Here is a 72,089-nt window from a genome sequence, read left to right as displayed (position 1 = left end):
CGCGATTCAATAGTGATAAACCTAACTTCTGGAATAAAAACAAAACATCATCAATGACAGGGTTGTAGATGCAAAGACTATCAAAAGTGCACAACATGTGGTGCGCTTTGGAGGGCAAAACCCCCCTCCTAAGACCAATACGATTCCTCCCCCACCAAATCAAGGATGCAATGTACCACAAGAAGAACCAAGGCAACGCCAACAAAATTATAAACAAAAATGAAAGTACACTCCCTTAGGGGAACCTATTGAAACAATGTTGCGTCAGTTGGTCTCTTCAAATCTGGTGACCCTACCAAAGACGTCCAATTACAAACCTCAGGTTAAACCTTCATGGTGGAGAGACAATGAACATTGTGAATTTCATCAAGGGAAAGGGCATAAAACAAGCAATTTTTACAGATTGAAAGATCTTATTCAAGATCTTATTGACCAAGGCAAGATTGAAATTGAAGGACATGACCCAAAAACCACAAACAATGATCATCTTATGTTTAAGAATCCATCACAAGACCAAAGGGTTCCTTCCACTTCAAGGCGAAACACAGATACCACTGATTATATGTGAGTCGCTTATAATTACACTGTGAATCACCTATATGATGCTTGATGTCATGGAAATGGGGACAAGGCAACAACAAAGTTCAATGTTAATAAGTTAGTTTCAACCATAAAAACAAAACAAAGAACTAAAAACCATTCCAAACATATCAAGAGAGATTTCAAAAAGCATGAAAGAAGTTTAACAAAATAAAAGAAAGGAGAAGAGCCTCCCTAAGATGCTTCCATGATGCCTTTTGATGCTTCTCCCTTGTTTCTCTCCTCTCCAAGTCCCAAATGAGTGTAGCTCTCAGCTTTTAGCACTAGCCATGGATGCCATATGGAGATTCAAGATGGTTGAATATGATAAGCAAATACTATGCAAGAGTAGATAGTGATGCTATGAAAAAGCTCTATGCTAATGCCAGTATAACAACAATACTCTAAAATGCTTCCTTTTGCTTGAGGAGAAGGGTTCTATTTATAGAAGAAATGGGGAAATGAAGGGTTAAGATTGAATGGTTTAATCAAGGGCCAAGTTTGAAAGTTGGGGATCCATGTGCACAATTGGCACTAATAAAATGGTGACAAGTGTCAACATAGGATTGGGTTGAGAGAAGAGGTTGGAGGCATTAAAGGCCTGAGAAGACCTCATGGTTATCTAGAAGGTAAGGGTCAAGTCTAAATTAGGATTACCCACTGGATTAGGAGTTAATGCAAGGATAAACCTTTGTGCAAATGTTTAAGAGATAATCATGGTCAAAGCATTAATGGCCTGATGAGACCTTTGGGTTGGGTAGAGGTTGAGTCAAAACAAATGTTTTAACCATGTGGGAGGGTTTGAGGTAACCATTAATGGTTATTGGAGACTTTGGGGATTAAGTGGTTGAAGGTTGAAAGCCTTCAATGGTTATCAAAGACTTTGAGGGTTAATTTGTTGAACACACAAAGCATTAATTGCTTTTCAAAGACTTTGGAGTCTTTGAGAAGTGACTCCAATTTGCTTAGGAATGTGACAATATTTAGGGGATGGATTAGGCTAATTAGGAAGGGTTTAGAAGAATCTAGAAGGGGTTTAGGCATACAAGTGGATTTTGTAGGAAAATGCAAGTGGGAGAAATTTTGGTATTTTCAATTAAAATAAAATCATTTATTTCAATTAAATGGTGTAATTTGCATTTGGATAAATATTCAAATAAATATTAATTTATTTAAATGAGAAAAATGAAGATAAAGCATTAAAATGCTTGAAGACTTTGAGGGAAACCATTAAAGGCTTGAAGACTTTAAGGAAAACTATTAAAGTCTTAAGAAGATTATAGAAGGAAGCCATCAAGTTTGAAGACTTTAAAGCCATCAAGTTTGAATACTTTAAGGGAAACCATTAAAGGTTTCAAGTGGGTGAGGATAAATAGGATTTTAAATAAATAATTTATTTAAAATAGTTGTGCAACTTGCTTTTGTAGGAAAATACAAGTGGGTGGAGGATAAAGGTGATTTAAATAAATTATTTATTTAAAATAATTGTGCAACTTGTATTTGTAGGAAAATGCAAGTGGGTGGAGGATAAAGGTGATTTTAAATAAATGATTTATTTATTTAAATGTGAGAGGTGGGATTTTGGGGGTTTTAAATAAATATTAATTTATTTAAATGTGAGAGGTGGGATTTTGGGGGATTTAAATAAATATTAATTTATTTAAATGTGAGAGAAGATTTAATTAAACAAATATGATTTATTTATTTAATTAATGGTATGAATTTGGTTAAGTGAATTAAATCAAATAAATTGAATAATTTATTTAATTAATAGGAGAAGAGGGTTAAGATGAATTAATTAAATATTAATTTAATTAATTATTAATTGATGGTTAAATAATCAAATAAATACTAAGTATTCATTTAATTAAGTGGACAAATTTATGTGACTACATTTGCCCCTCTTTGAGACGGTGCAGTTTATCGCATCGTTTCAAAGAAAGAAAAATAGGTGTGAAGAAATGCCCCATAAAATGTAAATTTAATGGGTGGTATGCCCCCTCGAGAGATAGGCCAAATTTTGTTTTGAAAAATCGGGCGATCTCTCGAAAAAGAATGCAAAGTGGAGGGGAGGTAGAATAGAAGAAATTAGAACTAATGATGAAAGAATGGGAGAAAATGGAGTGAATATGAAGAAACAACAAGCCAGCGAGTACCCTGAGGTCATGCAAGAGATACATAGCAGATGTAGTGTGGGGTTTTGATTGATGCTATACAATTGATCAAAATTGGTTGGACAATCTGGTGCAATCGGTTGAATTGCCCCGGTCAAGTCAAAGCGTGACAGTTGATGTCAGTTGGTCGCTTGGACATGATAAAGTCTGAGTAAGTGAATCAAAGTGACCTGATGTGACTTAGACAATTGATGTAATTGCCCGATGAAGTCAAGGTATATGAAGCAAAATACTCATTGAGACGTAGACAATTGATGTAATTGTCCGTTGGATTGTGTTTGATTGGTTGATCAATTGATAGTATGTGCATGTGATGGATGGTTGTGGGGAATCATGGCAGCCCCGTTGAGACTAGGTCATTATGATAAATGTCTGATATAGTCTAGGATTACCATAATCGATTATCTATTGAGACCCGAAGATACGTGATCAGAGTATCTATTGATAGTCTAGGTGTGTGTGAGTTGATGTACCTGTGCAGACAGAGTAACTTGTTGGGCTTATTGGATGACTTAGCATAGGAAACACAATCCCTCCTATTTAGAGATGGATGGTGATGAACGTGGCTTGATTGGGTTGATTGAGAAACGATGTAGGGTATGTGATGCTAATTATCGAAATGGGGAGGGTGAGGGGGGGGTTCGATGTTAGATAGAAGAAATGGAGAACCTATTACATTCCTATGGAAGAAGAGGAAAATAGAGTATCCATTGTCATTACTATGTATGAATGATATGCAGCTATTTATGAATGTATGGATGGGTGGAATGCAACGAAATGCAATATATACATATGAGATGAAATGACAATCCATGGTGCTTTATTTTTCATCATCGAGCTTTAAAATGTTGTAAGAAAATACAAGCAACTTGACATAAAGATTCAAGATGACCAGAGTATTTCTTACATGGATTTCGATATAGCAAGTTAATACAAGCAACTTGATATAACGGATCAAGTTGACCAGAGTATTACTTGCGGAACAGACAAGGATTATCTCCTTTCATGCATGACTTGGATCGTCCTCCTTGATCTTAGGTTGATCATATCCTGAGACAAGTGCATACCGTAATAAGAGATAAAACCTTTATCCAGTTTGGATGAGGTAGGAGGAACCAAAGAAAGAGAATTGTACCTGCAAACAAACAATATATACATAAAGAATAAAGAATATGGATCCTTGGTAATGGTTCATGCTCATATGGTCGAGGTATACGCTGTAGTCAGCAAGCCGTAATGATCTATGACTGCATTTTGCATAAGATCATGTAGCTTGGTGAACTTCCCACGTAGACACCATTAGTACATGCCCCAGTACTTCATCGGAAGTAATGCGCAAACGATACAAAACAATGCTGAAAGATCCTAATACAGATAAACAAACGATTGTACTCACAAATCAACCAAGTATTTGATAGCTTAACATAATTTTCTTGTCAAAGAAAATGTCATCTTGTCTTTGTTTTGGTAAGGAAGGATGCATCCTTGTTGAAGACAGTTTGATTGTTGATGTAAATTGTGTGGTTGATTGGTAAATGGTCATTGTGTGAGTAGTTTGTCAATGTTTATTTTGGTATCTGCATGGATGGGTATGTACAAGGTGTTGTCATGTTTTTGTGTGATTTTTCAATGGTTTTGTCGATGTTTTTGGATTTTGAATTGTTTTGAATGTTTTTGGTATTTTTGCGAGATATTTTTGAATATTTTTGGAGATATTTTTGAATATTTTTGGATTTTGAAGTGTTTTGAATGTTTTTGGTATTTTGAAGTGTTTGGAATGTTTTTGGTTTTTTGAAGTGTTTTGGATGTTTTTGGATTTTGAATTTGTTTTGAATGGTTTTGGATTTGGTGAGATAGTTTTAAATGAAGAACTTTAATGAATCACAAGACAATGTAGAGTCCACTTCCATCAATAGGTTAAAGGCATTGCCCCCAGTTTAGACATGACTATAAAAAAGCGGGATGCAAGATGCATATAGTACTTTCTTGGATTTGTAGATTTATAACAAGCCATGGTTGATGGATGGATGGATGTATGTATGAAGTAGATGTGATCGCAACAAGTCTGAAAGACAATGGAGCCATAGCCTTTACGAGTGGCGCCTGTTTGCCAGGTTTTCACCATCGTACTTACCCAAGGTGCCACCGGAGTGGTTGTTCACCGTTTGGATGCATGATTTTTCTTTACTTTTTTGAATGTTTTTGTATTTTCTTTAGGACATTTTTCTGAATGTTTTTGGTATTTTCTTTAGGACATTTTTCTGAATGTTTTTGGTATTTTCTGATATGCAGGGGAGCCTGATGCCTTGTACACCTTAGGTATAAAACCGTTTGAGGTGCATGCTATTGATTGGATCTGCGAGCGGTTCTCCGTCTGATGTAGCCAACTGATATGCCCCGGACCCGAATACAGCAGTGACAACATATGGGCCCAACCAGTTTGATTCAAACTTACCTTGATGTTCTCTGTTTGGTTGGTTGCGAGGATTTTCTCGAAGAACAAGATCACCTACCTCAAATGTACGAGATCTAACTCGGTGATTGTAGCTTCTACTCATGCGCTGCTGATAGGCTTTGAGGTGATTGTATGCAGCTTGTCGCTTCTCATCTAGTAACTCTAAGTCCTGAAGACGAGATACTCTGTATGCTTCATCATCGATGAGATTGTGCAATGAAACTCGTAAGGATGGTATCTCGACCTCAATAGGTAAGATAGCTTCAGCACCATAGACCAATGAATAAGGAGTTGCACCTGTAGGGGTCCGAATGCTAGTTCGATATGCCCATAGCGCTGGATTCAATTGAACATGCCAATCACGGCCGGCATCATTGACTGTCTTCTTTAGGATCCTCAATATGTTTTTATTGGATGCTTCGGCCTGACCATTGCCTTGTGGGTAATAGGGAGTGGAAAAGCGGTGTTGGATATGAAATTTCTCACAAAGCTCACGGACATCCTGATTTTTGAAAGGAAGACCGTTATCTGTGACAATGGACATGGGCACACCATACCGACAGATGATGTAATTGAGGATGAATGAGGCAATCTGCTTGCCGGTGACTTGGGTAAGTGGAACAGCTTCGATCCACTTGGTGAAATATTCGGTGGCGGTAATAATGAATTTATGGCCGTTGGATGAAGATGGATGAATCTTACCCACAAGGTCAAGGCCCCATTGACAGAAAGGCCATGGTGTCGTGATTGGTTGCAGTTCCTGGGCCGGTGCATGTATCAGGTCGCCGTGAACTTGACATTTCTTGCATTTCCTGACAAAGTAGTAGGAATCCTTTTCCATAGATGGCCAATAGTATCCAGCTCGCATGAGTTTCTTGGCTAGTGACGGACCACTTGAGTGAGTCCCGCAAATTCCTTCATGTACCTCTTCCAAAGCCTTTGTTATCTCACCTTGTTCCAGACATCGAAGGAGAGTACCATCAAGACCGCGTCGGTATAGGGTTTCGGCAATAATGGTATATCGAGCAGTTTGGCGAATGAAGGTTTTACGTTGGTTATTTGATTGGTTGGGAGGAAGGGTGTGATCGCGGAGATAGGTGTAGAACTCACCGTACCATGGGGATTCAGAACCGACAAGGTGACATATCATGTCGGATTCGGGGATATCATAAGCGGGAATCCAAAGCTGTTCTACCAAGAACTCGTAGCGTGTTGAATTCTGTGGAAGATCTAGTAGAGATGCGATGGTAGCCATAGCGTCAGCAGCTCGATTCTGATCTCTTGGTATCTGCTCAAAAGTGATAGTAGTAAATGATGTCTTTAGATTGTCCACCATTTGCTTGTATGGCATGAGTTTATCATCTTTGGTTTGATATTCATCTGTTGCTTGTCGAATGACTAGTTGGGAATCGCCATATACTTGCAGTTCTTGTAATTTCCATTGTATGGCTAGCCTGAGTCCTGTGATCAAGGCCTCATACTCTGCTATGTTGTTGGTGCATGGAAATGTGAGCCTGTAAGACTTTGGGATGCTATCACCCTGAGGTGTGATAAACAGAATGCCTGCCCCCGAGCCGTGCCTAGTGTATGAACCATCAAAATATAGTTTCCATGGTTGTACTTCTGTGATCATGAATATCTCTTCATCTGGAAAATTGGAAATGAGGGGATGATCACCTATGAGTGGTGCATCGGCCAACTGATCTGCAATGACCTGCCCTTTGATAGCTTTACGGTCCACATACTCGATGTCAAATTCACTTAGAATCATTACCCATTTGGCCAAGCGACCTGTCAATGCTGCTTTGCTGAGTAAATACTTGAGTGGATCAATCTTTGCGATGAGTTGTACCTTGTGTGTCAACAGATAGTGTCGCAATTTAGTGGCTGCTAAGATTACTGCTAGGCAAGCTCGCTCAATAGGTGTGTAATTGAGTTCATAGCCAACCAGTGTGCGAGAGATGTAGTAAACAACACACTCTTTGCCTTCTGCATTATGTTGTGCCAATAATACACCTAATGCTGTACTTGTCACTGAGATATAAAGTAACAACAGTCTACTTGGATCTGGTGGCATCAACAATGGTGGATTCATGAGATAGTGTTTAAGCGCCTGAAATGCTTGCTGGCATTGGGCATCCCACTGAAAGCGGATGTTCTTGTGTAGCAGGTGTGTGAATGGGTGACACTTATCAGCCAATTGTGCAATGAATCTGCGGATAGATTGAAGCCGTCCTTGTAGTGTTCTTAGCTGACTGATATTCTTTGGAGGTGGCATGTCCATGATTGCTTTAACCTTTGCTGGATCGACCTCAATGCCTTTGCTTGAGACAATGTATCCTAGAAGCTTCCCGGAGGTCACTCCGAAGACACATTTCTTTGGGTTGAGTCGAACATGGTATTGTTCCAGTCTATCAAAGATTTTATCTAAGATGTGAAGATGTCCTTCTCTAGTAAGTGATTTTGCTAGTAAATCATCCACATAATCTTCCATCATAGTATGCATCATGTCATGGAAGATGGTGGTCATTGCTCTTTGATAGGTCGCTCCTGCATTCTTTAGACCAAAAGGCATTACATTCCAGCAGTATGTGCCCCATGGACATGTGAAGGTTGTCTTATGTTGGTCCTCTGGTGCGATCTTTATTTGATTGTAACCTGAAAAGCCATCCATGAGTGAAAGCATGGCATGTCCTGCTATCAAATCCACTATGATGTCGATATTTGGTAGGGGAAAGTCATCCTTAGGACATGCCTTATTCAGATCTCTGAAGTCTGTACAAATGCGGATGCCCCCTTTTGGTTTGCCGACTGGCACAATATTGGAGATCCATTCTGCGTAATCAATTGGTCTAATGAAACCAACATCTAGGAGTTTCTTGAGTTCTGTTTTGACTAGCATGGCAATCTGAGGATGCATCTTACGAAGCTTCTGCTTGACAGGTTTGGCTCCTTTTGCTACTGTGAGATGATGCATGACTAAATCTGGATCAAGCCCAGGCATGTCTGCATATGACCATGCAAAGTTGATCTGGCGCTGCTGGAAGAACTCGATAAATTGAGGCTGTTCCTCTGGAGTGAGAAGAGATGCCAGATGTATGATATGAGGGTTTTCAGGAGTCCCCACATTGTATTCTTTGGTCTCCTCAATGAGGATCGTTGATCGTTCCTGTTGTGTATTAGCAGGGAGAATGTCAAACCCTTCATCCTCAGGCGCCTCAGAGAGGTTTTCACCGTTGGATACGCTCTTTCTTTTTACTTTTGTTGGATCAAACAGTGCCACAGTGTGGTTTTCACTGGAAGATCCATGTTTTAATGTTATATTTTTGCAGCTGAAGGGTTTGGCATCCGCCCCGAAGTATGCTGCGCTATTAAGTTCAATGGTGAATCCAGCTTTGTGATCCCCGCTTGGTAGATTATCCCTTAATTCCAAAAAGTCAATGATAGCCTCATCGTTTTGGAAGAGGTCAAGACATGGGGGATTTGGTTGATTCCATTCGATGAGTTCAGGGTGGATAATGGGCATTACCTCATCGATTAAGTTAAGTTCGTTAGATGTATCAGTGAGGGTTAAGACAGTGTGGTGAAGGTCATTGATGGTACTCTCCCTGTCAGAATCCGGCGTAGGATGAGACGTAGGGTCTGTGGAAGATGTTTCCAGCTCAGGTACCCAAGTGGTTTTTATCTGTGCTTCTCCGTAAACAGGGATGTCTTTGTGTGGCGGAGGTGGTGATGTGTCTTCCTCATCTGAAGTGTTAAGCTGTACAGAATCAAATTCCCACTCATGTGAGTCAGTCTCTGAATCACTTTCCAGCATCCGATTGCTATACCATACTGGGATGTCGCTGGAGTTGAATACTGCAGGCGTGATTGGTTTATGGACCTTTGTAGTAATCGGTGTTGCAGGAAGTTTGGTGGGGATCAAGGAATCTGGCACAAGGAGTAGTGGTAATATTGACTCAGTTGCTTTTGCTGATACTGTCGGTGCCATAGATGCTGCTGCGGGTTTTGATAGAGTTGCTGCTGCTACTGGTATTATTGATGTGATGGGTGCTGCGGATGGGAGTATTGGTTCGATTGGTGGGATGTTTGGTATTATAGATGGTGGTGTTGGGTTTGTGAGCCTCGATGGGGCAGTGGAGATATGGTTTGATGGTGCTTTGATTATGAAAGGTGTCCTCTTTGCAGTAAGTGGGCAAAATGGTTTACTGGTTTTGCCTTTAAATTTGAGTTTAGAAGGACTTCTTTTTCAAAGCCTAGGCCTGTATTACCTTTGGGCTTGAACTCTGGCAGTAGCGGTTCATGTCGTCCTTGTTTGCAGGATCCCAAAGCACTCTGGCCATCATACCCCATTCTTTGCATAATGAGGAGGCCTTTACCATACTGTTCCGTAGGAAGTGTAACTTGCGGTTTTTCAGTGGTGATGGGATCTTTATAGATCCATTCCGCTATGTCCTCATCTTGTGTCTCTTCCTCTTGACTCTTTCCAAGGATGAAAGGCGTCAAGGCACATGCAGGCGTGATTAGTGGTTGCTGGAGTAACTGTTGTGGTTTACCATGTGTTCTAGGAGAAGTGGGCATTTGTCCCACACAAAAGAGCTGACTTAAGTTGTATTCTCCAGGACCTTCCTCTGCGACTTTCATCTTAAGCTTTTCTTGCTTGGGTATAGGAGTGTTTGAACTGGCAAGAGAGGCAGGATTTACATATGATGTGGAAGAAATAGCTTCCCTATTATTAGGAACAGTAATCTCCGGTTGATGGCTGATATTATGGCAAAATGCAAAGGGATTTGCATCACCCAGGATTGTGATCTCTGCACCATTATGTGGGAAATTGATACATTGATGGTAGGTAGATGGAACGGCTTGCATGGCATGTATCCAAGGTCTTCCTAATAATAGATTATATGGCAGAGGAAGGTCCAGAACCTGACAAATTATGTGTTTTACCACAGGGCCCACTCGGATTGGTAGCACCACCGCTCCTTTGGATGAACGCTCTGCATCATCATAGGCCTTGATGGTGATCTTCTTGCGAGGATCCACTGATTCTATTGCATATCCCAATGCTGTGACCAACTATAGTGTACAAATGCTTAGGCCTGCTCCATTATCTATCAAGACTCGCTTGATCCTGTGTTGGTTGATAAAGCCTTCAATGTGTAGGGAAGCATTATGAGGTTGTTGGAAAGAAGAGTTGTCACTTTCGGAAAAAGTGAGATAAGGTGATGACTTTAGATTTCCAACCATGGCTTGAAACTGGTCCGTATTCAGGTTTGCAGGGACTGACGCCTCTTGGAGTGCTTGATCCAAGATAGTTTTATGAGATGGTGATAGGCGTAATAGCTCTAAAATGGATATGAGCGCAGGGGTTTTATCTAATTGTTCCACAAGGTTATATTGCTTTGGGGCGGAGGTGGTGCCTTATGGAGCTGCCTTGATGGTGACTTTGCCGCGACGTGTAACAACATTGCAATTTGAGGTGGGATTTTTGAAGGTTATAGTTGCAATTTGTTCACTGGCATCATACAGGTGATTTACAGTGTAGTTATACGCAGCCTGCGTATAATCAGTGGTATCAGTACCTCGCTTGGAAGTGGAAGGACCCCTTTGATCTTGTGATGGAAGTGGATCCTTGAACATGAGATGATCATTATTGGTCGTTTTTGGGTCATGTCCTTCAATTTCAATTTCTCCTCGATCAATAAGATCCTGAAAGAGATCCTTCAATCGGTGACAATTACTTGTCTTGTGTCCTCGTCCTTGATGGAACTCACAGTGTTCAGTATCTCTCCACCATGCTGGTTTGACCTGAGGCTCATAGTTGGATAGTTTAGGTAGAGTGACCAAATTCTGAGAAAGGAGTTGTCGCAACACTGTTTCAATGGGTTCCCCTAAGGGAGTGTATGTGCGTTTTTGTTTTTGTGGACGAGGTCTTGGTTCATCATGAGATGTGATGCGACCTTGATTAGGAGAAACATTTGTGTTATTCTGAGGTGGAGGATTTTGTCCTGCAAACCAAACCACAGGTTGTGCATTTTGGATAGTTCGAGCATCCACAATCCCATCGTTGACGATATTTTTATTCTTGTTCCAGAAGTTTGGTTTATCACTATTGAAGCGCGGGCAAGGACCATCTTTTGGTTCATTAAAGATTTTGATGAGTCCTTTCTTGATGAGTGCCCTTTCACATTTTATACCCTTGGTGATCATATCGTTAAAGGAGTCTGTATCTTTGACATCCAGGTGAAATTCCATTTCTTCGTTTAAGTTGGAAATGAAAATTTCCACTAGTTCTTGTTCAGGTAACTGAAGAGAACGTCTGCTAGACATTTGGCGCCATCGTTGCAGGAATATTGAGAATAATTCACCTGGTTTTTGTTTGGTGTTGCATAGATCAACCATGGTGATGTCGCGTTCAATGTTATGAGAGTAATGAGATAGGAACTTCTGGATGAGTTCCTCAAATGTTCTAATGCCACCTGGTAGTCGGGAAAACCATGATGTGGTGGTTCCTCCCAAGCTTTGGGGAAAAAGGCGCATTAGGTATGTGTCCTCATAAGCCACTTCAAGACAAGCGGAATGAAATTCTCGGACATGATCACGGGGATCCCCCTTTCCTCTATATTTTTCAAATTTGGGTGTTTCGAACCCGCGTGGAAAGGGTGGCATATAAAGATTCCTATCAAAAGGATAGGGACAGATGTCGTTAAGTGAGAATTGATTGGTCTTAACACCACTATGAAGTTGTTGGGCGAGATTCTTGACTTGTTGCCGCAACATCTCTATTTCATTTGGAGGAGGAGGTGGTGGGTTACCTCGAGGAATGTTATATCTGATGTGATTTCTACCCCTTTCCTCCTCATTGCGACTTTGTCCTTCTGATGCTTGTCTTAATTGGGCAAGATCAAAGTCCGAGGGGAGTTTGGCTCCTTCTTGAGCGAGTTTTAAGAAGTGAGCATCCGCATTGCTCCTTAATATTTCATCAAATAATCTGTTGAAGTGAGGGTTATGTTGAGCCCTTTCGATTGTTGAAGGAGTGGGAGTACTTGGGTTTTCATCAGTTACAGTTCCTCCAAGTGCTTCTTGAAATTCATTGAGGTTGTCTTCTTCTTCCTCAATTTCTATTTCTCGTTGCCTTGATCGCGATCGGGTTTGAGCCATTTTGTTTGTAAGTTTGTGTTGAAGTTGATTGAAGATGATGATGAGTTATTGATGAAAGATTGATGATTGGTGATTTGTATTGTATGGGGATCTCTAGCACTTGAAGGTAGATGTAACCGAAATTCCTTCTTTGAATTGCTTGTTTGTTTTGAGGAGTTTGGATGTGATAAGGTGTAGAGAAATATGAGATGTGTTACAAATTTTGACTACCTAGCAATGAGAGGATTCACTCATGAACTAGTTTTAACCTGCGGAGATGTGTCTCTTAGGATGAGCTTATCCTAGATGTAGAAACAATCTAAAAGTGATGTGATGTGTTTGATTTCAAGCAATATCTAAAAGAGAACTTGGGACAAGAACCTCTTAATGTTTTGAGAGTTTTGGGATGAATTGATGATGGAAAAATGATGTATGAATGAGATGATGGATGTTTTGTTTTCAACTTCAATAAAAACTTTGTGTTACAAATGGAACAAACTCTACTTCTTCCCTTTCAGGCGCTGGTGGCACTTCTCGAGCTGTGTTGTAGGTGATACAGATGTTTGGGAAGAAGTTGGGATTAATCTTTCCTCCTTGATTTTTGTGATAACTCAGAGCTCTATATTGCATAAAAGCTCTGCGGTTCAATGATTCGGAATCAAATTCGTTTGTTTTACCTTGAAGATAGAGACGCATGCGATGTAGAAAGACTCTATGTGAGACAAAGATTTGTCTATTGAGATAGAAGAATTTCCTCCTTTTGATCAAAGCCTTTGAGCTTAATGGTCTCCTTCTTAAGTTGATATTCTGATGACACTTCTTCTTTCGCAAGATGTGAAGAATGGTCATAAAATTTGACTCTTTGTTGTTTGTACTTTGTTTTTGATGTGTTTGGTTGTTTTTGAGAAATGTTGGATGAGTACTTTGTTTTTGAAAGTGATTTACTGATTTTTCTTTGACAAGAAAACAAAGCAAGCACACAAACACAAGAATGTTGCCCCCAAAGGCACAAATGAGTATGGGTCTAGATCAACCCAATCTTTGGACTTGTATATGACCCTTCCTTTAGATTTATTTTAAAGTGTATTTCCAAAGCCTGAAGTCGGCTCAATTTGCACTAGGTCTGTAAAACGAACACACTTCAAACACTTTTTATCCCTAAGGTCAAATGGCCAGTTGTGATAAATTTAGCCCACATCTTGATATTTCTTCGACTTTGGTACTACATACCTTATGAATCCCGCCGTGGCAGGTAAGGATGTGATATACTAAGTCTTGCACGAGCATAACAAATAGATGATCCCTATGATGGGGGAGTCACCACTTTTATCAAGCCACAAGTGACTTTTCAAAAAGCTATGTTTCTACTCAAGGAAATATGTATGGTGGGTATCTTGGGAGCAAAACCATCTATGCTCTTGCACTAAATTATATCTCAAATATCCTCAATCAATAGAACGGGTGGGCTACTACTTAAAGGTGTTTAGTCATGTTCGATATTTTTGGACATAAGTTCATTCTGCAGTGACTCACTTAAGAGCCTTGTAACTGGTGGTGGGGCCCATTTGTCCTTTCGGCCAGTTACACTGTAGGAACAGCTATACCCAAGGCTACAACTTTCGCTCTCACCTGATTTCTATAGCGGCTCGAAGGATTTACCACTCGAGGTCGTTCCCAAGAGTATCGATCCCTTGGCAGGCCTCTCTTAAAAAGATAAAATTTGAGCATTACTAACACTTTTCTCTTGCACCTAGGACCACGAGAGCCAAGGGAGAGGATAGTGTGTGTTAGAGGTAGGACCACTCGACCAACTCTTTTGCACAAGTGTGCCAAACACAAAATTCACTTGTTCCTTTTAATTTGTCATCGCAATGATTTTCTATCTATTTGGAGATGTTGCTCCAACAATCATGGTGTTCTTTTTAATTTTCAAAGGCAATTGTTGGAGTAAACTAGAATTTGAAAATCCTGGTCAACTTAATGAAAAACACGTTTGCATGAAGTAAAATTGCTTTAAAAATGAGACAAGTTGATTGTGAATTTTATTTGCACCAAAAATGGAAGTGTGGATTGTAAGTTTTATCTTGATGCAAGAAATAAAATTTGCCTTGTTGATTTTAAGCACCAAAAGAATTTGTTCCTAACTTTGCAACAAAAAAATTTGCGTGTTTGTTTTTGTGATTCTTTTTAACTTTGAACAAGTGTGATTCTTTTTTAGAGCTCCAAACGAAAGATATGGTTCTTTTTAAAACTCCAAATGAAAGTGTAGTTGATTTTAACCCAAAAGGAAAATGAATTTATTTTATCCTAACTTGAAAGACAAAGTTAGCAATATGAACAAATTTATTTCCTAAGCTAAAATTGCTAAAAATAATGCTATTGTAGGGGTTAGTTAAAACCTGCACAAAAGATAATTAGTTAGAAAAATCTGCATGTTTTGGTGGGCTTCTACAAGCCTAAAATTTTTGGTTTTCGGTTACAAGGAATTTTCTTACAACTCTTTGTTACAATAGCTCTACTCTGTGTGAAAACAGAAGTGCTATTTAACATGAAAGAGCAACATTATAGACAATAGCGTTAAAGTATCAATTTGCGAAGGTGCTAAATTGAGAAGAAAAATGCAAGAGAATGACCTGTGTGTCAATTAAAACATTCAAAAGTTAGTAGTCTTCAAAATGATTGCTCTTTGATTCACGTCGGGTTCACCAAATGATGTCATGGAAATGGGGACAAGGCAACAACAAAGTTCAATGTTAATAAGTTAGTTTCAACCATAAAAACAAAACAAAGAACTAAAAACCATTCCAAACATATCAAGAGAGATTTCAAAAAGCATGAAAGAAGTTTAACAAAATAAAAGAAAGGAGAAGAGCCTCCCTAAGATGCTTCCATGATGCCTTTTGATGCTTCTCCCTTGTTTCTCTCCTCTCCAAGTCCCAAATGAGTGTAGCTCTCAGCTTTTAGCACTAGCCATGGATGCCATATGGAGATTCAAGATGGTTGAATATGATAAGCAAATACTATGCAAGAGTAGATAGTGATGCTATGAAAAAGCTCTATGCTAATGCCAGTATAACAACAATACTCTAAAATGCTTCCTTTTGCTTGAGGAGAAGGGTTCTATTTATAGAAGAAATGGGGAAATGAAGGGTTAAGATTGAATGGTTTAATCAAGGGCCAAGTTTGAAAGTTGGGGATCCATGTGCACAATTGGCACCAATAAAATGGTGACAAGTGTCAACATAGGATTGGGTTGAGAGAAGAGGTTGGAGGCATTAAAGGCCTGAGAAGACCTCATGGTTATCTAGAAGGTAAGGGTCAAGTCTAAATTAGGATTACCCACTGGATTAGGAGTTAATGCAAGGATAAACCTTTGTGCAAATGTTTAAGAGATAATCATGGTCAAAGCATTAATGGCCTGATGAGACCTTTGGGTTGGGTAGAGGTTGAGTCAAAACAAATGTTTTAACCATGTGGGAGGGTTTGAGGTAACCATTAATGGTTATTGGAGACTTTGGGGATTAAGTGGTTGAAGGTTGAAAGCCTTCAATGGTTATCAAAGACTTTGAGGGTTAATTTGTTGAACACACAAAGCATTAATTGCTTTTCAAAGACTTTGGAGTCTTTGAGAAGTGACTCCAATTTGCTTAGGAATGTGACAATATTTAGGGGATGGATTAGGCTAATTAGGAAGGGTTTAGAAGAATCTAGAAGGGGTTTAGGCATACAAGTGGATTTTGTAGGAAAATGCAAGTGGGAGAAATTTTGGTATTTTCAATTAAAATAAAATCATTTATTTCAATTAAATGGTGTAATTTGCATTTGGATAAATATTCAAATAAATATTAATTTATTTAAATGAGAAAAATGAAGATAAAGCATTAAAATGCTTGAAGACTTTGAGGGAAACCATTAAAGGCTTGAAGACTTTAAGGAAAACCATTAAAGTCTTAAGAAAATTATAGAAGGAAGCCATCAAGTTTGAAGACTTTAAAGCCATCAAGTTTGAATACTTTAAGGGAAACCATTAAAGGTTTCAAGTGGGTGAGGATAAATAGGATTTTAAATAAATAATTTATTTAAAATAGTTGTGCAACTTGCTTTTGTAGGAAAATACAAGTGGGTGGAGGATAAAGGTGATTTAAATAAATTATTTATTTAAAATAATTGTGCAACTTGTATTTGTAGGAAAATGCAAGTGGGTGGAGGATAAAGGTGATTTTAAATAAATGATTTATTTATTTAAATGTGAGAGGTGGGATTTTGGGGGTTTTAAATAAATATTAATTTATTTAAATGTGAGAGGTGGGATTTTGGGGGATTTAAATAAATATTAATTTATTTAAATGTGAGAGAAGATTTAATTAAACAAATATGATTTATTTATTTAATTAATGGTATGAATTTGGTTAAGTGAATTAAATCAAATAAATTGAATAATTTATTTAATTAATAGGAGAAGAGGGTTAAGATGAATTAATTAAATATTAATTTAATTAATTATTAATTGATGGTTAAATAATCAAATAAATACTAAGTATTCATTTAATTAAGTGGACAAATTTATGTGACTACAATGCTAATGAACAAATTGCAATCATTACCATCAAAAATCCAACCTCTACCTGCAATGTTGTTACACGTCATGGCAAGATCACCATTAAAGCAACTCCACAAGGCACACCTTTCATCCCAAAGCAGTATAACCTTGTGGAACAGTTAGATAAGATGCCTGTACTTATCTCCATCTTAGAGCTTTTGCGCCTATCCCCATCTCATAAAAAAATATTGGATCAAGCTCTCCAAGAGGCGTTAGTCCCTGTGAATCTAAATACAAATCAATTCTAAGCTATGGCTGGAAATATGAGGTCATCACCATGTCTCACTTTCTCTGAAAGTGACAATACATCCTTCTAGCAACCTCATAACGCCTCACTCTATATTGAAGGATTCATCAACCAATATAGGATCAAGCGATTCTTGATCGACAATGGAGTAGGCTTAAATATATGTACACTACAATTGGTCACAACATTGGGGTATGTAGTTGAATCAGTGGATCACGACAAAAAGATAACCATAAAAGCCTATGATGATGCAGAGCGTTCATCCAAAGGAGCAGTTGTGTTAATGATCCAAGTAGGCCCAGTGGTGAAGCACGTCATATGTCAAGTTCTGGACCTTCCTCTACCGTATAATTTATTGTTAGGAAGACCTTGGATACACGCCATGCAAGCCATTCCATCCACCTACCACCAGTGTATCAAGTTTCCTCATAATGGTGTAGAAATTACAATCCTGGGTGATGCAAATCCATTTGCATATTGTAACAATATCAACCATCAACCAGAGATTACCATTCCCAACAATAGAGAAGCCACCTCATCCACCTCATACGTTAGTCCAACCTCTCTTTCCAATTCAAACACCACTATACCCAAGCAAGAGAAGCTTAAGATGAAAATGACAGAGGAAGGTCCTGGGGAGTACAATATCAACCAACTCTTTTGTGTTGGGAAACTACCCACTTATCCTAGAACTCATGGTAAACCTCAAAAGTTACTTCAAACACCACTGGTCAAGCCAACATGCACTTTGACGCCTTTCATCCTTGGAAAGAGTCAAGAAGAAGAAACCAGAGATGAAGACTTAACATAATGGATCTATAAAGACCCAATCACCACAGACATCCCGCAAGCTAAGCTTCCCACGGATCAATATGGAAAATGCCTTCTCATTATGCAAAGAATGGGTTATGATGGGCAGAGTGCTTTGGGACCTTGCAAGCAAGGACGACATGAGCCACTGCAGCCAGAATTAAAGCCCAAAGATAGCACAGGCTTAAGCTTTCAAAAGGAGATTCTTCCTAAACTCAGATTCAAAGGGAAACCCAACAAACCTCTATATCAGCCTACTACAAACATAAAGAGGTCACCTTTGATTATATCAGTAGCACCAAGAACCACACCAATTACTCCAATACGGTTGAACATCCTAGCAATAACATCCACAACACCAATCATCCCACCAATCACCCCATCAACAACAACAACTGCATCAACAACACCATTAGTAGTATCAGAACCCCCAGCAGTATCGACAACACCGACAATTCCAGCAGAAACAGCAGATTCACCAACGTCGATGCTACCTATATCAGATTCTTTGATTCCCATAATCCTTCTTGCAACACCGATCATTTCATCTACAATGGTACATTAACCGATCACACCCACAATGTTTAACTCAAAGGATATCCTAGTATGGTATAGTAATTGGATACTAGAAAGCGACTCAGAGACCAACTCACATGAGTGGGAATTTGATTCCATCCAGCTTAATACTTCAAATGAGGAAGATGCCTCACTACCTCCACCTCGCAAAGACATCCCTGTTTACGAAGAAGCACAAATAAAGACCTCTTGGGTTCTTGAACTGGAAACATCTTCCACAGACCCTACGTCACATCCTATGCCTGATTCTGACAAGGAGAGTACCATCAACGACCTTCACCACAATGTCTTGACCCTCACTAAAAAATATCATGAACTTAACTTGATCGATGAGGTAATGCCCATTATCCATCCTGAACTCATCGAATGGAACCAACCTAATCCCCCATGTCTTGACCATTTCCAAAACGATGAGGCAATCATTGAATTTTTGGAACTAAGGGATAATATACCAAGCGGGGATCACAAAGATGGATTAACTATTGAACTTAATAGTGCAACATACTTTGGGGTGGATGCCAAACCTTTCAACTGCAAAAATATAACAATAAAACATGGATCTTCCAATGAAAACCACATTGTGGCACTATTTGATCCCACAAAAGTAAAAAGAAAGAGCGTATCCAATGGTGAAAATCTCTTTGAGGTGCCTGAGGATGAAAGGTTTGACATTCTCCCCTCTAGTACACAGCAGGAACGATCAATGATTCTCATCGAGGAAACAAAAGAATACAATGTGGGGACTCTTGAAACTCCTCACCACATACATCTGGCATCTCTTTTAACTCCAGAGGAACAACCTAAGTTTGTCAAATTCTTCAAAAAATGCCAGATCAACTTTGCATGGTCATATGCAGACATGCCTGGTCTTGATCCTGATTTAGTCATGCATCATCTCGCCGTAGCAGAAGGAGCCAAGCCTGTCAAGCAAAAACTTCGCAAGATGCACCCTCAGATTGCGATACTCGTCAAAGCAGAACTTAAGAAACTCCTGGATGTTGGTTTTATTAGACCAATTGATTATGCGGATTGGATATCCAATATTGTACTTGTTGGCAAACCAAATAGGGGCATTCGTATCTGTACTGATTTCAGAGATCTAAACAAGACATGTCCTAAAGATGACGTCCCCCTACCAAACATTGAAATGATTGTAGACCTAATAGTGGGACATGCCATGCTCTCTCTCATGGATGGCTTTTCAGGGTACAACCAGATAAAGATCACACTAGAGGATCAACATAAGACGACCTTCACATGTCCATGGGGAACATACTGCTGGATTATAATGCCTTTTGGTCTAAAGAATGCAGGAGCGACCTATCAACGAGCAATGACCACCATCTTTCATGATATGATACATACCATAATGGAGGATTATGTTGATGAACTATTGGTAAAATCACTAACCAGAGAAGGTCATTTGGAAATATTAGAGAAAATCTTTGACAGACTGGAACAATATCATGTTTGACTCAACCCAAAGAAATGTGTCTTTGGAGTAACCTTAGGGAAGCTTCTAGGATACATTATCTCAAGAAAAGGCATTGAGGTCGATCCTGCAAAGGTCAAAGCAATCATGGATATGCCACCTCCAAAGAACATCAATCAACTAAGGACATTACAAGGGTGGCTACAATCCATCTGAAGATTCATTGCACAACTGGCAGATAAGTGTCACCCCTTTACACACCTGCTACACAAAAACACACACTTTCAATGGGATACCGGATGCCAGCAAGCATTCTAGATGCTTAAAGACTATCTCATGAATACACCACTGTTGATCCCACTAGATATGAGTAGACCTCTATTGCTCTATATTTCAGCAACAAATACAACATTGGGTGTACTACTGGCACAACATAATGCAGAAGGGAAAGAATGTGGTGTTTACTATATCTCTCGCACACTGGTCGGCTATGAACTCAATTACACACCTATTGAGAAAGCTTGCCTAGCAGTCATCTTGGCAGCCACTAAATTGAGGCACTATTTGTTAACACATAAAGTACAACTCAATGCCAAGATCGATCCACTAAAATACTTACTCAGCAAAGCAACATTGACTGGCCGCTTGGCCAAATGGGTGATGATTCTAAGTGAATTTGACATCGAGTATGTGGTCCGTAAGGCTATCAAGGGTCAAGTTATTGCAGAGCAGTTGGCCGATGCACCCCTCATAGGAGATCATCCTCTCATTTCCAATTTTCCAAATGAAGAGATATTCATGATCACAACAGCACAACCATGGAAACTATACTTTGATGGTTCATAGACTAGGCATGACTCGGGGGCAGACATTCTGTTTATCACACCTCAAGGTGACAACATCCCAAAGTCTTACAGGCTCACATTTCCATGCACGAACAACATAACAGAATATGAGGCCTTGATCACAGGACTCAAACTAGCCATACAATGAAAATTAAAAGAGCTACAAATATATGACGACTCCCAACTAGTCATCTGACAAGTAACCGATGAATATCAGACCAAGGATGACAAACTCATGCCGTACAAACAAATGGTGGATAGTTTAAAGGCATCATTTACTACTATCACCTTTGAGAAAATACCCAAAGATCATAATCGAGCTGCTGACGTTATGGCTACCATTGCATCTCTCCTAGATCTTCCACATAATTCAACACGCTATGAGTTCTTGGTAGAACAACTTTAGATTCCCGCTTATGATATCCCCAAATCCAAGATGATATGTCATCTTGTTAGTTCTGAATCCCCATGGTACGGTGAGTTCTACACCTACCTTTGCAATCACACACTTCCTCCTAACCAATCAAATAGCCAACGTAAAACCTTCATTCACCAAACCACTCGATATACCATTATTGTTGAAACCCTATATTGACGCAGTCTTGATGGTACTCTCCTTTGATGTCTGGAATAGGATGAGATAACAAAGGCCTTGGAAGAGGTACATGAAGGAATTTGTGGAACTCACGCAAGCGGCCCTTCACTAGCTAAGAAAATCATACGCGCTGGATACTATTGGTCGTCCATGGAAAAAGACTCTTATTATTTTGTCAGAAAATGAAAGAAATGCCAAATTCATGGAGACCTAATACATGCACCAGCACGAGAATTGCAACCAATCACAACACCATGGCCTTTGTGTCAATGGGGACTTGACCTTGTGGGTAAAATCCATCCATCTTCATCCAACGACCACAAATTCATTATTACTGCTACCAAATACTTCACAAAGTGGATCGAAGCTGTTCCACTTACCCAAGTCACCGACAAGCAGATCGCCTCATTCATCCTTAATTACATCATTTGCCAGTATGGTGTACCCATGTTCATCATCACAGATAACGGTCTTCCATTCAAAAATCAGGATGTCTGTGAGCTCTGTGAGAAGTTTCATATCCAACACCGCTTTTCCACTCCCTATTACCCACAAGAAAATGGTTAGGCCAAAGCATCAAACAAGAACATATTGAGAATCCTCAAGAAGACAGTCAATGATGGCGACCGTGATTGGCATGTTCAATTAAATCCAACACTATGGGCGTATCGAACTAGCATTCAAACCCCTACAGGCGCAACTCCCTACTCACTAGTCTATGGAGCATAAGCCATCCTTCCTATTGAGGTCGAGATACCATCTCTACGAGTTTCCTTGCATAATCTCATAGATGATGAAGCATACAGAGTCTTACGTCTTCAAGACTTAGAGCTACTTGATGAGAAATGACAAGCTGCATACAATCACCTCAAAGCATATCAGCAGTGCATGAGAAGAAGCTATAATCATCAAGTTAGACTTCACACATTTGAGGTAGGCGATATTGTTCTTCAAGAGAATCCTCGTAACCAACCAAACAAAGAACATCAGGGAAAGTTTGAATCAAACTGGCTGGGTCCATATGTTATCACTGCCGTATTTGGGTTCGGGGCATATTAGTTGGCTACTTCAAAAGGAGAACCGCTAGCAGATCCAATCAACAACATGCACCTCAAACGGTTTTATACATAAGTTGTACAGAGCATCAGGCTCCCTTACATACCAAAAAAATGCCAAAAATATTCAAATAAATGTCCTGAATAAAATACAAAAAAAATCAAAATAGTAAAGAAAAATCATGCATCCAAACGGTGAACAGCCACTCCGGTGGCACCTTGGGTAAGTGTGATGGTGAAAACTTGGCAAACGAGCACCACTCATAAAGGCTATGGCTTCATTGTCTTTCAAGCTTGTTGCAATCACATTCATTGCATCCACACATCCATCTGTCCAAACCATGACTTGTTATTGATCTACAATCAAGGACAGTACTTCATGCGTCTTGCATCCCGCTTTTTTATAATCATGTCTAAACTGGGGGCAATACCCTCAGCCTATTGATGGAAGTGGATTATACATTACTTATGATTCATTGAGTTCTTCATTCAAAACTGTCTCATAAAATGCCAAAAATATTTGAAAACAATCACAAAATACTCAAAACATTAAAAAACAATCACAAAATCCAAAAACATCAGAAAACATCAAAAATCAATAAAAAACATGGCAACATCTTGTACATACGCTTTTAACGCAGATACCAAACAAACATTATAAAATACTCACACAATGACCACTTATCACATCAACCAAGCAATCAACATCAACACACAACTGTCGTAACAAGGATGCATCCTTCCTTACCCAAAACAAAGACATGATAACATTTTCTTTGACAAGAAAATTTTGTTTAAGCTATCAAGTACTTGGTCGGTTTGATAAGTTATTTATTCATTTATATCAGGTTCCTACGCTACTTCGGGATATCCATAAGTGATTAGAGTAGCCAGGATGGTTCCTAGCTATCGTTTTGTTTGTTTATCTTCTGTGAATTATTCCAATGAAGTTCTGGGGCATGTACTAATGGTGTCTATGTGGGAAGTTCACTAAGCTATGTGATCATATGCAAAATACAGTCATGGATCGTATAGCTCGACCATATGAGCATGAACCATTATGGAGGGTCCATATTCTTTATTCTTTATTTATGCTACTTGTTTGCAAGTACAATGCTCCATCCTTGGTTCCTACTGCCTCGTCCAAGATTGATACTACCATGCTCAATGACGAAAATAAAGCACTATGGATCATCATTTCACCTCATCTGCATATATTGCATTCTGTTGCATTCCATCCATCCATACATTCATAAATAACTGCATATCATTCATACATAGTAATGACAATGGGTGCATACTCTATTTTCCTCTTCTTCCATAGGAATGAGTCATAGGTCCTCCATTTCTTCTATCTAACATCGAACCCCCCCTCACCCTCCCCATCTCGATAATCAACATCACATACCCTACATCGTGCCCCATCAAATAAATCAAGCCATGTTCCTCACCATCCATCTCTAATAGGAGGGGTTGCATTTCCTATCCTAAGTCATCCTATAAGCCAAGAAAGTTACTTTGTCTGCACAGGTACATCGACTCACACACACTTAGACTATCAATAGATACTCTGATCAAGTATCTTCGGGTCTCAATAGGTAATCAATCATGGTAATCCTAGACTACATCAAACATTTATCATAATGACCTAGTCTCAACGAGGCTGCTATGATTCACCACAACCATCCATCGCACGCACACACTATCAATTGATCAACCAATCAAACACAATCCAACAAACAATTACACCAATTGTCTAAGTCTCAACGAGTATTTTGCTTCATATACCTTAACTTCATTGGGAAATTACATCAATTGTCTAAGTCACATCAGGTCACTTTGATTCACTTACTCAGACTTTATCTTGTCCAAGCAAACAACTGTTATCAACTGTCATGCTTTGACTCGCCCGGGGCAATTAAACCAATTGCACCAGATTGTTCAACCAATTTTGATCAATTATATAGCATCACTCGAAAGCACAACCACCACATTTTCACTGTATCTCCTGCATGACCTAAGGGTACTCACTGGTTTGATGTTTGTCCATATTCACTCCGATTTCTTCTATTCTTTCACTTATATTACTTATTTCTTCTCTTCTACCTCCCCGCCAATTTTCATTCTTTTTCGAGAGATCGCTTGATTTTTCAAAATTTTCGGCCCATCTCTCGAGGGGGCATACCACCCATTAAATTAACATTTTATGGGGCATATTTCTTCACACCTATTTTTCTTTCTTTGAAACGACGCGATAAACAGCACCGTCTCAAAGAGGGGCAAATGTAGTCACATAAATTTGTCCATTTTAATTAAATGAATATTTGCTATTTATTTGATTAAAAACCCACTAGCCATCAGTTAATTAAATTAATATTTAATTAATTCATCTTCAAACATTCTCCTATTAATTAAATAAATTATTCAATTTATTTTAATTAATTCATTAAACCAAATTCACAATCAAATAAATGTATAAATCCTATTTATTCAATTTAATCCCCTCTCCTCTTTTAAATAAATTAAATAAAACATTTATTTAAATAATTAAATCCCCCCCACTTGCATTTTCCTAAAAATGCAACTTGCATTTATTTGTTGAAATAAATGAATTTTATTTTAACAAAAATCCTATTTTCCCTCACCCACCAAACCCACTTGCAATTCTAATCCCCTTCTAGATTCTTCTAACCCCTTCCTAATTAGCCTAATCCATCCCCTAAATATTGTCACATTCCTAAGCAACTTGGAGTCACTTCTCAAAGACTCAAAAGTCTTTGAAAATCATTTAAGGCTTGAAGTCTTCAAATGGTTAACCTCTAAAGTCTTCCAAACCATTAATGGCTCTTACATGACCATTTATGGTTAAATCCACTTGCACCCATGGCTAGAGACTTTGACCCCTAACTCAACCTTCATCTTTACCCTTGGTTATTAATTAACCCTTGCACAAGAGTTTACCCCTTGGATAAAATCTTTATCCAATGGATGACTCTAACCCAACCTTAACCCTACCTCCCAAGTTAACCTTCAAGTCATGTCAAGAATTTAATGCTTCTTCCATCTCCTCTCAACCCATCTCATGTTGACACTTGTCATCTTGGGATTGGGTTGAAAGCCCTCACATGGATCTCAAACCATTCAATTCCGACCCTTGTTGAGATTACTCAATCTCAACCATCCATTGCTCCATTTTTCCTATAAATAGAGCCCATTTCTTCATAATCCAGATCCTGAAAACTTGTATGCATTTACCTTAGAGTCATTTTTAGATAGAGAGAATTTAACATAATTCACTTTGGTCTAAAATTAATCTTAGTTAGTTACATAATATCTCATTCCTTAGCTTGTTCATGTTTGCATTTTCATGAGCATTTACTTCATACTCTTGAATCTCCATAAGACATCCAAAAATAGTGCAAAAAGCTACTGAGAGCTACACTCATTTGGGAACTTGGAGAGGAGAGGAACAAGGGAGAGCTAATGGCGTAGGGAGCATCATGAGTGAAGTCTTAATGTTTATTTGGTTTTATCTCTCATATGCTTCTATGCTTAATCTTTCTTGATAATGCTTTTTAATGGTTTAGTTTTATGTTGATTTGACTAACCCCCAGACTTACTGTTTTATGGCATTACAGTAACTAATTAGAGGGGAATATACATTCACAAATATTCGTTTAATTGGTATGGTTATTTGACTAGTTGAAAAACATGTATATTCTAGATGAATCAAATTGTTTCTTTTGGTTTATAAAGAATCCCATTACTTCTTCTCCTCCAAGTAGGATAATATTTCCATTCTAGGCAGGATCCCTTGTACTTTTTACTTTGACTTTTTTCTCAATATTTTAAAGCAAGTAGTAGTTTGTGCTTATTTATATGTTTGATTGATGTATTTGATTGTCAATTTTTGTTTTAGTAAGTTTCAATATGGAACACTCAAATCATGGAGAATACGTAGAATAAACATTCCTAGCCATATTATTTCTATAAGCATCTAATTAATTTACTTTCATGTTGATTGCTTGTTTTATGTTGATATGCATTTTAAAGTAGTTCACATGCAAGACAAAGTGAGGGCAACATGCAATGGTGAAAAGTGCATACCTTACACTTTTGCCTTTATTTTGGGTCCATTTTGATAGACATCCTTTTTGCATGACTATTGTATAAGGGATATTCTAATGTAGAAATTGATAAATAACTTGGAACTTAACATATTTTCATTTGTAACATCCCCAAGAACTTGTATTGGTCTCCCACTCATTCATTCCTTTTCTTGAGTCAAATTCACGGGATACATTTAACTAACCCATACTAAATTGACGAGTTTGAACTTTTAAAGTTACACCTAACTAGCCATTATACATTAACTTGAGCTTAGAATTTATTAACTTGTGTCCTAAGGTGTTGTATTTAAGGACATATCCTATTTCATTTCAAATCATGTGGACATTTGACCATTTATCTAGGAGATCTCATTCACATGCATCACCAATATAGATAGCACACTTCATGGAACATCAATATTGTTACATCAACTACATCAACATCATAGGCATTATTGCATGCCAACTCACTCTTTTGGATCCTTATCACCATACCATTACATTGGCAAGAGGATTTTGACCAAAGGAGAACATTTTTCGCCCAACACACTCCTAAACAATGTCTATCAACACTGTATAGACAAAAATTGTGGATATCAAAGCAAAATATTCTAGAAATCAATTTTTGTGAAGTTCATATTTACACATAAAACTAAACTACAATATCAAACAAGATTTATTGTTCTTAAGACGATCATCTTATAACCCTTATTTTTTTTTGACACGTGTACAAATTGATTTCAAATATCTCATATAACAAATTTACATCAAATTCCAAGATATATAATTTTATTTATTTTACAAATATTTATTTCAATAATAACCAAATCAATCCTAACTCATTAAGTCTAAAACATTTCTTTATTTATATTAAATTATTAATTATCGTAATTCTCAAATACAAAATGAAATATCATCTAGTGAAAGATATATCATCTTTTTTTTTAAATAACCAAGAGAAATCAACATGCTAGTCCAATGACTTAGAGCTTAGCTCTTAGAAGAGCAAGACCTCACCATAACCTCTCCAAGTAGAGAATCGTGTCTCAATTGACCAACCCAAAAAATCCTTTAACCATCTACACCATCCTTTAAGGTAACTGTAAAAAGAAGTCACAAGAAAACTGAACTAAAAAAAAAGTAGTCCGTGTGATGAGACGTGCAATACTAAAAATATCTATAATCAAACGAACTACAAAATAAGATGACAGTTGTTAAAATACCACGGTGGCACGGTCCACATGCTTTATACCTCGAAGTCAAAAGAGATTCCGACTTAGATGGTGCCGAACAAAGGTAGGAGCAACTATTGGCGGGGAAAAACGCAGTAAAACGAAAATGTAAAGCTCCACCTGTGATATGGGTAAAGCAGGGCTTCATAAGCATCCACTACCTACGTTGGAAGGGCATGGTGGGGATGAAGATGGGGGCAACTGAGTTGATGACGTGGGCTTTAACTCTCTGAAAATGATGTCTCTGTCTCATAAGGTAGCCATCTCATATTTAAATCTTATCAACACAAAGCAGAAATAAGCTCTGCATACGATTGCCAATTATACCAGTCGAAATGGCACATTCGATACCAATGCGGAGTTTGTCCAGGGAATTTACTTCCATGCAAAAGAGGCGTCATTCCAGGTATTTTTCCTCTTTTTGCAGTATTGTTTTATATTTTCTCTCTTCCAATAACTGTTGGAAAATTGATTAGATTTTCAATTTGTTTCACACGTGAAGCGCGCCATGTTTTGCTAAAATGAGGCGCAGAACTGCTACTATGAAGGATTAGATGAAAATTTGGGATAAGTAAATGCTAAATCAGGAAAGGATCAATACTTATTTGTTTGATCATAGAAAGTCAAGCATAATTTAAGCTCGCATGGATCAATTTGGTTAAATGGACCATGAATTACACAGATATGAGTTTGCGATCGATCGGTACTGGTTTTATCATTGCATCATCATTCTCCATTATTGCTAGGCAAAAGTGTGCGGTTTAATTATATTAGTTTTTACTGTATGATAAAACCAGATGATGCAAGAACCTTGGTCTTTTGGTGTGGGTTTATTTCTACAAGTAAATTCACTTAAGGACACTTCTGATTTTTAAGTTTTCTTTACAAAAATGGGTAGCTTTGCACTATTTGATAAATTGATTTAAATTCAGTACTGATGAAAAACAGGATAAAACATACAGTGAAATTATGCTGATAATCTTATGCATCCAAATAAACAAATAACAATAAGTCAAAGATGGAAATGGATAACAAAATAGATGCAAACCATATTTCAAAAATTACGTGGAGAAACCCTTTCGGGAAAAAACTCCACACCCAAAGAGATCCTAGACTTGTATTTAATCCTTCAAATAAGTTACATTAATCAACTTCTCTTTGAATTTTTGCAGCTCTTCTTTGCTTCCGTGAATAACATGTTTTTCCTTCAACTCAAGCACTAAATAAATACGCATGAGAGAAACCATAAATCACTAATGGTTTCAAAAACCACTTAAGCATAAATCACAAAAAACAGAAAGTTGCCTCTTTCAACTTGTGTTTTTATCCACCTTTTGAAAGATATTCCTTATCTTAGCAAGCTTTCATTTATCTTTCCCCTTTTTCATCCTTCTAATATTTTGACAGTTAAAAAACATCTTACAAGTTGTCACAATTGCATTTAGCAACTTTCATGACAACTCAACGATAATTACAATTTTCCAATTAATAATTTAATTAAAAAATAGCAACAAAAAGGTTGAGACATTTTCTCAACATTCTCCCACTTGTCGAACACCTTGCAGAAAACATTAAGGGAAACGAAACAAGTAAAGCTTTAGAAGAGGTGAGGCCCATGGCCTCTCTGCACTAGCTAATTTTTTTTGTGCTCACTAGTTTAGTAAGAGAATCCGGAACATTCTCTAAAGTGTCTACTTTCTGTAACATGACTCTACCACCCTCAACCATTTCCCGAACAAAGTGATCTCGAACATCTATTTGCTTTGTGCGGGCATGATACATTGGGTTTTTAGCCAAACAAATGGCACTTTGACTGTCACATCTGATTCTTACTTGTTTTCATTGAAAGCCAATAACTAAACACAATCTCTGTAACCACACTGCCTCTTTACAAGCATGTGTTGCAGCCATGTACTTTGCTTCTGTAGTGGACAATGCAATTGTAGTCTTTTGCTCATCCAACTAACTGCTCCTCCAAACAAAATAAAAACAGAGTAACTTGTTGATCTTCTGCAATCTAGATCACCAACAAAATCTGAATCAACAAAGCCCTGCAAATCAATCACCCTACTCATATCATTAGATCCATGATAACAAATGCAATGATTAGAAGTCCCATGTAAATATCTGAAAACCCTTTTCACATAAGTTCAATGTTCTTTACTAGGATTTGCCATAAATCTACTGAGAATTCCCACTGCTTGGGCAATATTTGGTTTTGTACAAACCATAGTATACATAAGGCTTCCTACAACACTAACATATGGAACTTTACACATCTCTTCAAGTTCATCATCTATTATAGGACATTGTTCTAGAGATAGCTTAGTGCCAACTAGAAAAGGGAATATTTACTAGTTTACAATCATGCATGGCAAAATGTTGCAAAATAGTGTTAACATACTTCTTTTGACTTAACCATAATTTTTGTTAACCCAATCCTTGTTGATTTCCATGCCCAAGATATATTTTGTAGCCCCTAAATCTTTCATATCAAATATACCAGATAATTGACTCTTAAGTTCCTTAATCATTCCCTTATCTTTTCCAATAAATAACATATCAACATAAAGGACAATGACTAGTAATCAATCACTAATTAATTTGAAATAAACACAATGATCTTCTTCACTTCTAGCAAAGTCATGATCCAATGAAAAAGCATCAAATTTTTGATACCACATTTTTGGTGATTGCTTCAAACCATACAAAGATATCTTTAACTTGTAAACCAAGTGTTCTTGTCCATTCACAATAAATTTATCAGGTTGTTTCATAAATATTTTTACATCAAGTTCCCCATGTAAAAAAGTTGTTTGAACATCCATTTGCTCTACTTTTAAATCAAAAGCAGTAACAATAGATGAAAGGAATCTAATGGAAGTTAGTTTAGCCATGGGAGAAAAAATCTCACCAAATTCCACTCCCTCAACCTATGAGTATCCTTTTGTCACTAATCGAGCTTTGTACGATTCCAACTTACCATCTGCTCTAAATTTCTTCTTAAATACCCATTTGCATCCAATGGATTTTCTACCCTTAGGCAGCTCAACTAGATCCCATGTGTCACATTTTTCCAAAACCTTTATTTCATCTTTCATTGCGTCTAACCAAGACTCATGCTAATTTGAAGATAAGGTCTCTTTCACAGATCTAGGATTGTTGTCAGTACAAGATAAAGCAAAAACACAACGAAAATCAGATGGACCATATCCATACCTATCAATTGGCTTACATTGTCTAGTGGATCTTCTTTGAGGTGTAACAAGATGCTTTGGTTGTTCATCTTCAGGATTCTCTTCTAATCCTCCTTTTTCACCTTCATGTTCATCAAGTTGTTCTACATGTGCATCTTCTTGAGGTTGTTCTACCTGTATCTATCTGTGGTTCAACCTTAACATCAAAATGCACTATTTTATTAGGCTTCACTTGAGGTTGTTCATCATTTTTAAATTCCTTTAGCTCCTTGAAAATTACGTCCTTAGAATATACCGTTTTCATTGCTACAGGATCCCAAAGCTTATAACCCTTGATGTTTTCACCATAACCCACAAAAACACACTTGTTAGCTCTGAAATCAAGCTTAGAACGTTTTTCTCTAGGAACCTGAACATATGCCTCAGTACCCAAAACTTTAAATGAGACACTGATGGTTGTTTACCTATCCATACCTCATAGGGAGTTTTATCAAGAAGAGCTATAACATGCAACAACCTATGCAAATTTGAAATAACAACTTTTACATCTTTTCAGCATAAAAGGAGGGAAAAACTACCGTTTTTTTTTTGAACATCAAATAACTGAAAGGAAACTTGTCTTAACTGAAATTTTTGAATTAAACATAGATCTATGCTATGAGCGAAAATTGTAGATATGAATGTACTTTAACATTTCAATTTAAATGAAAATAGCGGTTTAGAAAATAAATTTCTCCAGATGCCAATATTCTGAAAACTTTCATAACTTTATCAATTGACCAATGAGAAGGGAAAGTATCATTAGGGCGCTATTCCGCCCAACCATGGACTTACTAGTCTCCTGTGCTATATCCAACTGGATTGGCCCGATCCTTCGCAGGGAGGTAACAAGAAGTCTAACTCTTGCCATTTGAACTGGTGGATAATCCTACACAGACCCCTAGTTGGTCATACACCATAGGCTACCCCTTACTAGTATGACCTTTGACCGGGTTGTGTATCCGGATTGACAACTGGTTGACGCTTACAGAGGTAACCTCTCCTTGGTTGAAGGTTTTAATGTAAATGCAATCACATTAATTCATGAAGTCATTGTTCATAACCCTACTCGGTCAAATTAAATTCTCGAAGGTGTTCAAGTCATCATGTCTGTCTCTATGCTAACTGCAGTCTGACTCTATGATGCTCTTGGCTATCATTATTGTTTGGACCCAAGTTTCACATGCTGGTCAACAAACTTGAGCTGACTTATACTCTTAGGGTGTAACCTATCTTTTGACAGAACCCTAGATTAATTTAATACAGAGTTCATACTTGTGCTCCTGAGCTAGCAACCTGCTCTCTCATGAGTACAAGGATGAATTCAAGCTTAAAGAACATGTAGAATTTACCGTCCTTTTAATGAACCAATGTTCTATACAAATTCACCATTCTTAAGTACCATAGTTGAATAGTTCATATTTCACACAGTCTCAATGCTGCTTACACAAGAGAAGTAGCGCATACTTGGCCTTTATTAACTAGTATCTGCCATTAAGTTGCAAATTATTAACATATGATACCCTTTTTCACACATGAATATTACATGAAATACCAATCAGTCAATAGTTCTCCATAGTCTAGCATGTTTGATTGTATTGTCCAGTACCCTATCTCATCCTGAGTTTAAAGGCCTTATTTTATTTTAGATATAAATTGTTCCCTTCTAGTTTTATTGTAGCATGGTTTAAACTGATAAACTTACCTTAGTGTGGAAAAGATGAGATAGATAACAGGCTGCTATCTCCCTCTTTAATATTAGCTTCTATGTTCTGTGTGTATTATGAGCATTCGTACTGCTACTGTACTGTTCAGTGAAACTATTTATTTTTGTTTGAATGCCAAACTGCATTAGGAAGCTGTGAAGCTATGTATTTCTATACAAAAGACTATTTGCATTGAGAGGCATTATAAGCTCCCTTATCTATCACGTCTTTTCGCACTACGGTAAGTTTATTAAATGTCTAAGTATACCTGAAGTATTTATTAAGCCCAACTGCGTTAATGAGTATTGGAATACTTATCTTGCCTATTGTTTCTTCCAAATTGAAGATAAATTAACCATCTTGACAGATGCTCTAGTATATGCGCCTCTTTGTGTAAGAACTTCAAAAGGCCCTCAAATGAGACAACTAACGTTTTGCTGAACCTGTTGCGTTTCAAGTATGTTCTTTGCAAATAATGACAGCAAATAGAATTTTGACAATCTTAAGCACAAAAAGCAACTAATGGTATTTGTTGGAAATCAATTTATATTCAACAACACTGATCACACCCTCATTATATCCGTTCATCATTTATTAATACTCAAATAAAAAATAACAACAAGCTAGAGAAGAACTGATAAATACCATTATATTCTGTTAAAACCCTTATTTTCCTATTGCTGGTCATACACAGATTTTATGACAGCAAGCTGCCATTTATTTTAAACTGACCCGAAATACTCGCATGTTAGCTTGATGGAAAGACATTGGCAAGGCGTCCCTTCTGGCATTTGTTTCGGAATTTTTTTGGACTCCTCCTCAGCAAAAATTGTAGCTTTTCAAGGAAGAAAGGTACGGCAGACCAGCAAGCTGTACATGCACAAAACCCCATCTGTCACACACTTATTCCTGCCTCTGTTCTGACTTTGCGGCTGCAATCAATCTTTTGCATAAAAATTAATAAACCCCTTTCCAATCTGTCCAATCTTGGTTTCTGGATAAAACCAACTGAAAGAGAAAGATCAGCTGATATTTCACAACCTCTGATGCTGTTGCACAAGAATCCCACGTTTTCCTGTACCGATACCTCTGATCACTGCAGAAGAATCTTCTGCTGAAACCCTAGGCCAAAACTCCTCTCAGAGCTCCAAAGCAAATTATCCAAAACTCAGCATAATGAAAGAAGACCTAAAATCTTCTTTAATCATCTCCATTTAGGGTTGGCGCAATTCCCAAGAAAGGTGCGATTTGGCCTTTAATAATGTTTTAACTTTTATTAATTATTTTTGACTATTAAAGTGTCAAAAAATAAATCTTTTTCCATTTAATATAAAACTGGCCCCATCTGATGAGAAATAGACCCTCACTTAAGTTATAACTTAAAGTGACTTTTAAAACATTAAAACATTAAAGTTTGCCATTTAATATTTAATTAAAATAATTAAATATTAATATCTCTCTAAGTATTCATCAGAAATGCTTGCCGTTTGAACTGGAGACTGCTAGACCATAATCTGTCCTTGCCCAACCTATTGGCTATAAATAGTAGGACTGCTAAAAATAGAAAGTATCTCAAACGGAGTCCTGGAGACCTCAAACGAAAACCAGACCTGGAGTGCTCGCTTTGAAGATGGTGAATCAAACTCTGGAGGACCCTCTACCCAACCTCATCAGCCTACGAGGGTCAGTGATAGGCTAATCTACTCAGCTGACAGATGTCAACTAGAAGGGGACATCACAATCCGCCCCTCCTGAAATTGCTTGTCCTCAAGCAATCTCAACTCCGGATGCTGTAAAATTTCCTCGCTTTCCCAAGTAGCATCCTCTACCGGCAAATCCTTCCATTTCACCAGGTATTCTATGATAGTTCGTCTCCTGAAATTCCTCTCCCTGAACTCGATGATAGCCTCAGGTACGAGTATCAACTTCCCCTCATCATCCAGGGGTGGTAAGACCGTGGAAGGAACAATACGGTGTCCCAATGCCTTTTTGAGACGTGACACATGAAACACATTGTGTACTCTGCTATCTGCCGGTAAATCCAACTCATAAGCCACCTCACCTATACACTGGGTTACTTTGAAAGGGCCATAATATCGAGGCTTGAGCTTCTCTGCTCCACTCCTCCTGAGAGTAGATTGTTGATAAGGCTGCAACATTAAATACACCATGTCTCCTACCTCAAATGACCTTTCTGTCCTCTTCTGATCAACATATTGTTTTTGCTGATTTTGTGCCTTGGCTATATTTTCCTTAAGAGTCTTCACAATGTCCTGACTCTCTTGTAACATGTCTCCCGCACTAGGCACCCTACTGTCACTCAGCAATAAGTCAATGAGACTGGGAGGTTCATACCCATACAGTGCTGTAAATGGAGTCATCTGAATGGACATGTGGTGAGTGGTATTGTAATAGTACTCATAGAGGTAAATCCACTTCACCCACGCCTTTTGCTGCCCTGAAATATAGTTCCTGAGGTATCCCTCCACCCATTTGTTAACTATCTCAGTTTGGCCATCAGTCAGAGAGTGGTAACTGGTGCTCGGTGTAAGCTCGGTCCCACAGAGTCTGAAAAGCTCTTGCCAAAAGTGGCTCAAAAACCGTGTGTCCCTATCATTGACAATAGTCCGAGGCAACCCATGTAATCTGAATACCTCTCTGAAGAATAACTCTGCTACCTGAATAGATGAATAAGTGGTGGTGATCGGATAGAAGTGAGCATACTTCGTCAAATGATCCACAATATGCAATCACGTCCCTGCGCTCTCGGTAACCCTGTGATGAAATCCATAGACAAACATTCCCACTTCTTGTCAGGAATTGGAAGTGGCTGAAGTAAACCAACAGGGTATGTATGCTCCTGTTCATTCTGTTGACAAACAGGGCACTCTCTAACATACTGTAGAACATCCACCTTGAGCCCTTTCCACGTGAAGTGCTCACGAACCTGTCTGTAGGTTTTGAAAAACCCGGGATGTCCTGCTATCAGTTCATCATGACAAAACCGCAGTACCCTACTCCTCAACTCCGATCTTGGGATCAAGTACACTCTCCCCTTGTAAATGATCAATTCATTTACAACTGTATACCTGCTGTCCACTACTGACCCCTCTATCACACCTGCAGCTCAGCTATCTTTGGCGTACTCTGCCACTATAATATGCCGCCAATCCTCTGCTATCTGGACCATAGAATTCAGGTGGGGACGACGTGACAAGGCATCTGCAACTACATTCTGTGTGCCTTTGATATAGGAAATATCAAAGTTGTAAGCCTGAAGTTTGCTGACCCACTTTTGTTGCCTGTCATTTAAGTCACGCTGCCCAAGGAAATGTCTCAAACTATTGTGGTCAGTCTTAATGCAGAACTTGTTGCCCACTAAGTACTGTCTAAACTTGGCCAGTGCATGCATTATGGCCAACATTTCCTTATCATAAATGCTGTAAATTCTCTCAGGTCCACGGAGTTTCCTACTTTCATAAGCAATAGGGTGCTTGTCCTGCATAAGCACCGCCCCAATGCCCTCACTAGAGGCATCACATTGTAACTCAAATGGCTTCGAGAAGTCAGGTGTAGCAAGTACTGGACATGAAGTCATGAGCTCCTTGAACCTCTCAAAACACTCTTGGGCCTTAAGAGTCCATAAGAAGGCACCCTTTTTCATCAAATTTGTCAAAGGTGCCGCATGGTGCGAATAACCATTAACAAAACGACGGTAGAAACCACATAGGCCCAAGAACCCACGCAACTAAGTGAGGTTCATTGGAGTGGGTCAATCTACAATAGCACAAATCTTCTCGGGATCCATCCACACTCCCTCTGCACTGATAATATGGCCCAAGTACAATAACTCAGTCATTCCAAGGTCACATTTAGATTCCTTGGCATACAAGGACTCCCTGCTCAAAATGCTCAGAACTGTATCTAAGTGACTGAGGTGCTCCTCCCAAGTACGACTATAAACCAGTATATCATCAAAGAACACCAATACTGATTTCCTCAACTGATGTCTGAAGACTTTGTTCATTGTGGACTGGAAAGTAGCAGGAGCATTGGTTAGCCCAAATGGCATAACCACAAACTCAAAATGTCCATAATGACAACGAAAAGCAGTCTTCTCAATATCCTGCTCACAAACACTGATCCGGTGATAACCTGATCTCAAATCAATCTTTGAAAAATAACAGGCCCCATGTAATTCATCTATGAGCTCATCAATACGCGGAATGGGATATCTGTTTTTGATCGTCTGCTTATTAAGGACCTTGTAATCAATACACATCCGCAAAGTGCCATCCTTCTTCTTCACCAAAACAACTGAAGAAGCAAAGGGGGACTTACTAGGCCGAATATGTCCCATGGCTAGAAGCTCCTGTATGGTTTTCTCTATTTCATCTTTCAGGTGCTTCGGATGTCTATATGGAGTAATCATCACTAGCTTCGCTCCCTCCTCTAGCTCAATGATGTGCTCAAAACCCCTATCTGGTGGCCTCCTTGATGGTATGTCACTGAAAACCTTGCTATGTTTGGTTCTCAGTATCTGAATGTCAGGATGATATTCAACTTTTTGAGCATCCTGCTGTATGGGCATGATCATGCACTCTGCTGCCCACTCAGTCTGATCATGGCGTACAAGCCTCTCCATCCGCCTGAGTGTAATCATTCTGAAATTGCTATCCTTAATCGCTTTCAGCACATGTGTTTTCTCGTCAATGGTGAAAGACATCTCCATCTCCTGCAAGTCAAGTGTAAACTTGCCTAGTTCATGCAACCACTTCATACCAAGGACCAAATCTGTGTCTCCCATTTGAACCACATAGAAATCAGTCTTGAATTCATAATTGTTTACATGTAATGGGAGTTGTGTAATCATCCTATTACACTTTAAAGTGTAACCATCTGCCACCCTCACACGAATGCCCTCAAACTCCTTTGTTTGGATTCCTCTCTTCTCCACCAACCTGGCATCAATAAAGTTATGTGTGGCTCTGGTATCCAACAGTGTAATAACTTTCTGACCAGCAAGTACTCCTCTCATTTTAAATGACCCTTCCTGCTGAATACTCGTGAGAAGTGCCTCCTTAAGGTGCTCATCACCTTCTGCATCCATTTTGTCAAGTCTTGGAGGACCCTGTGTGTCATCTTCAGCCTCTAAATTCTCATAACCAGCAGGCTGACCTTCATGATCAGATTCAGAATCTTCATAATATGCCCACATTACTTTGTTTGCCCTGCCCTTAGGCCTCAAAGGACAGTCATGGTTGGCATCATATGGAACTTTGCAATAAAAACAGAGTTTCTTTTGCCTTAGATCGTTAAGTGTCTCTCAATCTAAGGGAGGGGCTGCTGGCTTTGGCTTGTAATCATTTCTAAAGTCTGATTTTTCTTTCCCTTTGCTGAAATTCCTATTATCTTTGAAAGATGTTGACCCTTTTGTCCCAAATTTATTTTGAGTGGCTGTCACATCCATAGTCCGTGCCTTTTTAATGACGAGTAGAAGTGTTGGGGGATCAAATGCCTTTACCCAGCCTCTCAAAGGTTCCATGAGTTCCTCTATAAACAAAACTATTAATCGCTGATTTGACATGTTATTCACCATGCATGACAGCTTCAAAAACTCGGAAACATACACCTCCAAGTTCCCTGTTTGTTTCAGCTGTGCTAACTCCCGGAAGTATGACTCGGGGTCTTTCTTATCAAACCTCTCTACTAACAAATCAGCGAACTCCTGGTAGGTGGTAATCTCATCATGTTGGAGAGTGATGAGTCCATTATGCCACCACTCATGTGCAGTACCGTCCAAGTGTAAGGTTGCAAACTTAATTGCATCCCTTTCAATCATGGGTCTCAGTGTGAAGTATGTATCCAGTTTATGGATCCAAGATCTAGTTGTAACTGCACCGCTGCCATCATAATAAGGTAGAGTGAGCTTGCTTGTGGCAAACTCAAGATCTTTATGTTGGAACCGAGGCCTCCTCTCTTGCCCGTTTCTCTCTACCTCCCGTTTTTGCCTCATGAACTGATCGAAATTCAGATTCTGCCTCACATCAGGTGGAAGAAGACTCCACTCATCATGTACCGTCATAACATTATCAACAAAGACAGGCTCTGCCTCAGCTCTGGCAACATCCTCAGGTTCTTTTGCCAAGAAATTAGGCCTTGAAGGCCTGTCAACTATACGTGTAGCTACCCTGTGAGGTCTAGGAATATTGGCTACACTCCTATTGTCCTCTGGCTCTTGATTGTTTCGGTTTGAAGGATTCATACGCTCCATCATGGTGGTGAGTGCCTGTAAAGCCTGAGCAACCTGCTGCTGCCCCGTAGCCATAGTCCTCAAAAATTCTCTTGTCTCCTCATCCTCAGCTCTGTGACCTCTGGTTGGGCTGCCTGTATGCCTTTCACCCATGGTATCTGACTGCCTGTTAAGACTCTGTTCTCCTTCACGAAAGGCTCTGCTGCGTGTGTAATACCTATGTGAACCCGTTTCCTGCAACTGCATGTAATTGCTAAACCCTTAGGATGGCAGGATTTAGCTTTGATACCACTGTAAGAACCTCAAAAGGCCCTCAACTGAGACAACTAACGTTTTGCTGAACCTGTTGCGTTTCAAGTATGTTCTTTGCAAATAATGACATCAAATAGAATTTTGACAATCTTAAGCACAAAAAGCAACTAATGGTATTTGCTGGAAATCAATTTATATTCAACAACACTGATCACACCCTCATTATATCCGTTCATCATTTATTAATACTCAAATAAAAAATAACAACAAGCTAGAGAAGAACTGATAAATACCATTATATTCTGTTCAAACCCTTATTTTCCTATTGCTGGTCATACACAGATTTTATGACAGCAAGCTGCCATTTATTTTAAACTGACCCGAAATACTCGCATGTTAGCCCGATGGAAAGACATTGGCAAGGCGTCCCTTCTGGCATTTGTTTCGGATTTTTTTGGACTCCTCCTCAGCCAAAATTGTACCTTTTCAAGGAAGAAAGGTACGGCAGACCAGCAAGCTGTACATGCACAAAACCCCATCTGTCACACACTTATTCCTGCCTCTGTTCTGATTCTGCGGCTGCAATCAATCTTTTGCATAAAAATTAATAAACCCCTTTCCAATTTGTCCAATCTTGGTTTCTGGATAAAACCAATTGAAAGAGAAAGATCAGCTAATATTTCACAACCTCTGATGCTGTTGCACAAGAATCCCACGTTTTCCTGTACCGATACCTCTGATCACTGTAGAAGAATCTTCTGCTGAAACCCTAGGCCAAAACTCCTCTCAGAGCTCCAAAGCAAATTATCCAAAACTCAGCATAATGAAAGAAGACTTAAAATCTTCTTTAATCATCTCCATTTAGGGTTGGCACGATTCCCAAGAAAGGTGCGATTTGGCCTTTAATAATGTTTTAACTTTTATTATTTATTTTTGATTATTGAAATGTCAAAAAATAAATCTTTTTCCATTTAATATAAAACTAGCCCCATCTGATGAGAAATAGACCCTCACTTAAGTTATAACTTAAAGTGACTTTTAAAACATTAAAACATTAAAGTTCGCCATTTAATATTTAATTAAAATAATTAAATATTAATATCTCTCTAAGTATTCATTAGAAATGCCTGCCATCTGAACTGGAGACTGCTAAACCATAATCTGTCCTTGCCCAACCTACTGGCTATAAATAGTAGGACTGCTAAAAATAGAAAGTATCTCAAACGGAGTCCTGGAGACCTCGAACGAAAACCAGACCTGGAGTGCTCGCTCTGAAGATGGTGAATCAAACTCTGGAGGACCCTCTACCCAACCTCATTGGCCTACGAGGGTCAGTGATAGGCTAATCTACTCAGCTGACAGATGTCAACTAGAAGGGGACATCACACCTTGGTCTTAAGGTTTTCAATAGCCGTGATCACGCTTAAGTGTGAAATCATAATTACACCCTTCTCGACTGCAATTTAAGGTTCTACGGCATAAGTCTAGAAACAAGTGAGTTTTAACTTGTAATTGACCATATCTGTACTCACATAGAGACTCTTGGTCACACAATAGTTTTACTTGATTTTTGTTATCAACACTAATTCTCATAAGAAGTTTTTGTTTTATTTTTCTCATACATAGTTGTAAAAAGGTATTAAAGAATACAACTAATTCCCTAGATTGGGAAGGTAAATGGTTTAAGAGCTGCCAGCTGCCCGTATAATCCTTCAGTTTGGAATGAACACCATGCACGACATGTCTCTGCTGTCATTGCAATTTTTGAGGGTATTTTCTTTAATTGATATGCTAATTGCATTACGGTACAGCCGTTCTACTCTTATCCATTTCCTTCGTAAACTAGGGTTTTAGTTTTTAACATGAGCTAGAGAAGGTAAATCTCAAATTGATAGATCAGCCTCACTGTTGTTATGATTTTTCAGACTTGGATAATTCTGAGACAGCTCAAATTAAAAAGGTAATTTCTTCATAATACAAGTCCTTTTGGTATGCAGACCCTCTAATCTGAGCGGTATCATTCTTTATAACCTTACAGTTACACTCACCTTTCTTTCAGGCTATAACTCACACCCATGAATATATATATATATATATATATATATATATATATATATATATATATATATATATATATATATGCGTGTGATTATGTAATTATGAAAAATACATTAAAGCTTAACCCTGCTGTGATATATTCTAGATTTGGTCAATTTTGGAATTTAGCTGACTATGAACCTTCGAACTGCTCATATGGTTTTTGTATATGTCAAACTTCATTATATCAGTACTATAAGATTGCTCTTGCCCTTTTTATTCTTGTTTTACAACAGAATTAATTTGACAGTCACTTGAAAGAATTATTTCCCAATTGTTAAAGGCAGCTATAACAGCTAAGAATCTTCTATTTTTTGGTTTAATTCTGAAACAGAATAATAATGACACAGGTTTCTCAAGAGTTCAAATTTTCCTGGGTGAAACATCATTATTTCTGAGTAGTACTGCTCTAGTATTTTAATTCCAGCTATGCTCATTATGAATATATGTTATAATCCATTCTCTCATACTTATGAAGAAAAGTATACTTACATACATAACTATATATATATATATATATATATATATATACGGCTGTATGCAGGTATGTAGTTTCAGATTTGCTCTTACTCTTTAGCTAAGGCTACGAGGCATCTTTTTCTTTAACAGAAAATGAGAGCTTAAACAATAATTACAGCTTAACCCTGCTGTATTCAAAATAGCATTGACATCCTTTCTCAGTTAAGAACAAAATGAGAGATATAAGAGGACGTTCAAATTTAATACGCACATTGCAAGTATAGAAAGAATTGCATACTGCAATGTACTTCTATATAACCCTTTCTTATTTCCTTTGCTCAATTGGGAAAGAAATAGAAATATATGCTCAAGTTGTTAGGGTTTAGAAAATATATCATGACCTGAATAATGAGGAATTAAGCAATTGAGTATATCTTGCACAACGCCTTTCACAGTGAACCCCCCTCTGGTTCCCATGTTTGAAGAGAGCCTATATCCTTTAACTTGCAGAGCAAAACGTATTTCCAGTGACCAAAAGAAGAAGAATCTCCCAAACGTTTTTCTCAAACCCGTCTATATACTTCATGACACCAAAAAAATGAGGTGTTTTATTTCGTTTCCCCCTAATTCCTTTCAATCACGGGAATTTACTTGCCCATCCTCACGCCATTTCCATGCCTTCTTCCTTTCATGGCAAGATAGTAGAGTCACGCCAAAATGGCTTCCTTCTCGACTCTTCTAGAAGGATCGATAATGTTTTCCTTTTTTTTTCATTCTCTTTCAATATCAAATAAATATGACTCCCGTGGTTATACTTAGATTTGCTCGATGATTTTGTGTTTTAACCATTATATATATATATTTTTATACTTCCACTTGAATAAATGACTTTGCTTTTGCTCTCATATAAAGTTTTGATAATTTAAAATAAAGTAAGCTTTAGCAGTGCTCTAAAATCATTTCAAATATAAAACTCCCTTTACATACTTAGCTCGTATTAAAATAGTATATATATATTTATAAATTTGCGTTATCAAACATGAGACAATGCAATTTATAATTTAATTAATAATAATAATAATAATAGATAAAATAACAAACTTACTTGGGAGCCAATCAATGACTTAGGGCCATGGAACCCTAAAACCTCTAAACAGACCAATTAGGGTTACCTGATGTGACAGGCTGATAAAAAAATAACAGGATCAATCATGAGACAACCCGACTCACGGTTGGGGTTTCCAGATGGCATGAGTTTTCCCTCACCTTTCCTCCTGACCTGATGATACTTCCCCTCCCTTCTCGGAGGACGACGAACTCCTGCACACACTTGGCCAATTCAACTAGTTAGCTCTAAAATCTTGTCATAATCCTGACATTTCAAAAATATTATTAACAAAAAATAAAACATCTTAAATATAATCATGTTAAATATCAAAACATTAGTTTAACAGTTGTAGGTCATCATTTCACTGTACTGAACACAAATACCATCTAGGGCATCATCACTCAGTTATAACATAAACATCTAAGGCATCATCACTCAGTTATAACATAAAACACCTAGGGCACAATTAACATCACGTAAATATCGCATTAAACAACTAGGGCATAAACAACATGGTGTAAAGTAGCATAAAAACAACTAGGGCATAAATGGGATGTAACAAGAGCAGAAGTGGGTGATCTGTTTACTAGATAACAAGCAATGTGAACTGCTTCAGCCCAAAAACGTTGTTCAAGATTTGCACTACTTAACATGCTTCTAGCTCAATTCATTAAAGTCGTATTCATCCTCTCCGCCGCTCCATTTTGTTGTGGGGTATATGGAGTTCTCTTTTGCCTAACAATTCTTGCATGCTTACAATAGTCATCAAAAACTTTAGAGAAAAACTCATTACCATTATCCGTTCTTAAAACCTTTACTTTTTTATTCGTCTGTTTCTCAACAAGTGTTTTAAATTCTTTAAATATAGAAAAAACAACAGATTTTTCCTTCAAAAATTAAATCCATGAATATTTGGAATAATCATCAATAAGGAAACATAGTAGTGAGACTTTCCAATAGATGGTACATCCATAGGACCAAAAACATCACTATGAATTACCTCCAAAACTTGTTTAGCTCTAGTACTCCCAGATTTAAAAGATACTCTATGTTGCTTTTCATACACGCAATGTTCATAGAAATCAAAATCAGTAGGATAACCAGACAAACCATCAACCATCTTTTTATTTATGAGGGTTTTAAGACCCTTTTCACCAATATGGTCCATCCTATGGTGCCATAGCTTACATGATACAAAGTTATTAGTTACATTAGAAGCATTGAGTCTAAATAGGGTGCCACACCTATTACCTTTAGCTAAAATCTAATTCCCTCTGCTTAACTTGCAACCACTCTTTTCAAAAGTAGCATGCACTCTTGAATCATTTATTTTAGATTAAAAAATTGAGTTTCTAGCTAAACCAGGAATGTGCAATACATCTTTAAGGATTTTAACCCTTCCATCACTGAAAATCAATTTTACCTCCCTTCAGCCTATAATTTTCCGTGTCCCCGAGGAAAACTTCCCCACCATCATAAGCCGAATATGCTAAAAACCACTCCTTATGAGGAGTCATGTGCTAGGAAGCACCTAAATCTACTAGCCAAGAATTATTTTAAGTCATATTAGCAGAAATAATAAAAGCATCAGTAGCTTCATCATTAGAGGATTTATCAGTAGAGGAATCATCATTCATTTTCTTTTTATTCTTATATTCCTTTTTGAGATGCCCCCGCTTACCACTGTTCCAACACCTCAATCTACTCTTACCAAGTGATTTAGACCTTCACTTGGACTTAGAATGATCCTTAGACTTGTCTTTTTCACCTTTCTTCTCGTTCTTACCTTTCTCTTTAGTTCTACCTTGTACATGCAATGCATCTTTAGACTCCTTTGAAGTCTTTATCCTCATTTTTTCTGAAAGTAGAGTGGCAACAAGGGCATCCAACTTCAGATCATCTGAAAAAGAACCACTGTTTGCAAGAATAAGATTAACCCAAGATTCAGGAAGTGAACATAATAACAGAATACATTTATCCTCATCTTCCATCTTTACATTAATTGACTGCAATTGACTCAAGATTAGATTAAGTGAATTTAAGTGTTCTACAATCGAATCTCCATCATTCATTTTAAGAAAATATAACTTTCTTTTCAGAAACAACTTGTTAATGAGACTCTTTTGTTTGGTAAATCTCTCCTATTCTATTCCATAATTTATGTGCAACAATCTCATTTGAAACATTCAATAGAATAGAATCATATAAGCACAAACAAATAGTGCCACAAGCCTTTTTATCTAATTTATTCCAATCTTCATCTGTGATAGTGTTTGGTTTCTCCTCTTTAGTAACAACAATCTATTGATCTCTTTCTTCCAAGAGATCCTCCATCTTTAGTTTCCAAAGCTCATATCTAGAACCGTTGAACTTCTCAATGTCCAATCGAGATGAGCTAGCCATGATCTCTTATTGCATTGAATCTGAAATTGCAAGAAGAAACAACACACTCCCACTGCAGCAAAAAACCCAATCAAACACTCCATGAAAGGCGTCCCATTCTCAAATCAAGCCAACTTGGCTCTGATACCATATGTTGAAAAATAGGGTAAAACATACCGTGAAATTATGCTGATAATCTTATGCATCCAAATAAACAAATAACAATGAATCAAAGACGGAAATGGATAACAAAATAGATGCAAACCATAACTCAATAATTACGTGGAGAAACCCTTTTAGGAAAAAATTCCACATCCAAAGAGATCCTAGACTTGTATTAATCCTTCAAATGAGTTACATCAATACAACTTCTCTCTGCAACACTTCTTTGCTTCTGTGAGTAACATGTTTTTCCTTCAACTCAAGCACTAAATAAATAGGCGTGAGAGAAACCATAAATCACAAATGGTTTCGAAAACCACTTAGGCACAAATCACAAAAAATAGAAAGCTTCCTCTTTCAACTTGTGTTTTTATCTGCCTTTTGAAAGAGATTCCTTATCTTAGCAAACTTTCATTTATTTTTCCCCTTTTTCATGCTTTTACTATTTTGACTATTAAAAAGCATCTTAGAAGTTGTCACAATTGCATTTAGCAACTTTCATAACAACTTGAGGGTAATTACAATTTTCCAAATAATAATGTAATTTAAAAATCGCGACAGCAAGATTGAGACATTTTCTCAACAAGTATAGGTGTGACAGTATCTTTGTTGCTCTGCTTAGACTTTGGTAAGCCACTAGCCTTATTAACTGAGTTTGTATAGAGGCCTTATAGCTTCAAATCATTTATGTATATTCAAAAAGATAAGATTACAACAAATCACCTCTAGACTGTTGTACTTAAAGAAAAGAGAAATGGATGGACTTGAGTCAAGTTTAATTTGATTTGTCTTAATAGAGCTCCGTTCTATTATTATAGATTAACTAGCAGTTTCTGGTGGTCTAAGTTTGTATGTTGTTCGTTCTACATACCTGGCCTTGGTCAAATGGTTTGGAGCAATTAAATATTAAATAGAATCCCTCAAAAATGGTCAGGGCTTGGTGCTTAATATTTAAAAACATGCTGCAAACAGTTTTAAGTAAAAAAAGTAATTAATTTTCACTAAATTATGGAGGTTCTTAAAATTTTTGCTCTATTCTTTTTTGATTGTATATAATAAATTGAGAGAAATAATTGAATTGTAATTTATCTCCTGTAACACCACCATTGAAGTGGTCCCCGTTACTAGATTATAGTAAGAATGCAATGTTCTTAGTTGTTGTAAAAGTTATATCATTTTCACGTTATATTTTTATTTGGTAAACATCATGTGGAATTGAATGCAATTTTGGAAAGCCATATATTCTTGTACAAATTTTACAGAGTTGATGTTATGTTCTCCCGGATTCATATTGTTTTCTCTCTTTGCATTCATAAACTATTGTTTAGAATGGCATATATTTGTGTTACATAATGACAGAAATGTACTGGCATATTTAATGAAAAGGATAGATGCAAGAGTGCTCACTAGGGGAAGATTCAAGAGTCTGCACAATTCAATAGCAAACCATGATTTTGGCTTTATACAGCACCATGATCTTTATATTTATCTAAGTTCTTGATGGCTAAGTGTCACAGTCCACAAGATCCTGACCACATTCTCGAGTTCCACTAGTTAGTGTTCCTTCCCTTTTCCATGAGAGGCTACAAAATTAGAACAGGCCTGAGTCCAAGATGCCTACACTAGATCCACCGAGTTTAATCATTTATTCTGCAGCTAGATTGTGATGACCTTGTTGTGAAATATGCCACTTATATATAAAACAAAAGAAATCAGAAAATTATTTTTCAGTATGTTTAATGTTATCTTTTAATTGAATCAAGGCAGTTAACTAACACTTTAGACACATCAAGCTATTCTAAAATCAATCACAAAATATGCAACGCACCAACATGTTGTGAGGTATTCACACATCGCCCCATTGCAAATGGGGACCCCCACTTTTTTTTCTGCTCTCTAGGATAGTGTTAGAGTCCTTAGCTATTAGCCTTTGCATCGAAGAAATATAGATGGTCAAGAGGCCAGGAGTCAAGTGTAAAGCCTTGTGTGTGGGCTGATATAAAGAGGTATTGATGGAGAAACCCCTAATCAAGTCTAATCAACAACGCAGGTGTTTCCTTGATCATCCGGGTGACTTATATATGTTATAGTGAGAGGTGACTTCTAGAGGCAAAATTTAACTAACTATGCCAAAATTTCAAGTGCCCCTCTCTCCGAGCGAATTTCACTCCTATTGCCTCAAGTTAAAGGTGAAATCATATTCAAGGTGAGTTTTGAGGGTCACTTCATGTACATCCAAATTGGAGCGAACTTCATGTGCATGACCATAGGAGCGAACTTCACGTGCATGCAAATTGGAGCGAACTTCAAGTGCATCCAAATTGGAGCGAACTTCATGTGCATGCAAATTGGAGCGAGCTTTAAGTGCATAGCCTTAGGAGCGAACTTCAGGGGCATGGATCATGAAGCGAACTTCAAGTGCATGGGTCATGGAGCGAACTTCACTTTAGGAGCTCCTAATTGAGAACTAATTTGCCTCATTTGCCCAAGATGATGTGAGATTGCTTATAAAATCATTGCCTTGAGCCGATTTGATGCTTAGAAAAGAATAATTTTGAGTTAAGATGATGAAAGGCAAGTTTGAGGGTCACTTCATGTGCATCCAAATTGGAGCGAACTTCATGTGCATCCAAATTGGAGCGAACTTCAAGTGCATGGATGTTGGAGCGAACTTCATGTGCTCCACTCTCAGAGTGAACTTACCCCTAAAGCCTTGATTGAGTGTGATTTAGTGCATCTGAATTGTCATTAGTGAGCAAGACTTCGTTTTGGAAGACAGCTTCAAGTGCTCCTTCTTTGGAGCGACCTCAACTTCAAGTGGTCCTTCATGAAGGCAAATTCTCTCTAAATCCTCTTATCAAACCTGCAAATCACACAAAATCAGAAATTATGTCAAATTAAGAGATTATAGAGGTTATATATCATGTGTGTTTGATGCTCATTTGTTTGTTTTGTAGGAGATGAAGAAAGAAATCAAGGGGATCACGTTGGAGGAGGATTGAAACAAGTCTCTCAAGGAACAAATTTCAACATCAAGATCAAGATACAAGGAAGATATCCTCAAGGGAACTTCATAAGAAGGTGATTACACAAGAAGCATTCACTTACACAAGGACATGATCCACAATCCACAACACCAACAACATGAAGGGAGTCACATAGAAGGAATTCCAAAGTAGAGAAGTAGTTGTGCCATCAAGAGTTCGTTCCAAGACAACTTCAATACTACAAAACTAAGAGAAAGTCAAACTTTATACCTTGCACTTCCATGATTAAGGCATTCAAAAGGATAGTTTCAGAAGAGTTAATCAAAGTCAGAAGATCATCATCATCACTGCTGAAGCTGGACAATGATATTCATTCATGATGATGAATCAAGTCTACAAGTGCAAGTTAAAGTGGTATCCTAGTCATCATCCCAGTCACTACTCACCAAATCAAGGAGTTCCACATCAACATGCCTAGATGCAATGTACCTGACTTGTCCATGATGACACAAACTTCGAGGTACCTACCCCCATTATCCATTGTTTGAATATTCCAGAGATGACATGTGTCAAAGTGTTATAATTATATCATTGGCCAGAATAGAGTCTGTTGTAACAAACCCTAACTAGGGTTTTCATTGTAAAATCGCAGCCATTGATCTCAAATTGATCCGAGCCATTGAATTGTATTGAGAGAATTATAAAAGGCTCAAGCTCCTCATTTGTAAAGGTTAATAATAGAAGAATAGATAGTTTTAGAAGAGAATAGCAATAGAATAGAGGAATAGAATAGCGAATAGCAATTAGAATAGAAGTTGGATTAGGAGAAGGCAAAGATTGTTGTCAAACCTTGTTGTAAAGAGCAATTGATTTCATTGAAGTTATGGTGAATTTGATTTGTTACTTCAACAACTTGCATGGTCTTTACTTCTCAATTTACTTTCATGTTGATTAGATTGAGTGGAGGAAATTGTTGAATGCATTTGCGTGGAATCCGTTTAGTCTATACCACTAGCCTCTTGTTGATTGTAAGTGTGCCTTGTGTGGTCAACTGGAATGATATGGGCTTAACCTCAAAATTGTTATGCGTCCATTGTTTATGCATTACCTTGAATGGTGATCAATGTTTGATGATAATGATTCAAACATCTTTGAAATGTCCTTAGAAGATTGCACTCAGCTTGTGTCAAATCGTTCAAGTTGATGGTGAGACCTCGCCCAGTAGGATTCTATTGAATCATTCACCCATTTTCTTGCATTCTTAGGATTAGAACAGGCTTCCTAAACCCTTTCCTTTTGCCCTTTTTTCAACTCAAGCTAGTTTAGAATAAAAGTATCACAAGATTGCAACATTAGATGATCGAGTTCCAGCGATTCAAGCATTCAACAATTTAACGTAAGTCCCCTTGTGATTCCAGCATAATCACATCAAACCAATGAGATTATCCACACGTCGTGACCCGACATACAAGAACCTTGGAGTTGGATAAGATACTTTTGGGTATTTTATTCTGTGTTTGCATGTGCATGAAAAACACATCAACACAACAATAACTAGCATTTCATTGAATTCAGCAGATTTGAAAACATCATTGCAAAACTTTGGGTTTGTCAGTCTCATCTATATCCATATCTTACTGAGATAGATGAAAATAATAACATATAGACACGACTTCTCTCATAGCATTGCAAATTCTCCTGCAAATCAGATTCAAACTGTGTATGCTTGTCAAAAGAACGACAACAGTAGGGGGGATCGTCCCACCTTGCTTGATCCCTAAAGGTAGCATCCTAGGTCTCTGCTCGTGCACTAAGGCTTCACATTCAACTTTCAAAAACTGCCTCACCTTTGACAACACATCCTTTATTTATATGATTTGAGGCGGATTTAGGCAAGGCTGACTCCAAAATGGAAACAACACAAAAAATAGAAAATACTAAATAAAATTCCTGCTCAAGTCTGTTTACCCAATAAGGAATCTTCTATTTATTAAAAATTCTTCCTGCTTAAGTCTGCTGACCCAATAAGGAATCTTCTATTTATTAACAATTCTTCCCGCACAAGTTTGCTGACTCGATAAGGAATCTTCTATTTATTAAAAATTCTTAATTCGAAAAGAACTCAAATGCAGGGTGTTAAGGAAATTGCCATACGACTAGCCCAATTATTTTGGGATCATTATAGTCCTCCCATCCTCTAATTGCTTGACCTCAAGCAATTGCGAATTTGGATGCTCAAAAATCTCTATTCCTTCCCATGTTGCATCTTCTTGTGGCAATCCCTTCCATTTCACCGAGTATTCTGGAATCACCTTGTTCCTTAGCCTCCTCTCCCTCACATTCAAAACTTTCTCTGTGGCAGTGCCTTCCATTTCACCAAGTATTCTGGAATCACCTTGTTCCTGAGCCTCCTCTCCCTATATTCAGAACTTTCTCCTGTTCAATAATTAGCTTCCCCTCGTAATCAAGTGGTAGTAATTCCATTGAAGGAGTGATTTGCTGCCCAAGGGCCTTCTTGAGGCATGAGACATGAAATGTAATGTGAATTCTGCTATTAGGTGGCAGTTCTAGCTCACGAGCGACTTGCCCCAACCTCCTTATCACCCAGTAAGGACCATAGAAACGTGGTTTCAACTTTTCTGCTCCCTTCCTCTTGATGGATGATTATCTATAGGGCTGCAACCTTAGAAATATCATGTCACCTTCCTCAAACGTTCTTTTAGTGTGTCGATCAGCATACAATTTTTGTCTATTCTAAGCATTCTGCAAGTTCTCCTTGAGGGCTGTCATGATATCCTTGCTTTTTTGGACCATGTCTTTAGCACTGTGAGCTCTACTATCAGTAAAAATCAGATCCACAAAAGAAGTAGCATCATAACTTCTATATTGCCTTGATCTTCAATTGGTCTTCATTGTTGAACTTGAGTTACTCTGATACTATTTTGTGACATTACTAGAACATTACAACACAGAATTTGAATAGTCAATAAAACATAATTTAGGTTTACATGTTTCTGGTTGAGCATGAGCATTATTGACAAGAATTTGAAACACACTCACTATAAGATCCTTCTTCTTTGTTAGAGAAGAAGTTTCAATATTAGTCATTGCTTCTCAAGAGGGTACAATGATTGGTTTACGGAATCAAATTTGGCTAAGTCTATAGTTGTGTTGATTTCTGTGCCATCTTGGCTTTAAGTTTGGTGTCAAATCTTTCATGATTTTAGCAATAATTGTTGTCTCAACTTGTGGTGACAGATCCTTACCAATTTCACACAACTCCTTAAGCAAAAGCTTAAGTTTATACAGCTATGCTAATCTTACCTTTGGTTCCAAATTCAATTTTTCTCCATAACCAAGCAAATGCTGGCTGCACAAAATAGTAAGCCAGCACTAGTAGTGCTGAAGTGCTTGATCAATGGCAAATGCACACTCAATAACTCTAGCAATTTGAAGAACCAACTGGTTCCAAATTTTATGCGACATCTCGGCATGATTTCTTTGTCGAATATTATTCCACACAAAACCTTTAAGATCCAGAGACTCCTCATTGATAGTCCTACAATGATTGATGACAATATCAGTGGCTCATCCTACATGCCTTTGAGCACTGATATTTGAGCATTTTGGTTCACCATCTGGGTGGTCTTCATCCGTTTCTACTTCTTTGCAGGATCTTCTGCCCACTTTTCTATTTATAGTTGTAATAGTTTGGGTGGGGGTTACTTTTAGGTTAGCCCCTGTGTGTATATTTTTTTTTGGCTATTGTAACTTTCTTGGTTTATTCTTCCTGTCAAGGGCTCTTTCTGCCCTAATCCTTTGCTATTGGACATGCTGTATGTTCCAGTCCCTTTGATCCTTTTGGTCATTCATGGATATTAGTATTAATTTCTTTGTTTCTTTTCTTTCCTTTGCCTTTGTTACGCCTCATCAATTACAGCTTTAGCATCTTGCAAGAATTGGAAGTTGAACTGCTTCAACTTCTCAACCAACTACCCAAAACAATCTGTAATGCATGTATAATATCATCAGAAGTATGCTAATTAGCTTTAAGTTCTTTTCTTAGTTCAGAAACTCTTCTCTTGATTAGAAGTTATTTCCAGCAATCATTGTACCAACTATTTATTATTATTTTTATTTAATGAAGAACAGTTACATTTAGAGGATCCTCTTATACTTATGTTCTTAGTTTGAAGACTCGGCCAAAACTTGCCAGAACTCGGCAGACTTGCGAGTCCCAGAGATCGCCACGTCCAAGTGCCATGGACTTGTGAGCCGTGTCTTGGCAAATCCAAGCACAGACTTGTCGAGTCCTGGGCATGGACTTGCACAAGTTCTTGAGTCGGACTTATGAGTCCCCACCCAGGACTCGCCCATGAATATACACACCCAACAAACATAATAATTGGTTATTTTTTACTTTTTCATTATTTTTCCACTTCTTTTCCTGGGCATGGACTTGCATGAGTTCTTGAGTCGGACTTATGAGTCCCCACCCAGGACTCGCCCATGAATATACACGCCCAACAAACATAATAATTGGTTATTTTTTACTTTTTCATTATTTTTCCACTTCTTTTTGCACTTTCTTGTCCATGTCTTCATATTTTGGCTTAAACTCGTCCTTTTTTTAATCATTGCTTGCAGGGAAATGCAAGTGTGTTTCCCCGCACCCCTTCTATCTTTGGGTTTTTCTCATATCTAACACTTTGTGCAGCTTATCATTGCTGCCCCTCAAACCCATTAGGGTCTCCACTCCCAAAGCCCCAGCAAAATTGGGTGCAATGGAGGGGGATGAAGAATATTTTGAAGATCAAGAAACAATTCATCATCATTTAGATATCATAGAAGTAGCACCTTCTAGTTCGAGGTCTGAAAAATCGAGTTACATTAGGAGAGGAAAGAGAAAGATGTAGATTGTATTTGGTTGTTTTTCTCATTTTGACATATCATTGTATCTAAACATTTATAAACTTTTGATGTTGTTATACATTTGATTTTGAAACTATGTGTATGAAATTATGAAATTCGAATGAACTTTCAAATATTGAGTGTTTGAAGATCATATAACATGTGTAATGTTTGAATTGTGACAAATTGATAATCAATTAGACTCCGATGTTCTCTAAATAAATTTTTTTTTTTGTAAAACTATGGTTTTCTTCTTTGCTGAGTCCTAGCCGAGTTTTTTGCCAATTCCCGAGTCCGAGTCCTATTTTGGGCTGCCGAGTCCTCAAACTATGCTTGTGTTATAACTTGGTTGTGCACTCCATTGATTTTCTATAAAATTGATCATTTCACTTTTACATGCTTCATCGACCATAACATAGATTATTCTCATTCACTTGTTGTCTACTAGACACCCCTTGGGATTTGGATCATAACACCCTGTTTCACAGCCTATAGTTTTCTAGAATCCAATTCCATATAGTCTTTGCCACCATATGTCTCGGGCTGTTGAGAATAGAACAATCTTCTCCTTTCTTTACACTTATGTAGTTTAGCTAACTCTTGGACAAAGAAGATAGAGATTATTCTCTCTCAGCCTATAGTTATACCACTAAGAATGCAACTGTTGCATCACTTGAACCCAATCTAGATGCAAGACCCCAATATAATTTTCTTAAAAAGAGAAAAATGAAATGATAGCTGAGGAACATTAATTGTAACTAGCAAGCAACTGCCAGATAGCCTGCAGATTGCATTGGATGGTGCAAAGGATATGTGCCACTACCCCTACTCTTGACTGCTGTGATAAATTATAACTTTCTGCAGTTCATCTAACTAATTATTTATTCTAGCTGAACAACTTTCCTATTTTATCTCCATCACATACAGGTGTGTTCATGTACTTTGTATAATTTATAGAGCACTATTTGTTGAATAGTTTACATAGCGGTTGAATAATTGTCAATCAAATGAATTATTGATGTTTATGAAAATTGATTTTTTCACGCTTTCAATGTTTTTTAATAATAATATTGAACTTAAACTCTCTTTGCCTAATTGGTTGATATATATATTTATGCTTACATACATACATATGCATATTCAGTAATTTAATCTTCCATCTGTTATAGTTAGAAGATGGTTTTTGTACAACATACTTAGCTCTAACATGCTCTTCTTTTGGTGGAAGCCAACTTGGAAGCCTCAAGGATCAGAATTCGTTAGAAGTGTGTGTTCAAACCCTAGATGAACCAGGAATTGAACAACCTGAGGGATACAATTCTTCTAGAGAGAGGAAACTTACCCATTCCCGAACACTGCTTATTTCTGCCAGTGGTCAATGCATTCCAATTGTTGATGATGAAGAGAAGGAACCTATACAACACCCTGAATTTGAACCTCCACAAGGGAGAATAGAATCTGATATCAGAAATTCGAGTATTAAAGAAAAGTTTCTTCAGCCTAAGAAACGAAGGAAGGATAAGATTATACATGCAAACACAGTATTGTTTCAACCAACCTGCACTTCATCATGTCTGTTGCAATTTCAAGCTCCTATATTTTAATATGTTTGCATTTGGAATGTAGGATGTCCTGTCCAATTACCATGATTCTTATCTCTATGGAAAAGTAGTCCCAACAATTAAAGTTCGTGCTGCTATTCGAGGTGGAAAATGGAGTCCTCTGCTTATGTGGGTTAGTAGCAGGATTTTGTTGGTTCTAGTATCCTTCCCAGCTTTAGATAACTAATACTTGCATTAGAATCATTTGATCATATATTGAGAATAAATTTCTATTTTCATTGCCAGTTTAACATGGTTGTGAGATTTTCTGCAGGTGGAATCTTTGGCAGCTCTTACATTAATTGCCCTTTATGTGAGGTCAACGTATGTGTTATTGAACTTGCAGAAGTTTTTGGCCTAATGCACATATTTTTAATTGATGCATAATATTTAACCTTCAGTAGGATGTGTTCTTTGGATACCGATGTTATTCATAAGGACTTGATTTCAGTTATTTGTAACAGATACACTTCAGAGTTTCATCATTCTATTCAAGCTTTAAGGATCACATGTGCTTCATTCTTTGTGGTAGACTACTTCGTCAAATTCTACAGGTGAGGTCTGGACTGTTACTATTGTGCTACTTTTATGCCCACTGAATGACCAGGATTCTATACTCATAGAATTGTAAACCTTTATATTAGACAGATTTTTCATGTGGAAGAAATGATGTATCTGTTTCTCCTTTTGTGGCAGCGTTCCTGTTCGACTTTACTATATCGTGTCATTTACAGGCATAATTGACCTGATCAGTGCTCTTCCCTTTCTCATAATATGGAGGTTCATCATAATATTTCCTAGATACCGATTTTCAATGAACTCTGCCATATATTGACAAGAAAAAGTGAAATTGTTAACTTTATGTACAATCTCTTTTGTTTTCTTGCAGTCCATGGAAACAAGATGATGCTATTCCACAACTTATATTGGTTTTACGCTTCTTAAGGTGCCTATACGCTTTTGGCTATTTAAGGTCCAATCAATGAACCAAGTAGCACTCAAGTGCTTTGTTAGATAAGACAACCGAAAGACCAATTGATTTCTGTTCTGACATGTGCTTTACTTATTTGGTGCAATCTTTATAACCAGAATTGTCCCTCCTTTGGCATCCATGGTGCTTGCAAGGAATACCATTGGAACACAAATATTCATTCTTACTGCATATACACTTGGAGTTGGTAAGAATTAAGATTATCGTAATTTTCCAAGTTATTGTTCTTTTTATTGAAGAGCTCCTTGAGCTTTCATCTTGGCTTCTCAATCACACCACTTTAGATATCGTTTTCTTTAATGGTTATGTATCTAAAGCTATGTTTAATGCTTGATTTAATTTATTCAGGGATTAGAAGAAGCCCTTCACCAAGGTTGAGGCATATTTGGAATGCTGGTTTTCTCCTTTTGTTTCCAAAACAACAGACTCGTAGTTTTGAGCACCTCTTCTGTAGTGTTCCTCTCTTTCCCCTTTGCATGAATGATGGAGATGTTCAAGGATATTTTCCTGCTAGGAAAAAATTATCCATGTTAATAATGATGAATGACCTTCCAATCTGAGAAAATAGGCCAGGCCATAGCTCAAAAACCCAGACTTGGTAAAAACTTGGCAACACAAACATTTGATTCCAAATCAGGAAAAAACTTGGCAAATAAAATAAATTACATAAATAAACAATAAACTGAAATAATCCATCAGAAACATAAAAAATGAATTTAGAGGACAAATAAGTATATTTTGATTATCAATTTGTCATGAATCAATAATTGCATGTCGTATGACACTATCTCTCAAAGTCTCAAAATTCAAAATTTCAAATATTGATGATTGTGCAACTACAGTCTAAGACTTCTTTACCCCTCCTAGTAATTCTAGCCTAAAATTAGAAGGTAAATCTGACGTATACTGCCCAGGAATGAATCATTCCTCAAGGCCATCTTGCTGCTGCTTCTCTATCCATGTCAGTAAGATCTTTGTCAGTGAACATTACACCCACATCTTTGACATTCCAATGCGAATATGGATTGATGTCATTTAAGTTGATGGAATCGTGAGACTTCTTCCCCTACACTTTTTGGGTGGGAAGCCAAAGGTTGTATTAGATGAAGACATGGTCATTGAGGTACTTTTGGGTAAATTTTTTCTCTTCTTGGTGTGAATTCTCTCAATTTAATTGCATTCAAACCCTTAAGCACTATAGGGATGACACAAAACATAGATGGCTAGTGTCTAAAGGGCACCATAATCTTCCCACCACAAATCTACAAATAATATAATAAAAAAAATTATAAGAATTAAGTAAAACAATTTAGGGGCCTAATTTTAGTGCGTTCCAAACTACGGAACTGTTCGAGCTGCTATTATTATTATTAGGTTGTCAATATGGCCTCTCCTCCCCCATTACTTATTGTTGCTGCTGTCCTGGCTTGGCTGGCTCAAAATGAATTTGCTGTTTCCATGAATGATGATTGAACTGGGGGAGATCTTTCTAGGCAAGACCTCTCCCCCAAGTTATATAGCCGGGTAGGTATTAAGCTAAAATTGCATTTATCAAAGAAGTATGTGATTGAAGGACTCAATTATTTTTAGTTGGTTGTTGGATTGTACTCCTTTGAATACATACACATGAAGATAAGAGAGGCTCCCCCTGCAGCCTTGTACACCTGCAACTAATCTAGAATTTTGTCTCTAGGACTTTCTTTAGCTGTCATCCTCTCTATGCATGTGGTAAACCCTACCATAAACTCCTCATCAACTTTAAAGGAAACAAAGAAGAAAATTTTGGCAGTTAAGTAGTACCCCATGGCATGTATTAGTATTGGAGTTGGTTAGTCCATCTACGAACAATAATTCGCCAAATGAATTCTTATTTTCTCTTATTTGCACTTAGTAATGGAATATGGCCTCTTTGGTCTTATCCATGGCCACATAGAGATAACCTATCAGCATTTTATCCCCATCAAGCAAATGTAAAAACATTGACCAAAGCTTCACCACTCTAAATTTAAAGAAAATTAAAATAAATAACAAATAAAAAATTCGTCAACAATTGAGCATATCTTTTGTGCTCATGGTGAACACGTGATCAAATATTGTCCTCAACCTTCTCCCCTTCTATCCTTTTGGAATGTGAAAATACCATCCACCAATCACTCACAAACATTTGCTTGAGAGAAAGTAGAATATTTGCAATGCTTTGCAAAGTGATAAAGCTTGTGACAAAGCATGTGATATGTGATCGCACAAGCTTGTTGTCTTTGGTGTGCTCTCTTATCAAGCTAAGCACCAAAATATGGTTGTAGATAAATTTTGTGATGTATCTGGTGGTTTTAAGTTTTAACCACACTTTTGATCCATCCAATCTTCCTAATGTCCTCATGGATTTAATCAAGACAATGAACCACACAAGGGCTCAAAAAATGGTGGGATAACTCTCTTGAGGAAGTCTCCCTACAGCTGTATTATTAGTGACAATTTGGACAATGCTCTCCCTGCAAACCACCTGTATTGCTCCTCTAACAATTTGCACAAAGTCTTTGCATTCTTGACTTAGTTTGAGGCATCTACGCACTTCAAGAACACCAATGTGCCATTGGAAGCCACTAGAAAGTTAATTAGGTTCCCATTCCTGATATCTATCTACCCATTAGATAGAATGCTGCAACCTTTATTGGACATATTCTCTTTTGGTCTCTTATTATTACCCATGTCCTTTTTATGACTTTATCTAACAATGACCCATTGAAATCATGATAGTTGGTGTATAGTATAGGGTAGAGTATGATAAATAAACATTAGTGTTAGCTTTTGTTAGTATTGAATAACGTTAATAGTTATTTAGGAGTTACTTTATTGTAAGATGGTTTGGGTAGTTTTGTTTAGGATTAACTAGCTTTATAAGCCAGTACATATGAATGTAAACTCTATCTTGAATGAATGAATCATAAATATTTCTACATATTCAGAGTTATATCTCCATGTATTCATGGCTTAACAATCTCAGTATTATGCTTATGATTTCAATATGGTATCAGAGCAGTTACTTGTCATCAGATATGGTACATAAATGAATGTGTGGTGTTTCAATTTGTAGTTTATAGTGTATAGAGGAATGCTGATTAGGTGAAGATAACTGCTGTTTTTTAGAGAAACATTAATGATTTTTGTAGATACTGAACAATCTCCATTGTGTGGTCTACCCAACTCTAGGTGAAAAGTGAACATATGGCACGAATAAAAAATTTATTTTGTTTTTTGAGATATCCATATTCATGTACATCTGGTTATACAAAGCAGCAACCCATCAAATCATCTTGGCTGCCATTGTTTTGGCATTGGTATAACAGTCTCTGTATATTGTATCTAGTTACAATAAACTTCCAGTTGTGTAGGTAGCAAAGCCATTGGAAGTCTATAGTGGATTTGAGAGTTTGAGGTGCCACATCATCAAAGTCGTTTGTTGTTTGATCCTCCATGGAGTTTGAGCAAGCTGCAGATCTCCTCTTCTCTGCAAACATTGATAACATGTAGCTAGGTAAGATAGTTATTTTATTCATATTCAAGAAATTTTGGAATGGTTGAAGTTTAATGATTAGAAGGATAGGTGAAGCTTAGGGCCTATATATTTTTGCAAAATGTGTTTGGGCGAGGGAGAAAAATAAATTTAAAAAAGAGGTAATTAAAAGACAAAAATGTTGAAACGTGTCTTTGAAAGTGGACACTACCCAAGTATTGGACTCCCACTAGTTGCATTCATTTTTTTTCATGTGATTTTTAGCAAAAGTGATTAATCAAAACTTCATAGCTCACTATGATACCTTTTTAAAAAAATCTATCTGTGCATTATCAGTTGAAAATGACACCTAGTTTTTCTTTTTTGAATATGGTTACAAATAGTGCTTGTACTCTTTGGGCCATCCATGCTACACCTAACATATCTTTTGGAGACACTCAAGCTACATTTGGAAAATGGAGCTTAAAGATGACAAAGAGGAGGTTGGAGGATGTAGAAGGTTAGAGGAATCTTATCCATCTTGAGCTATCTTCTTACTTAGAGTTGGTACATTGCATGAGAGACACTAGTTCTTCATTTGTGCCACTTCTTGGAGCAAGGGGGCTTGGCAATGTTTTGTTTTGTGTGTACTTGAGTATGTCTTGATCCATATATGTGGAGATGTGTAACTATGGATGGTTGAGTATGTCTCTATCCACAAATTTGAGATTTGTAATTGCGGATAGTTATGTTTGGATAAAAAAAGATTAATGTTGTTGCTAGAGATAGTTGAGTGTGTCTTGATAGTCCCTTAGAGTATTGTATTGTGGATGTTTGAGTATGTCTTGATTCACATGTAGAGTGGCGTTTTTGTGGATAGTTGAGTATGTTTCAATTTACAAGAGGAGTGTGTTGTGCGTTATGCACACCTGCCCCGCTTCATAGGAGACCCCCATCATTTTTGAAGTCTCCTCGATAGAAAGAGAGATGTTTGCAGAAGAAAACAAAGAAAAATCACGCCGAATCCTCGGACATCCCGAAATCACTAAGGCAAGAGGGCGTCAAAGATGAAAATCACGCATTTTAAACCAAAAATCCAAGCTCCAAACTTAGTAAAAATCGCGTAGGCCCTAAATCGCGCGGAAACCTCAAATGGCCCGAAAATCATTAGGTGAAGGGCGTTCGAAATATAAAATCGCGCTATTGAACAATTCATTAAACCGAAAATCAAATGGCCGAAAAGGACCAAAATCGTGCAATCCAGCAAAGAAGGTCGAAGTTTGTCAAAAATCGCCAAAATCAAAATCGCATTACACCCAAATCGCTTGAAGTTCATCAAAAAAAGTTGAAAGAAAGGTGTTCATCTTCATTTAAGGGCCGACTTGGTAGTTTATATGAAAATTCAAAATCGCGCCCATTGTAATTTGCCTTAATGGGCCAAAAATGAAAAGCAAGTTAAGGATCGCATGAAATTACCTCTTGAGCCGAAAAACTTAAATAGTGTAAATTTGCGCAAAAGGCTCATTTAGGCCGAAAATAAGAAGCAAACCAAACTCACAAAAGGCCCCATTGACCTGAAATTCATAAGCAAAGACAAAAGGGTTTAAAATCGCGCAAGTTGTCTTAAATTCCTGAATTTCACTAAGGCGTCTAAACAAAATCGCATGTTCCTTATAAAATGTTTGAATTTTGCTAAAATGGATGTTTTGAAGGTTAAATTTGCAAGCTAAAAGTTCGCACACTTTCATTAATATGTCCGAATTTCATTTAGAAGAGGGTCGAGTTTTACAAGGAGCATTAAAAGGAAAGGGGGCATCCAACTCTAGCAAATCGCGCATTTGTTGGGAAAGTGCCGAACTTCATAAGGGGTGCATTTTAAAAGGCAAAGTTCTCTCCCTTTGGCCAAAATGGCCGAATTTCCTTCAAGTTAAAGGGGGGGGGGGGTTTAAAATAAAGCTCACATTTTTTCTACCAAAGCCCGAATTCCTCCTTTATTAGGTGAAAATCGAATCAAAGGAAAATTCGATACTTTTATGAATTTTGCAAGAAACCAAAAGTCATGTCTTTTAAGTTAAGTGGACGATTTTTAAGAAAGTTTGCTCATTTTGTATTAGTCTCGAGTTTAATCTCAAAAGGAGGAAGCATTTAAAGCAAAACAAAATCGCACAAATCAACGCCAGTAAAAGTCGCACATTTTAATCTTAAAACCTTAATTTCGCGAAAGGAGATTTTTACTGATTTAAAGCAAACGTCTTTCGTCTTCATCAAACCAAACTCGACATTGCCTGAATTTAAAATTTGTTAAATTTATTTAATCTTGTGAGGTAATTAATTTAAGTCGAAATTGATTGTTTGCAGATTGATGTCAAGCCTGAAATGCAAATCGAGGACTTGATTGCAATCAAAACCTAAAGAGTGAAAATGCAGGAGCGCAGGATCAAAGTGACAGCCCCAAGCGTTGCCAATGAAGAACGCACGACAGAGCATAAAATGAAGCACGTGGAAGCACGCCACCACTGAATCGCAGAATTGAAATCCACCCTCAAGACCGAAGACAAAAAAGCACTCAAAATGCTACAAAATGTGCAAACTCAGAATTATATAGCTGGAAGAAATTCCAGAAAGTCAGTTTGCAAAACTGAATTGTTTAATGTAAAGAATTGCCTGTGGGCCCCGTTCAAGATATTTTAAACAAAGGGACACAGGTCAATTATCTCCAACTACCAAATTGACTGAATTGATGTCAAATAGTGGTTGGTAATTGAGAAAGTGGTTGGGAGGATAATTGAGGATTAAATGGGCATGGGTTAAAGCTGCCAAGTTCTAGAAGGTAGACCAAGACTGTTGGATGCAGTCAATCCTAGCCTCTGGTTCAATTTGTAAAATCTATAAAACATAGGATGCCTCTCATTGTAAGCAGTTAGAGTTTTTGTAGAAGGTTAGATTCTAGTTAGAGTTTTTGTAGAAAGTTAGATTTTAGTAGTTAGATTATTAGGAGTAGCATAGAACTGCTGCAGAAATTGTTGTAATAACAACTAAAATCAATATATGAACATTGATTCAGTGTTTGTTATTTTGGTTTTATTTTGTTTGCATGGTTTTCTTCCATCTTGTTAGAAGTAGAGTTCAACGTTTTAAATGGCAAAATGTGGGGGGTTTTTGATGCATTTCAGGTTCATACCATTGGGGACCTACTGATTGTAGGTCACCATGCATGGTTAGTCTGAACCTTACCTGTTCTTAGTTCAATCGTATGTATTCATCTTAGGCTGTGCCAGAGTTGGGTGCCTAGATGAGTATCTCCTGTCTGAAAAATCCTTCATCCCCTTGGAGATTGCACTATTCTTGTCGAGTTGTGAGGGTGTCTCTGGCGAAACAAGAATTGGTTTGTGGAAATCTGTCTACCTGCTGCATTAGCTGTTATCATCACTGTCCTTAGGTTTCCTAAACCCTTCCCTTTTGATTTTATTTAGCAGTCCAAGAATCGCAACATTTTTGGATGCAAACTAGCTTGTTGTAAACATAATGCCCCTTGTATTCCCAGCAAAACACATCAAATCACTGAGTTATCCCGCAGTCAAGAACTAGCATTTGGAACCTTGAGGTTGTCCCCATTGATCAATTTGAACAACATTAGGGATTCCTTATACAAGAGAGGATAGGATACTCAGCGAGAACATTCTATTCTGTGTTGACCAGAGAGAGTTGTAGCGATACAATTTTAGCCACGTCAATAGAGTGGTTTACTTGTGAGTAGTTGAGATGTCTCAATTCAAAAGTATTGTTGAATAGTTAGGACATACTAATATGTTCGGTTGGATGTGTCTTGGGTGAGTGAGAAATTTTGGCGGAGCCACTTCATTAGATTTCTACATGGGCTATTGTGTTAAGTCCATGTAGTGTTATGTCCCTTGTTTGGATTGTGTAATAAGGGTTTGGGGGGGGGGGGGTGATATTGGAATTTCAACATTACATCTATCGTATAGTTTAGGTTAGAATATATTGAATAATAATTAGAGTGTTAGATTTGTTAGTATTGAACAATGTTAGTAGTTATTTTGGAGTTACTTTCTTGTAAGATAGTTTCGGCAGCTTTTGTGCAAGAGTAAATGGCTTCATAAGTATGTAATTTTTTTCTTGAATGAATGAATCAAATCTATTTCTACATATTTAGAGTTATATCTCTATGTATTCATGGCTTAATAAACTTAGTCTTATGCTCATGATTTCAGTTTTTACCAATTCATCCCAACATGGCTTGTGTTGATGTGTTTTTTAGGACACCTTGAACACAGAATAAAATACCAAGTATTCTATCCTCTCTTGAGCAAAGATTCCTCATATGCTAAAGAATATGATCAAATGAGACGACTCCAATGTTTACAATGTGAACAATCGACTTTAATGCTTTGGATAGACTCAGTAATGTATGATGTGATATTGTTGGAATCACAAGGGGACTTATGTTTATGAACACAAATGGAACGTGGAATCTTACCTAACTTGGAAATAAAGATAAAAGGAGATAGGGGTTAGGAAATCTAATCTAATCCTAGGAACAATGATAATAAAGGGGGATGCTTTGGTAGACAAATTCCATAATTAAGCCTTGCTCTGCCATGCAGAAACAACTACAAAAAACTGATGTAATCTTCAAAGGATAACAAAAGGTTTTCATACTATGAACATTCATTCAAGTACCCAATGTTGATGCAATTCAAATATCCACAATCAAACCAGTGCTTAACGAGGTTCAGCCCAACTTTGCATTGTAGCTTACAATCAACAAACCACAAAAAGTATGAATCGGAATTCCATCACATATCATTACACTTCTCCATTATAATCAATGAACTTTATCTAAACTTGAGAAGTAACAAGAAACCATGCAACATGTAGAAACACTACATAGAAATCCACCATGCTTCAATGAAAATCATGTATTAATTCCAACAAGTCTTGGCAACAACTTCGAGTTTTCTCCTACTTTACTACTACTTTTATTCGTAACTATTAACCTTTACAAATGAGATGACTGAGCCTTATATAGAGGTCTCAATACAATTAAGTGGCTTAGATCGATTCAAGATCAACGATTGAGATTACATGATAAAACCCTAATTAGGGTTAGCTATAACTAACTTCATTCGACCAATGATAAAATTAAATTGTTAAGGACACATGTCCATTTTAAATTCAAACCAATAGGGAAATAGGTTAGGTATGTGAATGAACTCCAATGCAGTGCCATGTGTCACTTGCTCCCTCCTTGGATGAATCAGGTTCAATGAACTTGGACTTCTTGATTTGGAACAACTTGATTGGTTGAATGATGACTAGGATGCCACCTCAGTTTGCCATGTAAATCATTAGAAAGTGTTTGTGATTGAGCAATATCTCTTGATACTCAACATTAACCAATTGCTCAATGTGATGAAGATGATGGGGGATATTCCCAAATCGCATCATCTTGATCAAGTCAACCTTCTAACTTTGCTTAACTCTTCTGAAACTATCTTCTTGATCACACTTGTTCTTTCACCTTATTGTCCGGGAATTCTTCTTGTATTGTTCCTATCTTGCCTTCATCTTCATCATGTCACAAGTTTGTCTTTCCTTGGTGTACTTGAATTGTGGAATCTGTCACAATGTGTATCCTGACATTTCCTTCATTGATTCTCTTTGATCTTGAAATTCCTTGATGTAATTCCTAACTTCATGATGTGGGATCCTTTGTGTTCACTATTCTTGTCTTTGATTTTCCTATCCTTATTATATCCTAAATTTGTTTCTTCCTCTTTTGTTTGCCATCATTGTGAAGTTCTCTCCATGCTCTAAATTTGAGATGTTGATATCCTCCTTTGCATTGTAAAGTTTCCTTGAAATGTGGAATGTGTTTTTGATGTCTTCATCTTTACTTTTGGAACTCTTGGTCTTGAAAGTCTTTGATTTATTTGACATTGTTGTAGAGTCCTGTTGTGACCATTTCACACATCGCCCCATTAGAATGGGGACCCCCTCTTCTTGCTTTGTTTTTGCTTTCTCTCTACTTGTTCTTCTCTCTGTTTTAGGGTTTTGAGTGAGTGAGTTGTTTGCCTGGGCTAGGGCTAAACCTTAGGGGTTCTTTTAGATGTCATTTAGGCTGAGTCCAGTCGAATTTTGGAGAATTGTTAAGTTTCCTCCCGAAGAATTGAGATGATTGAAGTAAGGTAAGCCTTTCAGGGGAGTCAAATAGGTCTCAAGTTAGGTCTAATAAAGGTTTTTAGGGTAAAATCCAATTTTGACTAAGTGTTAGCATTTTTGAAGGAGAAATTGTGTGTTCTTGCCTTGGTGAGTTTTGATCAATTTTTGAAGTAAGATGATGCTTGAAACAGAGAAATTGCTCCTGACCCTCAGAGAGGGCCTAGGGCGAATTTTATCCTAAGTGCAATTTCTTGTTTTTGATGGATTTGCTAACTGGTTCCTGGCCTTGAAAATGACTTGACCTTGCCTTGTGAAGTGATTAGAGACTTAAATTTGAAGCAGTTTGGCCTAAAAGGGTAAAATCGCTCCTGACCCTTGCTGAGGGTCCAGGGCGAAAATATTGTTTAAGTCATATTTGTCACTGACTTTTCTAACTTGTTTTGTGCAGGGTCTCCCGGAAGGAAGATTGAACGTCACTGAAGGCGATTGAAGTTTTGAAGGCAGGAAAAGTGATGATTTTTGGCCTAAGAGAGAAAAATCGCTCCTGACCCTCAGAGAGGGCCCAGAGCGAGATTTTTGATTTCCTTCATTTTGCAATGGAAAGAGACCAAGTTTTGATCATGAATGGAAAATAAGTGCCTTTCTCCACCCACTTGAAGAAGTTTTGACTAGAAATGATGAAGGACCTTGTTGAAAACAGGAAAATCGCTCCTGACCCTCAAAGAGGGCCCAGAGTGAAAAATCTTGTAGACGTCATTTCTAGCCTTATTTGATCGATTTGAGATGTCAAAGGCATGGTGAAGGATGAAGTGAGCATGATAAAATATCCAGACTTGATTGAATATGATGAATTGAAGGAGTTTTGCCTAGGAAAGGTAAAATCGCTCCTGACCCTCAGAGAGGGTCCAGAGCGATTTTCTTTGTGTGCACATTTTTTGACCTTTCTTGGACATAATTTCATATTCATAGCGTGAAGCAAGGCGACATCTTCCTTAGCAAAGAAATTTCGAGATGAAAAGTGAAGCATTTTGGTCCAGGTAGCAAAAATCGCTCCTGACCCTCAGAGAGGGTCCAAAGTGAGATTTTCAAAAATGCACTATTCTTGCAAGAGCAAAGTGATTTTTATGATTGGAAGGGATGAAGGAAAGCATGTTCTACTTGTTGAATATAATTTGGATGATCAACAAAAGAGGAAATCAACCCAAAATGAAAAAATCGCTCCTGACCCTCAAAGAGGGCCCAGGGCGAAAAACCTAATATAGGAACTTTTCATCCAAGTTTGAGGAAAGCCAAGGTTAGGCATGGGTTTGAAATAATGTTTAAATTGCCTTGAAGTGAAAAGAGATTGTTGAGAGTCAGTATTTTGAAGGCAATTACAAAAATCGCTCCTGACCCTCAGAGAGGGTCCAGAGCGATTTTCCAGGATTCTCTCCTTTGTTTGAGGAATTGAGACAAAATCTTGTGTGGATAGGAAGATGTGATGTTTTGTGCCTTAGAGGCGATTTGGAATCCAAAAGATGAAAGAATATGCCTAGAATGAAAAAGTCGCTCCTGACCCTTGCTGAGGGCCCAAGGCGAAAATCACAACAAATGCATGTTTTCTTCAAAATGGTGCTAAGGCAAGGTTAGGATAAGGCGAAGAGACCTCCAAATGCATGATGAATAATGTTTTGCTCTTGAAACTTGATGATTTTGGTCACAAATTGAAAAATCGCTCCTGACCCTCAGAGAGGGCCCAGAGCGAAAATGTTGGAAATCCTCATTTTACCTTGCAACAACGAAGCAAATTTGGATGGAGTGGGTAAAGAAAGATCATTGCCTAATGACGAATAAAGTTTTAATGGGAAATGATGGAGAATTAAGCCCAAAATGCAAAAATCACTCCTGACCCTTGCTGAGGGTCTAGGGCGAGAAATTTGGAAGGATGATTTTATTGCTTATTTTGAAGGCATTAACACGATCTAGCTTGATGGAGAGGTGTTTTAATGAGGAAATGAAGATCTTTTAGTCAAAAAATGAAAAATCGCTCCTGACCCTTGTTGAGGGTCCAGGGCGAAAAACCTCAAAATCACACCTTTTCTCCAAAATTTGATAAAGCTAAGTTTGCAAGTCAGTGAGAGGGCCTAGTTGAAATGTCTTGAAGAAGTTTTGGATGTTGAAAAATAATAATCATGAGCAAAAAATAGAAAATCGCTCCTGACCCTTGCTGAGGGTCCAGGGCGAAATTGCCTCTAAGGACATTTTTTCCTCCAAAATTGTTGATGAGTTAACTCTACAGTGCAAGGAAATGGATTTTGGGAGTGACATTGAAGGGTCAACAATCAAGTTGAGGTGGATTTTAGCTAGAAAATGAAAAATCGCTCCTGACCCTTGCTGAGGGTCTAGGGCGAAATTTACACTTCCACCTATTTCTCCTCACGCAAAATGTCAAAAGTGAAGTGCAACACATTTACTGGATATCAATTTACCCTCTAGGAGATTTTCAAGTCAAGATGCGAAGTATTCAAGGCTAAAATTGAAAAATCGCTCCTGACCCTCAGAGAGGGTCCAGGGTGAAATCATCATGGAGTTTAATCAAGCCTTGTTTTAAAAATTAATATTCTCCAAATTGCACTTGATCGCCAACATTGCTAATTTTGAGGCATTTGGAAAATTAAAATTAAATTAGCATTAAATTAAAAGCATTTTTGGCATTTAATAAATTGATTTTAAGCCTTAGAAAATCGAACTTCTATTTTGGAGGTATTTAAAATTAATTTTTATTAAATTAAAATTAAATATGAAGCGCTCAAGGCACTATTTTGATTTATTTTGCCAAGTTGGCCCCCCTTTTTTGGAATTTTATTTATTTTTAAACTCCTTTTTTGCCAAGTCGGCCTAGAGGGAGCAAAGGGGTGAGCACTCTATATATTGGAGGAGTTTTTTTCACATTTCAAATCACTCAATCATTGCCTTAAGTGCGAAATTGGAGAGCTAATTGGAGGTGCAAAATTTGGTTTGCTCGGAGCGAATTTCTTTCAAGTATTGAAGACTAGAAGGAGGTGGAGTTTATTCTTTTCCAAGCTAGAGGAGGCGCAATTCATTCAAGAGAAGGCTTTGATCTACACTTTGTCTAGCGAAATTCATCTATTTTTACATCATTTCTTAGAGTTTAATACTCAAGAGGAGGTATGGCGAAATCATCTTAACACCCTTGTAGAAGATTTGATTTTTGAACATTTATTTTGGAAAACCTAAGTATTGCATGGTTGATTAGGAAATGATAACTCAAGACTTATCATGAAGTTTCCTAATTAAAAAATCTTAAGTCTTCCTTTTAAGTCTAGATTTCTACACTTCAAGTTATATTACTAATTGTGAAATGTTGTGTAGGTGTCAAGATGGCGACTCCAAAGGCAGGAGCATCCACTAGTCATCCGGCTCTCATCAAGGAAGATCAGAAGAATGACGAATTGGAGACCAGGATCGTGTCCAAATGGAGCAATATCGGAGATACCAACTTGGGAAACTTCAATGTGAAGAAGTTTCGAGAGGTCCCCTACATTGGCAAGCCATCACCTATTGCGAAGAGGATAATTGAAAGTGGCATCATCAAGGCGACAGGTTTCCCTCCAGCAGTCCAGTGTCATGAGCTAATGATCGAGTGTGCCCGCCATTATGACTCACAATCAAGATCGATCGTATCCAAGGAAGGGAACACCTTGGCTTATCTTTCAGAGGAGGCTATAAGTGAGGCTCTCCATCTTCCAGAGCATAAAGATATGATTTACAAAAGTTTAGAAGGAGCCAAGTCGATGTACGAAGATGATCCCGACACCTGTTTGAACCTCATCAACAAGAATTGGTTGCTCAAAAGTCGTCCTCGCTTGAACAAGATTCCCAACACACCGCATAGGATCAACTTCCAGGAGTACAGAGATTTGATAACTTTGCTCAATCGAGTTACAGGGGCTCCTCAAGCCTTCTACTTCGAAAGGTGGATGTTCTTCTTCATTCAAGTGATAGTCCAAGGAAAAGGAACGCTTCATTGGGCCAGGATTATTAGCAACAGCCTGGACGTACAGTTGAGAAGACTAAGGCCTACCAAGTCGTTCCACATGAGCTCATATGTCATATATGCCTTGATCAGGAGTTTCGAGTATGCAGAGCTACCTCACAAAGGAGTGATTGGAAGAGGACCCGGAGAAGTGAGAGTTTGTGACTCTTATGTTCATCTGCATCATCTACCTGGAAGTGACTGCAAGTTAGTCAATGATACCTTCACGATGAATATCACTAGGATATTGCAAGGCGGGATTCACAATCGACTATCTCTGGATGCACAAGAGTTTGTGAAAAGGTATGGTGCATGGTTCATCCAGTTTCAAAAGTTTACATACATCAGAGTTCATGGGTGTCCTTCACCTCCCTACATGTTGCCGAGATATCCGACAGACAGAATAGTGTTACTTGAGGTAACCAGACAGTTGGCAGCTTGTGCAAAGGTATCCAGACACAAGCATGGAAATGGAGTTCCCGTACCTATCATATTGGGGAATTTAGTTGAGGTATGTCCTAATACTCAAGCTTCGGAGGATGTAGAGAAGGAATTAGCCTTGTATTCATTCACCTTCTTTGCCCCGTGGGAAAATTTTGATCCTTATGGTTATATGGAGGAGACAGTTGCTAGGAAGTACGGACATGAGTTTCAGGTGGAAGACTTTTGGATGAATCTCTCAAGTGATTTAGAAGTTCAAAGGAAGATGCATTCCAGATTGCCTTTAGATTTCAGCAGAAAATGCAAGGTTTACAGAGTAGCCGATCAGGCCCAGGACAATGGCAGATACCTCCAGTCATCCTATGACAAAGAAGATAAGAGAGTGAAGATAGATTGGAACGAGCCAGAGATTTTGGACTTGAGAGCTTTGATGGCTCCGGTTTTATCATGTACTCGCAGATGGGTGGACGTACAACATCAGAAGTTGAGAGAGCAGAACGTACCAATGACTTTTACTTTGGAGGAAAGACCAGAAGAAGGAGGAGCAAGCGTGAGTGAAGACACTTCTCATCCTAGAGGCGCAAAGAGGAAAGAAAGACCTGAGAAAAGAGAATCTTCCAAGAAGAAGCAGGAGGCCAATCGAGATCGCCCATCAGGCACATCTTCTCGACATGGAAAGAAGGCAAGTCAAGCTGAAGGTCAAGAGAAGATGGTACCTGAGGTTGATGAATCTATGGAATCCATGGTACAGAATGATAAGCCAGAGAAGGGACAGACACCTCAACTTTCATCAAGTCAATCTCCCCAAATTGATGAGCTACAGGAAGATCAAAGAAATGATGATGAAGCGACATCTCCTCTCCGAGAAGATGAATTACTACTTAAAGAATACAAGTTAGAGAAACAAGATCCGCCATCCCGGATTGGTTGAAAGAGAGATTGACAAGGGTGATTGTGATTGAAGAAGAAGAAAATGTAATTGATTTGGAGAGCCTTATAGGAAATTCTCAAGAGATAGCAGAAAAGAAGAAGGCCACCAAGATGTCCAAGGTGATAAGAGATGAAGCAGGATCCAGGAAATTGCAAATAGCTACACCAGTAGTGGACAAGTATGAAGGTGAAATTCTTATGGATGAGTATGACATAGAAACATTTGAGCTCGGTCCACTCACTTCTAAACAGGCGATGGATGAGGCAATTGATTCATTTGAAGCACTTAAGGACAAACTTAAGGAAGAAGTGGAAAAGAATAAGAAGCTTGAGAGAGAGGTTGGTGCTTGGAGAGGCTACTTTAGTCATCTCAATCAGCCCTCGAGACATCAGGATCTAGCAATATCTCCTGTGCAAGCACTTCCCCTTGAATTAGTTAGCGAAGCAGAAAGGGTCAAAAGCTTGGTTCAGCTTATGAGCTCTTGGATTGATAAATCCCACATGGTAGCCATTGAATTTGCAACAAGGATGATGAAGACAATTCATCGAGCTATCCAGGTCCTTGAGATTATTCATAATCTATTGATAACTGTAGCCGCTTTTGCTCACACTAGAGATGTTATCATTCCTGTCCTGCAAGTAATAAGGCAAACACCAAGACGGATCCTGGCACAAGAAAAGATAATGGATGGAGGAACTCATAACCTACTACAGTGGTCAGCTCTGGTCCAGATGAAAGAGGTCTTTTTTGAAGACATCAACACCAAATGTAGTCAAGTTGAAGGTGTCATCCATCCAATTCAGGATAAAGTGTTTGAAGTATTGTGTACCATCCTTGGCCGACGAATCGAGATTGAGACAGATGTGGACATCCAAGAGTTGGAGGATAGAATCAAGGTCATCTTTTGCAAAGAGGAAAATGTCATCACAAATGAGCAACAGGACCTGATGTTCACTACCATGCTCCTGATTGAGAAGATCAAGGAACTCGAACCTAGATGGGAAACAA

At 37.8% G+C, this 72,089-nt stretch overlaps 1 protein-coding gene across 1 annotated transcript; it reads left to right on the top strand.

The window, feature by feature from the left end:
- Window positions 1-27,889: 27,889 nt before the first annotated feature.
- Window positions 27,890-59,466, top strand: LOC131052281 (uncharacterized). Its single transcript, XM_057986910.2, has 9 exons — window positions 27,890-28,258; window positions 54,634-54,946; window positions 55,032-55,139; window positions 55,281-55,330; window positions 55,471-55,560; window positions 55,703-55,786; window positions 55,896-55,952; window positions 56,096-56,184; window positions 59,390-59,466. Exons 1-9 carry the CDS (start codon window positions 28,188-28,190, stop codon window positions 59,413-59,415), a joined length of 888 nt encoding a protein of 295 aa, XP_057842893.1. The 5' UTR covers window positions 27,890-28,187; the 3' UTR covers window positions 59,416-59,466.
- The last annotated feature ends 12,623 nt before the right edge of the window (window positions 59,467-72,089 follow it).

This window comes from Cryptomeria japonica, chromosome 1 (assembly GCF_030272615.1).
Source record: "Cryptomeria japonica chromosome 1, Sugi_1.0, whole genome shotgun sequence".
Taxonomy (NCBI): Eukaryota; Viridiplantae; Streptophyta; class Pinopsida; order Cupressales; family Cupressaceae; genus Cryptomeria; species Cryptomeria japonica.
This window is presented reverse-complemented; position numbering and strand designations above follow the sequence as displayed.

Bases quoted from the DNA above. Each gene is read 5' to 3' on its own strand.
- LOC131052281 (XM_057986910.2), top strand. From the start codon at position 28,188: ATGGCACATTCGATACCAATGCGGAGTTTGTCCAGGGAATTTACTTCC. The intron at 55,140-55,280 runs GTTAGTAGCAGG...GATTTTCTGCAG, and splicing joins GGAGTCCTCTGCTTATGTGG to GTGGAATCTTTGGCAGCTCT. The intron at 56,185-59,389 runs GTAAGAATTAAG...CCAGTTGTGTAG, and splicing joins TGCATATACACTTGGAGTTG to GTAGCAAAGCCATTGGAAGT.